The following is a 72,089-nucleotide window of genomic DNA, read 5'->3' on the forward strand; positions in this document are numbered from 1 at the left end:
TTGAGAAGGACCCAATCACACGGCTGAAAATCAAATTTCTACTATTCTAATAATTCATGTATAAGTAAAATGATTTGGGTTAACAACCCAGGAAGTAGATTGAAGAAAAATAGTTTTCGAAACTCAATTTTACAAAACAGTTTGATTTAAATTATAAATAAAGTTGTCAACTTAGATGAAACATTCACTAATTTTGATAAGAAATGACTTCAATAAGGCGTATGCAAAAGTGTATGAATGATCAAGTTTTGTTGTAAAGAAACAGAAAAGAAAAGACCATAAACAAGCAATCATGTATCTGTACACAAATATCCAATTGTGAAGACAAAAACGAGATGGTATTTGTCTATTTCATTAAACACTGCACTATCAATTATTATAAGGAAAAAGAGAAGTGTAGAATAATTGAGTTTCATTGACGGGATTCGTTTAATAATTTTATCCAGTGGCTTAAGAAAAGAATTATTTACAACAATTCTTCAATACAACAAAAGTGGATGAATCCAAATTCAAAATCGGAAAGACGAAATTTAACATCTTTAAGAAACTGCGAGTGACCCACGAGGCTCATATAAATGCGCGACATCACAATAATCCAAACCAGCAACCAACAATAATCCAAACCAACAATAATCATACCAGAAACCAACAATAATCCAAACCAGCAATAATCCAAACCAGCAACCACAGCTCAATATCCAAATAAAAAATTGGTAAAATGTGAACCTGAGGAGGAGGCAGACCTGGACCGAAGGCAGAGCAGGACACGGAAGGAGAGCTGCACGCGCGGAGGAAGCTCGACGCGGAGGAAGCTCGACGCGGAGGGGAAGCTCGACGCGTAGGAAGCTCGACGCGGAGAAAGCTCGACGCAAAGGAAGCTTGACGCGGAGGGAGAACTTGACGCAGAGGAAGCTCGACACAGTGGAAGCTCGCGCGGAGGGAAAGCTCGAAGAGGAAGCTGAACGCGGAGGAAGCTTGCGCACGGAGGTAACTGAAATTGGGAAATTAGGTTTTCAGAGATTTGGGGGTTTTGATAAACCGGGAACAAAAAAAAATTTCTATATACTCCCAGTATGCGTCCGACATCCGACGCATACTTTAAAATATTTAATTTTATTTTAATTTAAAATCGAATTCAAAATTTAATAAATAAATTAAAACATTTTTTATATAAAAAAATTTAAATTTAATATAAAAAAAATAATTTCATTATATAACAAAAACTTTTATTAATTTATAAAAAAAATTAATTTAATTTATACAATACAAAAATTAATTAAATTTACACAAAAATATTTAATTTAATTTATACAATAAATATTTACTTCAATTTATATAAAATAATTTAATTTAATTTCTACAACATAAAATTAATTTAAATTGTAAAAAAATATTATTTAATTTATATTAAATTTATAAAAAATATTTAATTTAATTTATACAATAAAAAATAACTTTAACATCTACTACCACAAATATCAATGAATCCTATTATTGAAATTGCTCATGATACCCTCATCATCCCTTCTAACTTATAATCCAAAATCTAATAATCAACTATATTCCATGATTCTAAGTTAATTCTATAACTATCACGAAATGACTCATATTTCTCAAATTGCTTATGATACTCTCTTTCAGCCTTTACAATGCACTTCTTAATTCAACTCTTACCTTGACAATGGACTACGTTATTAACTTCTTCCTGCTAGGGAGATGAGACCTAGACAACTATTGAAGTCTTCGTCTTCTTCCCTCGGTCAGGCAGATTGTTGGGTGCTTGCCTGGGGTCCTTCTCATCTTCGTGCTTCTTTCCTCGGCTCTCGGTCTATGGCGAACACCGATGGGGGATACCTGTGAAGGCACTCTGACGCTCAAGTCAGTGAAGCGGGTGATCAGTATTCTCGTAGGTGAACAGTAATAAATGACGTACCTTTCTTCTTGGAATGTGTGCTTTGTATATTATTTTAATGGGCTGACCTTATTGGGTCTGATTAGTGGAATGAATCTCGTTTAGGGTTGTATTACCTTATCCTTAATGACGGATTAGCTTCACTGACCTTAGTTTCAGCGTTAACGGTAGTATGGGTTGGCCGACCGTGATGATTCCACTTGTCTCAGCCAACCTTCCATGGTCTCGACCAAGTCTCTCAGGTCTCGGTTGCCTCAGTCAAGTCCCTCAGGTCTCTGCCAGGTTCCCCTTGGTCTCTGCCAAGTTCCCCTTGGTCTCGGTCAGGTACACCAGGTCTTGGACAGCCAGGTGGGTCTCGGTCAAGGAGACCAAGTGTCAGTCTTGCCCATACCGACACATAACTTATAATCCAAAATGTAATCATGAACTCTATTCCATGATTTTAAGTTCATTTTATATCACACACAGTCGAAACTTACTTATTTATGTTACATTTATTAAAAACTAAGTCTACTAAATTTACTATGTCAAAGACCTATTATTTAGTATATTGGGAAACTATATTAACACACTTATAAGGAATATTGCATATGTATCATCTCGTTACTTACTACATTATTATGTGCTTCAGTTGGAAAACATTAATTTCTTTTCGAAATCATACTCAGTAACTATAACAATGACATTTATAGAGGATGTAGTCAACTTTAGAACACTTTGGATATTGTATCAATCTAACAATTAAGAATAAGTTACTTACTCACGCACTTAATCTTAATATGTTTGTATCATATACATTTTCGCTAATTCATTAAGATGATCTTATGATTCATTTATGAGAAATAACATCTTCAAAACTGTACTGGATATCTAAACAAAAATCCTAATTCATTCATCCATTGCACACATATAACATTTAAATTTATTTAAGTTACTAATCAAAAGTTTTATCTAACTTTTTTTTTCTTAAACTAAATAAAACATTTTTAGATCAAATTTATTCTCTATTTTTAAATACATCCATTACCATTTGCATTAATTAATTACTTCATCTTGAATTGATATTCTTAAATTTATGTATATTTTATATAATATTTACAAAATTTAAATACACATTTTATTTTTATTTTTTTTTACTATTTTTTAATTAATTATTATTTTTCTATATGTTTTCAAATCTTTATAAACTTTTTAAGATAACTTCTTTTAAATAATTTTAAAATTAAACACTTCATCAATTTAATAAATGTAATTTAACTAATTTATATCATAATTTCAAAAATAAAATAGTTATAACAATATATAAATAAAGTAAATTTAAAATAAATAATTTTTGAAATAATAAAATATTTTATATAACATTTAAATAATTTAAATATATATTTTCTTTTACTCAATTAATTTTAAATCAAACACTTATTTAATTTAATAAATTTAATTTAACTAATTTATATTCAAAATTGATAAATTAAATAATTTATTATAATATTAAAGAAATAATTTTAAAATAAATATAATAAAGAATTAAATATTAAAATATTTATTATACATTAAATAAATTTGAATTTTAAAATTCTAAAAATGCGTGGGCCATTGCGGACGCATATGCGTGGGCTTTGTGGCCGACGTATATGCGTGGGCCGCGGCCGACGCACACTGATTTTTTCTTAAAAAATAAATTAAACCCATTTGTGCGGTCCAAGGTTATTCTTGCGTGGGCTTTTAGCCATTTTGGCCGACGAGAGTAGCGTCTGCAAGTGGCCCACCCAAAATTTTGGAAGCTAATTGTTACTTTTCTTGTAGTGTAAGTAGTTGAGGTTTTCAATTTTTCAAATTATTCTTTTCTATATTTCAATTTTGTTTATGCATGCTACATTAATTTTTTAATCATTATGTTATACTTTCGAAATACTTTCAATGGTTAATGCAGCCATACATATCAATATTTGAAAATATAAAATGATATTATACTGATTACCACAATAAAGATATAACTCTATTTAAAAATATATTTATTTTATTTTAAATTTATTGAGAATATTTTAAACATTATTTCATATTAATAGTTGAACATACAAAAATAATCATAAAAATAAAAAAAAATTTAATATCAATACATTTTGTAAATTTGGGTTACTATCTCATTGATTAGTTAAAAATCACTATTACAGTGAATTGTCTTTCCATAAAATTATATACAAATTTTAAAATAATATTACATATTTTATAGCACTTATAATTAAGAAGAGAAAAATGTTGATGAATATGCTGATACTACATACAAAGTGGTTCTTTGTGACATAAAGTTGCTTCAAATTATTGAAAGTATTGCTTGAATGCGAGAGAGTGATGATTTGAGATAGAAATTTTTTAGAAGAGAATATCTAAATTACAGATACTACGTTCTTTTTCACTAATTTTTCTAATGAGTTCTATGAAAAGGATTTATGGAGAATTTTTTAGCATTGGGAAAGAGTTCTAGATGTCTTCATCTCTAGAAAGTTAAATGTAAAATAAAAAACATTTTGGATTTGTTAGATTCCATGGGGTGAAGGATTCACTCGCCTTGGAAAGAAAGTTGGATTCCATTTGGATAGGAACCTGGAAGTTGTAGGCAAATAAACCTGAGTATAGTAGGTAAGAGATTCCAAAGAAAGAATGGACTTCCAGGCAGCGAGATGTTCATACTCAGAAAGTCTGGAGTCAAAAGGATCAACAACGTTCTTTTGCTCAAGTTGTTAAGAGCGGAAATGCGAGCAACGCCCATAAGAGTGTAGAAGACAACATGCCCCAATTCATAGTCAAGGTGGAGTCATCCAAGTGACTCGATAAGTGCTTTTTCGAAAGGTTGTTGGAGGCAGCAAATGTGTAGTCCATCAAGGAGAGCTTTTTTCTGGGAGAGTTTAGTGAGATTAAGATACCTAGGGGAAAAGTATGTGCCCTTGTGTTGCGAATACGGGGGCATAATTGAGAAGGCAATTATTGAGAACAAATATTGGTTTGACAATCTTTTTGGATCAATAGTTCCTTGGAACAACTCTTTTGTGGTAACTGGGAAGTTTGTATGGGTTAGTTGTAGTGGTATCCCGTAGGTACTCTGGAGCAGTCAATGTTTTGAATGCATTGGGGCTTTAATCAGTATTGTTGTAGAGGTTAACGAGGCAACCATTGCAAGAGAGGTGTTAGAGTTCGCGAGGTTGCGCATCAGAATCCCAGTGGGAGAGGTGGCAAAACTAGTGAAATCAGTGATAAAAAATGACATCTCTGTCAGGTCTCCCTTGAGGAAGAGAATTGTATTCCATTTCCCTTGTTAGGGTCTCTCTAAAATAAGTGGGGCGCAGTCACTAAGGATGAATCTAAGGCCCACTTGGGCACTAGCGTTGGAGAAGAGTTTTTCGAATCCGAGTGTTTCGACTACGATGGTAGGACTTGAGGCAAGGGAGGTAAGGAGAAAATTGTTTAGTTTCCAGTTGAGGTGGGAGAGTTTCCAAAAGGTGACGTATGCATTAGTGGTGGAGTTATTTTTGTTGTGAAAAGTCAAAACATTGCTTTGGAAATGAGAAAATAGGGTAAAGGCATAATGGGAAACGTGGCGGGGTGTAAGTCTAATGATCTCTTAGCTGGGAATAACTGCGGAACAACTTTTGAAGGGACATGATCTGATTACCTAATTTTAGGTGAGCCTTTTCAGGCCCAATTAAGGGCAAAAAGTTGGGTGGGAAAATTTGTAGGTTTTGGCCCATCTGCTGAGGTGACTGAGCACTTTAGGCATGTTGTTCTTGGAGGAGATGTTGACAGGGGTGTGCTCGCGGTGCTGCAACGGCGCCAAGATGGTAGGAGGTTTGAGAGCCACTCCATTCGTGGGCACCCATGTGCGATCTATAGTGGTTTGCAGAGTAGTGAAGGAGCTCGATGGTGGCTTCGCGCTCGAAGAGGTGACAAAGGGTGGCAAGGTGGAGGGCGATGTGGCTCTATGCAAAGCCATTGTAGGAGCTGGTTCAGGTGTGGGGTGGAACGAAGGCATGACAGCGAGTGAAACAGAGAGACTGTGCGGCAAGGGGCTCATGCGAAGTGGAGATGGTGCCATATGACGACCATATGGTTGACTTCTCGGGCGAAAGGGTGGGTACTAAAAGTTACAGTGAGCTTTATACCACCTTCGGTGAGGAAAAGAATTGCAAGACCATCAAGATCTGATACTTGGTGATTGACGCAAACAGTTCCTATAACATCCTCCTGGGACGACCGTCCATCAATCGGCTGATGGCGATGAAGTTCCCTTCGCTGTCAGGAGACATCCTCACGGTCCATGTTGACCAAAAGGTGGCGAGAGAATGTTATGCCGAGAGTCTAAGGGTGGAGCCTTTGTGGGATGATCGCTCCCCTAAATGCAAATCTTCTCACAAGCAGGGCTCTCCCCGAGAAACCCAACTGACACCGGTGATACCCACAGTCGCTTTGGTGGACCTTAATCCCTAAACGACCGAAGATAGGCTGGAAGGTAGGGAATAGTTACGTCGAGTGCCCCTCCTTGACAAGGAGCACAACACCTGCGTCAGCACGACCATCGTGGCCACTAAGGTCGAGATAATGCACGTCACACTAAAAAAGAACGTAGATTTGTTCACGTGGACCCCATCCAACATGTCGGGGGTAAGTCCGGATATTATCACCCACATGCTCTCGGTATTCAAGGAAGAGCGACCAATCGTGCAGAAGAAGAAAGATTATGGTGACGAGAAGCGTCTTGCGGCTAAGGAGGAAGCCTAAAAGCTCCTATCGGCCAGGTTCATCTGCGAAGCCCGGTACACAACTTGGTAATACACCTTTAAGTAAGATCCACCTTACTAATCCGACCCAACAAGGTAGGTCATTAAAATAATATAAATAAGGCACATTCCAAGAAGTAGTTACGTCATTTATTACTGTGCTCTAACAACTGACTACTGAACCCTTTTTGCTGACTTGAGCATTGGAGTGTCTTCTGTAGGTACCCCCTCCATTCAGTATTCTCTAGAAGACTGAGTGATCGAGCAACCGAGATTGAAAGAAGTAGCGAAAAGTTTGGAAGAGGAAGCTTAGGCATAGACAAACTGCCCGACAGGAAGGAGGAAGACGAAGCTTCTCAATAATTCTCTAGGCCCCATCTTGTTTTCGATTCTCTCTAGGGAGAGAACAAAAAACAAGATTGTTATTAAGGTCAATTTGGAGAGATGTGGGGTTGTGGTCGAAAGTAAGCTTTACTGCTTGTGTGGGGTGAAAGAGGATTCGACAAGTCATTTGTTTTTTGGTTGCAAAGTTTCTTGGCTAGTTTGAAATCTTTGCTATATGTGGTTAGGAGTGAGTTTGGTAGACTTTCTTACCTCGGTTTCACATTTCATGCATTTTAAATTACTTGACGTGTCCACGTCTCTTAATCTAATTTTTGAAAATGTTTGGATTGCGTTGGTAAGTGAGATTAGGAGACATAAAAATATTTGCATTTTTAAAGGTGGAGTGATTGATCATTCTGAAATTTGTCCTTAGCACAACTAAAGGTTTGGTCTTGGATTTTCTTAAAAGTTTCCTCAGTGGGCTTTTTCTTCTCTTATTGGTGCCTAAAACTCGTGGTTTTTATGTACTCGATTAAAAGTCTTTGATTGCTTATAGGGTGGTTGGGTTGGTCTGTGGTGTCTTTGAGGGGTGTTAACTCTTGTGGTGCCTTTGAGTGGTAGGTGTTATTGGCTAGTGTTGTTTGTGTAGGTAATTGGTGGCAAAACTTTTGCTTTTTGTTTTTCTTTGGAGTGAGGCGTGTATGTCCCTATTGTTCTCTATAAGGGTTTGACCACTCTTGAAGTGGGTCGTATTTATTTATTTATTTTTTCTTGCTGATAAAAAAATGCATACATAATAGGAAGGCTTATGTCTCATAAAATTCAACGGAATTGTCCCTGAAGAGGAATACAATCTATGAGAACAATACAAATTAATTTTTTCACATTTTTTATCATTAAAAAATAAATATAATAAAAAAATCTTTTGGAATACTCCAACTCTTATAGAAAAAAGATAAACTATTAATTCACCGTACATGAAAAATACTTTTGTCTTGCATACATAAAATAAAACCTATCTAAAAAACACACTGCACACACCTGATTTCCAAGCTTTGTATTTGATTTATGTAAAGTGGAACATTAACTGCCCGAAGGCATTAGAATAATCATAGGGCAGGTAGTTCAATCATATTGAATTGTCTTTGAAAGAATGTGCTTAGTTTTCAGGAATAGGAATCTTTTGTGACATGTGATTCTATGGTTTTGGTTGAAATATGTAAAGAATTGGTCACATACTGCTTCTTCTTACACCTCCATCATTTCTTCTTCTTACACCTCCATCATTTCTTCAGCCACCTCCATATATTTTAAAAATTCTAAATTACACTTTAGTAAAAGGATAAAAATAGAAGCAATGTTTTACATTTTGTTGTTGAGTGAAGAAGGAGGTCGTAGTGCTCGGTATTGTTGTGGTGGTGATGGTGGTGTTGACGGTGGTTGGCAGCTTTGTTTGTCATTCTCAGTGAGTTTTGCAACCCGGTGCCCTTAAATGCTTATCTTTCGGATTTGGTAATCTATTGGATCAATGGATTACATATCCGTAATTATTAATGTGAAGGAATCATGTCTTGGATTACATAACACAGAATTTAGTTACGGATGTGGAATAACATTCCAGATTACTCAATTCGTAATAGAATATTATGTTTTGCATTAAGTAATCCATAACATTTTTCTAGATTCGAAACTAAATTTCTTGTTACGTAATCTGAAAGACAAACACAAAATTAAAGGTTCTGGATTAGTAAATTCGTACATATACTCATCTAAATTACATAATCCACTATGAAATGAGCTATTGATCATCCAATCCAAAACCTATTTAACAAACTAAGAATACAGATTATGTAATCCATAACCTATTTAAGAAAATAAACCTATTGGATTATGTAATCCAAAACCTAACTAAACACTCACTGGATTACGTAATCCGAAACCTAATTAAACAAAAAAAAAATACCGAATTAGTTGATCCGGTTTAAAACACTTTCACTAAATTTAAATTAAAAAACTTAAAAATTCAAACAATCAAAACTACTAACCATTGATGAATAACCTTGTGGTGAATGAAGAAGGTAAGTGTGGTGAATGTTTGAAAGAGAGGTTTGGAGGGGAAGGTAGGCAGAATTGCTGCTGGGAGTAAATGTTCGTGTTAAAAGTGAAAAGTGAAAAGAGAAAAGTTAGTTAGGTTAAAGTAAAAATTATGTTAGATTTTAATTTTTTAATATTATTTGCTGAAGGGTATAGTGGTAAAATGAGTTTTAGAATGAACTGAATTGTGACTGAGGAGGGTAGAGAGCTAACTGTTGAATCATATTTTGAAGGGCCATAGGAGCATGTTTTGATGGAGGGAGGACTTGTGAGAGTAAGCTCTATCCTCCTGTTTGCATAAAATTATCTCATAAATAAGCCACCAAGGAAGGCATAGCTGCAAAAAGTAATCGTGCCCTTTCTGTTTTTTGGGTAATCAGTCTGATTTATTTTTACAAGTCAAATCTTACATAAGATGCACAACTTGTTTAAACTGCTTTGCTGTAAACTTATTTTGGGAATGGTTTGGAAACATAGTCTCTGTTTTATATATAGATTGAAATATCCTATTGAAAGATCCCTTAAATATTCATTTTAATTTAATTCATTATATATATAAAAAAAACTCATAAAAAGACTCATAAAAAGACTCATAGAATAACATTGTTTATAAGTAACATTTATTTTCATAACTCTCATACATCAATTCACCAAAATTGCAATATAACTCTCATAGGATGATTCTCCCCACCTAACACACAACTAGTATATATCAAAATAAGCCACACCAAAAGTCACAACCATCAAAATTCCATTTAATATGGAATATTCTAACAAAAAGACTTAGATATAACTCTAGGCAAGTTCTTGTACTATTTTTTAAATCAAAGTTAAAATGTTACCTCAATAACCATAACTTGGTTATATGAAATATTGAGATAAAATTTAAACTTTGACTAAATAACAATACTAAAACCACCCCAAGACGCTATAGTTAAGGTATGTTAACTATTAAAATAAAGGAAAATCCACATCATCTAGTGGAAAATAGTCTTCATTCTTCCAATTATCGTACCATGTTTCACACATCGCATCATTAACGCCGCATGATTCATCTCCAAAATGTTGGGGTAATTCAACACAAGCATATCCATTGAAATGGCAATCCTCCTGGGGCATCAACAGGTCACTTAAATCAAAGTGTGTGGGGAAACCTTCTTCGCAGCCATCATGATGATCAGGTGGGGTAGATTCAAATGGGTTTTCAGTCCAATCCTTTGTGTTGACTGAATCATTGAGTGCTACAGTTGGAATCATACCCTCATTACACCTTACTGGTTGAGAAGATTTGGTAGGATCAATATCTGTGCACTGTGGAGATTCAATTCCTAATTCCATATTGTTGTTATCATTGTGTTTCTCCTCTACTTTCTTTCTCAAATAAGTATTCCAGTAGTTCTTGATTTCATTGTCTGTACGCCCAGGCAACCGTCCCGCAATAAGAGACCATCTGTAACAGATATATAATGAATGAAAAAGGGGTGTCAGAACTTACCCATTTCAACAAATTTTTTCTGGTATATTCTTGTGTCTCGAAAATGGAAAATTCTCTGCAAATGTATATCTATCATATAAAGAGATGTACCTATTCCCTAAGAGGCTATGTAGCCTGATAATGAGATCTTCTTCATCCGAAGAAATGTTTCCTCTCTTTATATCTGGCTTTAGATAATTCAACCATCGAAGTCTGCAACTCTTCCCCCCTCGTTTTAAACCTACACACACACACCTATATATATTCACAACTAGCAAACTCATGCAATGAAAACTGGAAAAAAAAAAAACTGAACAAGTTGATGTGAAACACTCTTAGAAACAAGTTGATGATTTTTGTTTTGTGCTTTCAACCAAATAATTCACACACGCACACATATATATACCAGTTCTTCTGGAAATCTGCCCCCATTTTCCTTCTCCATGGAGGTGAACGTAGTTAACAAGGATTTGGTCTTCCTCAGCAGACCAAGCACCTCTGTTAACAGCATCTTGGTTCTCATGACCTCCCTTTCTTTTCATCTTTACTAGCTCTCTCTTCTACCCTTTGGTTCTGCACAAAATTGTTGTGTGCCTATTCTTTTCATTGGTTTCTCACGTCTTTGTGGCTAAAGACTATATATAGTTGTTTCCTTGAATAGATGCTCATTTTTTTAAGTTAAAAAAAAATAATTCTGCAGTTGACGAACTCGACAACAGTATGGCTTTTGAAATGAGACTGGTAGACGGTAGTGCGCGCCTTCTTTTCTTCCCCCAAGAGAACAGTGATTTTTTAAATTATGAAGTTTTCAAATTTTGATGCATGCAAAAGTACTGGTAAAGAATTTCATTATTTTAACTAATGAGAAAGTATAATCATTATAAACTATTAAATTAAATTCAATGTTTATACGTTAATCCTCAACTAGAGAAATTGTGATAATATATCGAAATTAACAGAATAAAAAAGATTAAGTGAAATAAAAATTAATACAGACGTATATATATGGATTGTGTTTCTACAAGTTTTTCACGGATAACAATATCTTATTGTCCTTTTTATACAAATATATTTCACGAGAAAAAAATTCCTAGAGGAAAAATATAATCATTATAAACGATATAAAATTTGTCCTTCATGTATTTAATAGACTTATGTGTTTAAAACTTGAATTCAATTTTTTTGATTAAATTAAAATGATTTTAAACGAAAAAATATACAATATAGTTAATAGTTTTCACTTCTATTCTATGTGATCGAAACTGATGACAACTCTCAAGTTGTTGTATTGTCAAATTAAACTTCATACTTCGTAACTTTTATAAAATATAAGATTAAAAATGTTTAAGAATAGAGTCAATATAGATCTTAGTAATAAGTTATTATTATTACTAATTACAAATAAAGATTATTTAAACTGATTATTACAAAATTGACAAACTTATACTAATGATAGTAAATTATAAAAATCATGTATTATTTTTTACACCATCTATTTTTGTACATGTCATGCAATTTTGTTGGAGGGAAAGAGAGACGAAACATAATTTTAAAAAGTGATGAACTAATTATGTTATTTTTTTTATGTATTTTTCTTCATATTTTTTAACTTGTACTTTAATTTTTATTTATTTATTTTAGTATTTTCTAACTTATTTGTCTCATATATAGCAAGAGTGTAAATATTGGAGAGCCATGGTAATTAAGTCATTCCATATAAATGTAAAACTTCACGAGTTAGTACCAAAAACATCACACGAAATCAACGAAGCATCATAAATTTTATAGCATGCAAATCTAGTCGTGTGAATTCGTGAAATCTTTCTCATGTAAGAAACAGCAGTGCTCTAAAAACAATGGCGAACAGAACTGAGTAAAGAAATTTGGGATCATATCAAACCTCAAATCAGGTCAATTTGATGACTCAAAAACCTGCATATCCCTGCTATCATTATTGGTACAGTTATTATTATTATAGCTAAAGGGTCCCTCCAATCGGATTTTACAGTATCTCATCTCAAGAACTACTTATAATCTTTATCATTACAGTATTATGAGATAACGTTGAGGAAATATAATACGGAAGAAATCTCATAAAGATGAATTTCCCTGTGAAGTTTGATCTGTGAACCATTATGTTTTGGTCAGTCATAGAAAATAGTAACAAAGAAAAATGAACCTGAACTGAAACAGAGAATAGATGATGGTGTTTGTAGTTTGTTTGTAGTACCAGCCTCGTGGCATGGTGTCACCTAAGCAAAAGGGAGTTCTGACCCAAACTTTGAGAAGAAATATCATCATTCAAATTGGGGACCAGTTTTGTAGCATAGTATTTCTAGGATTTATTTTATCATTCAAACTCTTCTAAACTGTCACATCTGTGAAAAAAGAGTAAATAAATAAATTATTAATTAAAAAACGGGATGTTTTTAATTAGTTGAGTTTATTTTCCATTTTCATGTTTCAAATCAAATTGTAAAATAACTATTTTTATTATATCTTGAGATAATTCCCAACTTATTTTTAGAAATTTTGAAATTATATTGGTTTGTTATCTATAATTTAGATTAAGCTAGTATTTTAACTTTGCATTGTACAAGATCATATTTTTCTCGTATAATTAAAAATTATATATATAGAGTTAAAAGGTCTATCATGACCTATAAATGCATTATCTTCTCCTTATATATCAATGTATACTTGTCATAATGGAAAATAACAACATCTATAAGAAAGGTAGGTTCGTGATATATATAAAAGTTCAATCATAACAATTTATAGCAATGGGCCCGGTTCTAATGAAATTAATTTTAATTTTATTAAAATAAATTGGAACACTATTAAGTGGAACAAATACAAGTTCTCAATTTATAAAACATATTAAATGCAAAAAAGAGACATGCATGTGATGTTTCTAAAATCTTTTAGCATGTTTTTCTCTTTCATGAGAGGATGAAAACTTAAAGAGATATGTCTTTTTATTGATAAAATAAATAAATAAACAAACAAATAAATAAAAATATTTAAGAAATATCTAATTTTTATAAAAAAAATGTTATTTCACGTAGTTCAAAGAAACAGAAATCATATAATAAATATTTTAGAATAGTGATTGTTCCAATGATATAAATTAGTAGATAATTTTAGTAGTTAATTAGATATAAATTTAAAAATTATTTTTAATAATAAAAATTACTTTAGATACTAATAATTTTTTTAGTTTATAAGATAATATCTAATTTAATTAATATAATCACTAATTATTTTTAATATAATCTTTATCACTAATTAATATATCAAATTTTTACTAACACTAACCACTTATGTCATAATTGCTACTCAAATTAAAGTAAATATGAGGAGCAATAAAAATATTTGGTATCATAATTGTAATGTGTTGGATAAGAATTTTTTTTAGCTTAATTTTGCAGGGTGTCATTAGTTTGATGAAGATTGATATATTGTGAGGATGACTATTTTTTTTAGGATTGATTGAACCAACATTAATTAGGATTATTTTTACTATGTCAATTGAAAAAAAATTACCACGGACATTGATAAAAATAAGTCAATAAATAAAGTATTGTAAAAACAACGGATGTCACCAACCTAAATTATTGCAGTTAAACTAAAAATAATCTCGTTTAACATCAATTAAAAAATGTTTTGCAAATATAAAATGAAATTTTCTTGAAGAACTTTGATAAGAAAAAATAGCATAATCGACTAAAAAATACTGTCAATATTAATATTATTGAATTTTTAAAAATCATTTGATATTTAAATAATTTTTGAATTTTTATGATAATTGAAATACTTTATTCAAGTAAAGAAATAAAATTCAATAAATTGTCTTATTCAAATAATTTTTTTAAATAAAACAATTTAAATAAGATCAATTTAAATTCAATATATTGAAATTAGACTTTCTTTCATTGTAAAAGGCCTCTAATATGGAAGAAAATCTCAAACATGGCTTGGAACCGATGCAAGTCATAGTGATAGTTAATTAATCCAATATAAATTATTGGTATACCCTCTCAACTATTATCTCTTATATATATATATATATATATATATATATATATATATATTGTGGTTTTTTCTTATTTCATTGTTTATTTTCTTTATTAAATATAAAAATGGTTATCACATTCATCATCCAATGAATCACTTTTAAAACAATTACTCATATATTCATACTTATATCTATCCAAAGTTGTATACATTGATTTATAAATTCTTTTTTGAAAAACTTAATTTACCTCCATGTTGACAGGGGGTCCCTGACCCAAATTTCGAGGACAATATCGTCATTCCAAGTCGGGAACCAGTTTCAAGGACTTCTGCAAACTGCTCCAAACAGTTAAATTCGTATAAAAAGAAGTTGACCAAATTGTTATAGGAAAAAATAAATATATTTTTTATTTTTTATTATAATATATAATTTATTTTTTATTAGACCTGGTACTCTTAGTTGAACATGAGAACTTGTTCCTAATGTTTTTTGATCCGCAGAACTTGTTCCTAATAATGTCGTTGATAACTTTTGGCACATGGTCTGGGATGGGAATGTAGTCTAAGTTGAGAAAGAAACGGTGATATATTATATATATAAAGTGCAATTATTTGTCTCATATATTTTTTTTAAATGTTTAAAAATGAAAAAGGTGGTAATGATGATGAACTGACACAGCAAATTAATTAGTTGGGTTGGTTTTGGAACGAGAAAGAAAATGGTTTTGAATAATAAAGGAAAATGTTGTCTGATAATGCAAGAATAATGTTGTTGAGTTTTTGAAGGAAGAGGAGAAGATGAAGAATGGTAGATGATAGCTATAGGAATGAGAACGGAAATTATAAACAGTTGAAAGCTATGTTAGTGGGATGTACGAAAGCATAGAGTCTCCAATTCAAATTCTAAGTTCTGAATTCTGCATTCTGCATTCTGCATTCAAACTCGTTGTGTCCCCAAGAAATGTAGCAAAGATTGAAAAGCAAGTTACGATCTTTAACGTCTTTTGTGCTTATCATACCTTTTTCATATGCTTTTAGTACACATTTTGGCGTTAAAAAGTTTCTCACTCCATCTTTCTATTTCAATTCCGAAGCAATTAGTCAGGAATAAACATGTACTTCAAACTCATTTAACAAACAAAACAAACATACATATGAAAATGTATTAAACTATTTTTCAAATAAAAAACTAAATCTTTATAATAAATAAATAAAAAAGTGACATAGGATGAAAAAATCAATTTTGAACTATTTATTTGGCAGAAAAAAAAAATGAAGATAATACTTTTAGTCATGAGTGAGATTAGATTTTTTTGTCCGATAGATTGGATAAAATCTACGACAGAAAAAAAAAAGACAACTTTGTCTAGGTCTTTCATAGAAAAACAAAAGAAAACTTCAGACTTTCCATAAACTTGGGGGAGAATATTTGTTGCACTGTACTTGTTCGGCTTTACCTTTTATTGAAAAATAAAAATATGTACATAAAAAAGTACATATTTTCATATAAAAATTATGTAATTAAAATTTTAATTTGTTAATTAAATTTAACTTATTGAAATTAGTATAGTGAGACCATGTATCACTCAGCCAAATAAGTTGAGAAAAATATTTCGACTCATTTTATTTTATTTTATCATCCAATTCTTACTTAATTTCTCTCACACTTCTATTTTTCTCTTTTTGCTTGTTATGAATATTTTATCTTTCTACACTTTTAAACTAAACAGATAAAAAAAAGAGATAAACTAAGAATAGGAGCAAGAAAGTGAATCAATAACCGAAAGGAAACATGGAAAATTAAAAGTCATACTAATAACGCCGTCTGTGTCTAATCTCCATATTTTCTTTCTGCACCCCATAAATATTCAACTTTTCATTTTATCCTTTTTGCATTATGTGAATCGATAGTCAAAAGTATTTTTTTAAACTTCACAAAAAAACTTCTAAATGTACAATTCGAAAATTCTTTCTGACTTTTGGATTATACCATTTGAAGTCATTTTTTACTTAAAAAAACTTTTGAACACAACTTATAAGTCATTTTTTCTTAAAGAAATGATTCTGAATTTTATAATTCAAAAATCTATAAGTCATTTTTGGTTTCTAATGGTATAATTTGATTGGGTAATTCTAAAGTTAAAATAACTTTTGGGTTGTATAATTCACTTTCAAATTATACAATCCAAAAATCAAAATTTTAGATTATGTAATTCAAAATAAAAGATAACTTTTAGATGGTATAATTTAAAAGGGATAAAATGAAAACTTTCATATTTATGAAGGTGCAGGAAGAAATATATGGAGGTGGAGGAAGTAATGGTCCAACAAATAAAACCAACCAATCCAAACATTTCAAAGGAGTGGACAAACCTAAATCATATTGCTTCTCCTCGTACTAAATATGAAAATACCTTTTTATTTTTATTGTGTTACTCCCTTAGAGTTATAAAATCTGGAAGTAATCTTAAAAAATATATATTCCAGATTACATAATTCATAAGCTAATCTTGGATCCAGAAATAGCTTATGTAATCCAAAATATATTTTTTAAAAATGGTATTCCGGATTATATAATCTGGAAGTCTTTTATGGATTTAAGAGTAGCTTATGGATTATGTGATCTTGACATATTTTGAATTACATAATTCGAAAGTTAATCTCACCTCAAAAAAGACTTTTGAATTATGTAATCCAAAAACTAATCACACATGTAAAAAAAGGCTTCCGGATTACATAATTCGGAAGCTAATATCATATCAGAAAAAGATTTATGGATTATGTAATAAAAAACTAATTACACATAAAAAAAACTTTCAGATTATATAATTTAGAAGCTAATTACAAATATTAAAAAAAAAAATTTAGAATACAAAAAATTATTTATGAGAGTGACACAAGAACGAATGGAAGGTCAGAAGAAACAGTCCCTAAATCAATACTTAGTCCCTAAAACAATACTTATTGCAAAACCCAAAATAAAAACAAAATCTAAATTAAAAACAAGGCCACAGTTGATGTTCAAATGGCCCACAATGTCATATTTTGAGTGTTTGAAACCTTTACAACAACTTCAGAATATCACTAACGGTGATATCAGAGCGCAAAGATTTATAGAAAGGTAACACAGAAGAAATTAGAAGAAAAAGAACGAGATTAAAAACAAAATTATAAGATTAAAGACTAAGTAGTTTGTTCTAAATACCAACTTTATTCTAGTACACATTGTTTGGAATAACAGATTTTTGATTTTTTTTTTCATCTTTGTCCACTATTTTGATGTCTTGAAGTTAATCAAGATAAAATATTAATAATTATCAACTTCTGTAACAAACGTTATAATCGGATAATATGGAAGATCAAAATAACAGGAAATTCAAATGATATCCTTTTCAAGAACTAAAATGCAACCTTCATATGTCGTTTTCCTTTACTGTTATTTAATTTACTTCATTAATACAGAAAGCAGGATGAAATCAGCTTCTTAGTTATAACAGAGCTAAATGCATCCAATAAATGGCTTTGTGATCAAAAGACAAAATAACAACGCTATTCAAAACAAAAGGGTGTTCAAAATATTCTTATAAATATTATTTGCGAGATTAAAATACCCTTTTGTCTTATTTTATACTTAGAAATAGAGTACAAATATTGATCACCGTTAACATTTTTTTAAATAGGTATCTTGATTGTACTAATTAAAAAATTGATAATAAAATCAGTAAATTTAAATTCTTCTACTTAAGGGAATAAAACTTAATTAAATTTGTGGGTTGAAAATAATATGATTTTGATTAAAAAAATAAGTATCTATTACAAATTAGAAAATTTATAAAAATAAACTATAGTATTCATTCAATTTACACTCATTGTTCACTCCAACTATTTGTTTCTTTTTTTTTCATTCAATTATCATTTCAATTTGATTACCTTATTATTCAAAATTATTGTAATCTAAATTTTTCATATAATTATATGTGTATATGACTTTTAACACTATCTTTTTTTTCATAAAAGTCACGTTAACTTTCATCATATAAGAAATAATATAAAATTAAAAAAAAAAGAGTACAAAGACTAAATCAAATCTATGAAAAAAAATAAAGAAATTTTTATAATAGCCTAAACAACTACATTTGGATGTGCTCCTAAAGTTCAACTTTTAACACTACTTTATTAGTGACGTAATTTATTACTTTTATCAAGATTCACAACTAAATATCTTTTAACATATCGTTCTCTTAACTTCTAAAATAATAAATTCATTTAACATATTGCGGATAAATTGTTTTATAAAGCTATTTTTCTTTATAAAAGAAATATATATATATATATATATATATATATATATATATAATATCACAATATCTGTGGAATTATGTGAAATTAAATTTTGGACTGGACCAAGCAACCCCATAGTTGAGACCGAGGAACATTGTATTCTGCACTCCCAATTTTTAAACATACACCTCTACAAGGGAATGACATGTCAAAATATTCTTAAAAAAGTATTTGAATTCTCCATTCTAATATATACTTTTAGATTAAAAAATATCTTTCAGAAATATATTAATAATTTTGAATTGTACAATCTAATAATATATTTTAACTTGTATTTTTAATTCATAAATATATTTTGGAATGTACTGTCCAAAATATATTTTAAAATTTAAAAATATATTTTAAAAGTATATTATAAAAGGTACAATATAGAATATATATTTGAGAATATTTTTGAATTTAGAAATTATTACATAATACATTTCAAAATGTAATTTCATTACAAGGAACAATATCTATAGCCTTCATAAAAAACAGACTCAAATGTTGGATTTTGAACGCTAGGTTGTAGTTACTTGTGTAGGCTTAACCCTCTCTAGTTTGAAGCTAGTAGACACAGCCTAACCCTCACTGTTAGAGTAAGGTTAGAGTTATATCCGTCCTAGCTAAGAGCAAGCTTCCTCCTAAAATAGAGAGGGACAAGCCCTCACTTAGTCTAACCTAGAGAGGGCTAGACCCTTGCTAAATCGTAACCCATTATGAACATGCATGGGCTAAGCCCTAGCTAGCTCATTATGACTTAAAGAGGGCTAAAGCATAGTTATGGTGAAAATGGACTTGGTGAGGGATTGACCCTCCCTCCCACGCAAAGCATAAAAAAGAGAGTTGATGATCCTATTTAGAATCTCATTCTCACATTTTTTTAATAACTTGCATAATTCTATTATCACATCCATAATAACCTATCCATATTTCATCCACATTTAAATATCACCTATCTAGCCATTTACAAATTTACCATCCACCATTTATAAATATCCAACATTATGCATTTTCAATCATCCAATCACTTTCAATGTAAGAAGTACTTTTGTAAAGTGAATGTAATACATGCTTCCCAAAGCATAAGACTAAGTGAGCAATGAAAACAATGGAAAGTACTTGTAAAAAAAATGACAATAATTAAAATGAAATAAAAATATATTTACTAATATAGAATATAGAACATAATGAGCAAGTAATTTATCTTACAGTAGAAGTGGTAATCAAGGAACATGGTGATCATCAAAGTTTCTAGCATAGTAAGGGTGGACCTGACTAGTATTTGTTGAAGTGTCTGCAACATGTTTTTCCATCATCATAGGTAATTGTTGTTGCATCAACCTCACTATGTCCTCTAACTTTGAACTCTTCTTATCAGCCCTATCTGCTTTTGGCTTTGCTTCTAAGATTTGTTGTTTAATTTGTGCATTCTCAACTAGTTGATCATCATGATCAATACTAGAAGCTAATACAGAGGGTTGAGTGAGGGATGAGGCACCATGGTGGAAGTTAGCAACCAAATCCCCAGTGCCATAAACTTTACCTCTACTCTTCCCTCCAACAACATTTTTCCAGCACTGAAGCTTTATTTTTGCATCAATGGAGAGATACCAGAAGTTGATCCTTCTGAACTCCCTGATCGCATCATCCTCAACCGCTCATGATAGATTTCCTAAGAGTAAAGGAAATATAAAATGTTAGTCATTTACATTTAAAAATTTAATGAAGTATTAAATTTAAAACAAAACAATTACTTACATAAGTCTCTCGAGAATGATCATCTACCTAATCACCCTTCTTGTTTGTGTGAGTGACTCATCTGGTTCAGCAGGTCATCCATATTTATGTTCCCGAGAAAGGTGTTATCGTTACAAAGATTTTATGTCTTATACATCTGATTTGAATTACATATAATTTCTTACACATAAAGAATGAGTAATATTTACTAGGTCTAATGCAATATCCAAGTCTGATTTTCAGCCACTTGAATGCAATTCTCCACCTTTACATGAAGATCGATTGATTTTGTTATGGGATGATTTGTCTTTGAACTTTTGGGAATCCAAATAGTTCAAAAGTTCACCCCATTCTTCTTCTCCTATCGAAGTAGGTCTAAAGCCCTTTACGCGAGATTTACTAAACATGTTACATAGGCGTTTCCTGACTTTTGACTCATAAATCTTTCTAATCTGGCACTCATCATGAGGGGCCCAAGTCACTCTAGTCTAAAAAATTGAAGAACAATTACATTAATATCATAATATTTAAGTATGAATAAATTGTTATTCATTGTAATTAATAATAAAACTGACCTTAAATTAAGTCCACAATCTAAGTTGGGTGTCCTCACCCATGGCTTCATAATGGTGGTATGCCTATGACAAAATGTTGAATTTCAGAACACTACCAAAAAAATTAGAAAGCTATCTTCTTAAACTCTAAATCCTCTGTTATTCTTGCTTCCTCTAACCTTCTCAAACTTTCTTCCCTTGGATCGATCATAGGGTTTGGAATGGTTGTGTGGCACACTAGAAGCAAGACCAAAGTGTTTCACAGCTTCCCGGACATTCTTAGGGCCTCTAAGAAGGACCGTATTCTGACCCAAAGGAGCCCTAAGTGCAAGCTGATCAAAGGTCAAGCATTCACCGTATGTCTTATCTACTCTTGCACGTGCTCTCTCTGTAAACTTAAGTGTTGTAATCTTCAATTGCGGAACTTCATATACTATGATATCATCAGGTACCGTCCCCACTACAACAACAATTTTATCTTCCTTCCCCTTTGTATGCCTAATCAACCTTGACAAAGAAAGTGGAGGTTTGTTCACCTTGCTCATGAACAAGCGCTTGAGTATCACGACATTGAAATTGCTGCCAGTCCTTCAAACAAGGAAGCGATAAAGCTTGACAAGTAGTTTGAGGTAGATGTCGTTGGACTTGGGTGATGTTATTTTGGTCTTGTCCTCTTACCCCCAACCTTAAGATCAATCCCCATTGCTGTTTTGGGTGTTGGAACAACACACACCTATGAATGGTTATGTCTCTCCCAGTTTTCCTCTTCTCTTGTGAGCATAAAATACATCACAACAGAGATAATCTTCCCTTAGGCTTCAATTAGTTGATTTTTTTATTTTTTCCAAGAGTTTTCTTTATGGTTCAACACCCACACAACCATGAACAAATTAGTTTAAGTATTTAAATTCCAAAACAACCCACCATCAAATCCATCCACATTCAAATCTTTATACAAGACAAAACAAGAAAAAACCTAAAAAACAAGTGTCAATGGAACACAACATAACAATCCTCATCTCCCCTAACCATTCTAATAAACTAAACGGCCTACACCCAGTGCTACACCACCAGAGACCAGCAGATGGCCAACCTTTATAATCTCAAAGTTGATGCATACAGAGCATAGAATGGCCTGCAACACATATGCATCACATGCTGCATAATGTTATCCATTCACCTTCAGGTATGCTTGTTCCTACACCTTTGTACCCTTGTTCCGAGTGTGATCAACTTGAATATGCAGTTATATACATAGTTCCATAGAGGCAACACTATAGTAGCTGTCCTAATACATAATTGACTCTGTTGGATGATGTACTTAGGGATGTAAAGATGGAGTACAAAATTTTGAAGCAGAAAGTGAGAGAATACAACAAGAAGGATGCACAATTCTATGGCAGCATGTTTGCTAAAATGAATAAACTAGAAGAAGCAAGAACAACAACAACAAAGCAGGAACTTGTAACATTGGCCAACTGAGATAATAGCATAAATAAAACTGAAACTCTAAACAATTTAAAACGTTTAGAAAATATTAAATATTTGGATGCCTAACAAATTTAAGACTCTTCCCCTCTGTTTTGGCCAATTTCAACTGCTGTCATTTCCTTATTTATTCTCTCACCTTAACTAACTCTGACCATAGGGAGTGAAACACTCTTCTAACATCAAACCCTAAATACAAAGCTCTTTGCCTTGCAGGTTAGATTGTTTGATGATCGATAACGTAGGGTAAATGCCTAATGTCGACTATTTTTCATACTTAAGAGTTAAAATTGTTGTTCTGCGATTAAAACTACCAGAAACCCACACCATCTCAACTAATATGCATCAAAAATATTTGAACGAAATTAAACACAAACCAAAACCACAGTTAAACCTCAAAGCGGAACTAATAATGAAGGATAAAAAATCACTAAACTAACCTTTCAATCACGACCGCCAACAATGCTAACAATGTAAGGTTCGTGTTCGTCTTTTACTCCACCTCTTTGAAAACAATGGAACCTACAATGCACCAATGAAGTAATCAAGAAAGAAAATCAGAAAATGAAATGAGAGAGAAAGACAGTGAATGAGAGGGAAACCGAAATTTCCTAATTGCAAGAGACCACACGAAGAGGAAAATAGAAAATGAGAGCCAAAGAGAAATAAGACAGTGAGGAAAACAGAAAATGAGAGCCAAAGAGAAATGAGAGAGTGAGTGCAAGGGAGAGTAAAAATTACTCTGTACACGTGGCGCCTGGACAGTTGTGCAGATGCTGCTACTCACTCAACCAACAACGACAAAGAGAAGGTTAAGTCGTTCCTGCCACTAACCATTGAGACGGTGAGGTCCAGTCTGAACCTAGCCCACGCCTTGCTTACAACGATCGCAGGGACGTCTCGTGCTCTAAACCAGTGACGACAGAGACCTCGTGCGTTCCAAACCAATGTAGCGTAGAGACGGTCATGCCCTTCTTCTGCTCTAGAGTTCGCTCATCCCTAGCCAAAGTCTCCGAATGTTGGCTTAGCTCGCCACACTGTGTGTTTTTCCTCTATTTGTGTTCATTTTGCGTCTCTATGACCCACGCGTTGGTAAATGTTATCTTTGCAACATTTTTTTGACGCTATAACACACAATAATAATGTTTACTCTAATAATGTTTACTGTGTCTGACACTTAAATTTGATTTCTAAATTAATATTTTCTCGTAGAGTTTGAATTTAAAAATAAATAAATATATATTTAGTGTTTTTGGTAATTTTGGTTTTGGTTTTTTTTTTTTAGTTTGGGCTTTGTTGTTTTTTTTTACCAAAGTCCATTAAAGTTTTTTTTTCCTTCCCTTTTGTAATATAAAAATATGGCATCAGCAGATGCGGAGGGTTAATGAAATCAGATTTTGGTTTTTCACTATTCTAATTGGTCTCTGTCCACCGCTTCTCTTCTTCTCTATCTTGCCACTTTTGATCAAGAATGATGCAGAACTTCAAGATGGTATCAGAGCGGGTATAACCCGCTCTGCTCCGCTGCCTCTTTTTTTCTTTCTCCTCCTACGAATCTCTCCTCGTTTTCTTTTCCCCTTTCTTGGCTTCGTCTTCCTCATGGCTGCGACACAAGAAGCCAAGAATGATCCAAACAGTGCATTCTACCTTCATCCAGGAGAAAGTCCAGCGATGGTTTTAGTCACGCCGCATCTTGATGGATCCAACTACCATTCTTGGAGTAGAGCAATGAAGCGTGCCCTACTTTCAAAGAACAAGTTCAAATTTGTCAACGGGGAGATACCAGAACCTTCAAGTAGTGACAGTTAATACGAAGCGTGGGAGAGGTGCAACGTTATGGTGATCTCATGGATCACGCGAAGTCTAACAACACAGATAGCTCAAAGCACTGTGTATATCGATAGTGCAAAAGAACTGTGGGAAGACCTTAGAGAAAGATTTGCAAAAAGTAACCATTTTCGTGTTTTGGACCTATTACAAGAGATTAATTCCATCAAGCAAGGTGAAAGGAGTATCACAGATTATTACACTGACTCCAAAACTTTGTGGGAGGAGTTGGATTCTTTACGCCCTTTGCCAGCCTGTGTGTGCAAGACGAAGTGTGGTTGCGGGATGATGAAAACTATAGCAAATTATAAGGATTCTGAGCGGGTGATGTGCTTCTTGAAAGGATTGGGAGAAACATACAACACTGTTAAAACCCAAATCTTGCTAACAGAACCTCTACCAGGTATTAATCGTGTCTTTTCTTTAGTTTTACAACAAGAACGACATTTGAATGAGAGCATGGGAATAGACACGAAGGTCTTGATTAATAGCGCTAATCAACAAAGAACAAACAACAAAACTAACAACAGTAATCATGGGTGGCGCAACTATGGAAGAGGAAGAGGAAAAAACTATGGAAAACAATGTTCCTTCTGCAACAAGATGAACCACACCGCAGATGAGTGTTATTACAAACATGGTTTCCCACCATGGATAAAACAAAGAAGTGCTGCGAACGCTTTTGAGAAGGATGAAGAAAATGAAGCTGAAAAAGGAAAATCTACCCATTAAGAAACTCTTAACGAATAGATTGTCAAAAGCTTTGGAACAGAACAGCTGCAACAACTTGTGGATATGATTCAAAATTCCAGGAATAAAGAGAAAGCGATTAACAACACCATAGGAGAATATTCAAAAACGAGCAACAACTCAGGTAAGGAAGGTATAAGTAATTGGATTCTTGATACAGGAGCCACTGATCATGTGTCATGCTCCAATTCTTTCTTTATAAGCTATTACAAAATAAAACCTGTGAGAGTTAAGTTACCCAATAATCATACTGTTACTGCTATGTATGCTGGTACCGTGACTTTGTCAAAGAACATAACTCTACATAATGTTTTGTACATTCTAGAATTTACATTGAATATAATTTCTGTTCAGCGGCTAACAACATCCTTGAGATGCCAACTTGTTTTTTTTCATAATATGTGTCAGATACAGGAGAAGCATTCTTTGAAGATGATTGGTCAAGCTGAAATACACAATGGACTCTACCATTTGCACATAGAAAAAGGAGACGGGTTGATTTGTAGTATGTACAATAATAATGTTTTCAAATCTGATAATAAACTTGACATTTGGCATTGTAGAATGGGTCATCCCTCAAACAGAGTGCTGGATAAATTGGCTAAGAAATATTCTGATGTGCTTTTGATAATATGAATGTCTAGTGTTCCTTGTCATTTAGCTAAACAACATAAACTGCCTTTTCCCCTTAGTAAAACTTTTAGTAAGCATGCTTTTGATCTTGTTCATATGGATATTTGGGGCCCTTTTGGTGTTACTTCTGTTCACGGACACAAATATTTTTTAACGATAGTAGATGATTATAGTAGATATACATGGGTTCACTTAATGAAAACCAAAAGTGATGCTAGGGAATTCTTGCAGAATTTTATCATGTATGTTAGGAATCAATTCAATAAAGGCATAAAGGTTATTAGAACTGATAATGGGAAGGAGTTTTGCTGGAAGGATTTTTATGATTTACATGGTATTTTACATCAAACATATTGCAATGAAACACCACAGCAAAACTCCACTGTTGAAAGGAAGCATCAACATATTCTAAATATCACACGTTGTCTTATGTTTCAATCTAACTTGCCTAAGGTTTTTTGGTCATATGTTGTTTTACATTCTGTGCATTTGATAAATTGTTTGCCATCTCCTGTTATACAAAACAAATGTCCTTATGAGCTAATGTATGAATGTATGCCTGACATCTCTGATATGAGAATTTTTGGGTGTTTATGTTTTGCTTCTACTCTTGAACAAAACAGACACAAGCTTGATCCTAGAGCACGAAAGTGAATTTTCCTTGGCTTCAAACAAGGTACTAAGGGGTATGTTGTTTTAGATGTTAACTCTAGAGAGATTTTTGTATCAAGAAATGTAGTTTTCTATGAAACTTTCTTTTATAACATAAGTGATAGAGATGAGCAGGAAATTGTCCAAGAAAACAGTGACTTCATAGGAAAAATATATGATGATCTTCCTCTGCAAAATGAAGCTGAAAGATGTACTCAACATGAAGAATTGAGACGTTCAACTAGGATCAGGAAAACACCAGCATTCTTGGAGGATTATCATCACCAAATCATGATGGCACCATGTAGCAAGAAAGTAGAAGAAAACATAAAGGTGCGTTATCCACTTAGCTCTGTTTTATCCTACAAAAATCTTTCAGAAAACCAACTAAACTACTCTTTGTCCACATCCTCACAAACCGAGCCACAAAGTTAAGAAGAAGCAAAACAGTTTCCTGAATGGGTAGAAGCCATGAAGGCAGAAATAGAAGCTCTTGAAGTCAACAAAACTTGGGAAATAATGGATCTTCCTCCTAACAAAGTACCCATCGGCTGTAAGTGGGTTTATAAGATTAAACGCAAAGCTGATGGAGAAATTGAGAGGTACAAGGCAAGACTTGTCGCCAAAGGGTATACACAACGTGAAGGCATAGATTACATGGAAACTTATTCACCTGTGGCCAGGCTCACTACTGTTCGAACTATCATTGTTGTAGCTGCTACCATGGATTGGCACCTTGAACAGTTGGGTGTGAATAATGCATTCTTGCATGGTGATTTGCAAGAGGAGGTCTATATGGAGTTGCCCGCTAGTGTAACCAGCAAAAGAACCCAACCAATCTGTCGCCTAACCAAATCCTTATATGGGTTAAAGCAAGCAAGTAAGCAATGGTATGACAAACTCACTACTTTTCTTCTTAGTATTAATTTTGCTCGTTCAAAGGCAGATAATTCTCTTTTTATTAAAGCTGCTGGAACATCCTTTATCGCTCTTCTCATATATGTTGATGATATATTAGTTGCTGGTAACAACATGAAAGATATAGAGGATGTTAAAAATTCCCTAAATACGGCTTTTAAAATAAAAGATCTCGGTCATTCAAAGTTTTTCTTAGGACTAGAAATTGCTAGAACCAAGAATGGCATCCATATCTGTCAGAGGAAATATGCACTCGAAATTTTAGCTGATGCAGGTATGTTGAATGCAAAGCCAGCAGTCACACCCATGACTAAGAAGAATGAAAAGTTTTTTGATCAAAATTCAACCGTGCATGACATTGGTACATACTGAAGGATCATTAGAAGGCTACTATATTTAGTTCATACAAGACCAGATATCAGTTTTTCTATACAATTCCTAAGTCAGTTTGTTCAAGCACCTTCAAAATTGCATCACCAAGCTGTTCAGAGGATACTCAGATATATAAAGGCATCACCAGCGCAAGGTATTTACTATCCCAAAAATAATAATATTCAAATTAAAGCTTTTTCTGATTCTGACTGGGCCTCATGCATTACAACACGTCGATCCACCACTGGATTCCTTATTTACCTTGGAGAATCATTGTTGTCATGGAGAACCAAGAAGCAAAGTACAGTGTCAAGATCTTCTTCCGAAGCTGAATATAGAGCTCTTGCAACTACCTGTTGTGAAGTACAATGGCTCAGCTATCTTCTTGAAGATCTTCATGTGATAACCAGCAACAATGCTAGCCTTTTCTGTGATAGCCAATCTGCACGTCACATTGCACATAACAATACCTTTCATGAAAGAACTAAACACATAGACATTGATTGTCATGTGGTGAGGGAGAAGCTACAACAAGGTCTCTTCCAGTTACTTCCAATCAGTTATGAAAATCAACCTGCAGACCTTCTCACAAAAGCACTTGACAAAGAAAGGTTTCATAAGCTACTCTCCGAGCTTGGTGTCTGCAACATTCATCCACCAGCTTGAGGGGGGGTTTTAGTGTTTTTGGTCATTTTGGTTTTGGTTTTTGTTTCTTAGTTTGGGCTTTGTTGTTCTTTGTTTACCAAAGCCCATTAGAGTTTTTTTTTCCTTCCCTTTTGTAATATAAAAATATGGCATCAGCAGATGCGGAGGGTTAATGAAATCAGATTTTGGTTTTCCACTATTCTAATTGGTCTCTGTGCACCGCTTCTCTTCTTCTCCATCTTGCCACTTTTGATCAAGAATGATGCAGAACTTCAAGATATATATATATATATATATATATATATATATATATATTCTAATTTTTATAAGAATGCTGCATCAATATATGCGGTGCACATCGCAATGGCCGTGACACCCAAGTCAAACCACGCGCTTGGATGAGGTCATTTTCCAGAAGGGGTTAGTGTCGGGATATGATGAAACAATAAACAATAATGAAAGGAATATATATTGTTTATATATATATATATATTTATTTTGTAATATGATTTTTGATACTGGATAAAATTTTATATTAATTAATTAATAATAAGGAATACCAAATTGTTTAGTAAAACTAGCTTAAAATAATTTCATCTACTAAGATCGAATATAAAACAAGAACTGGAAGATTATCATGCGTGCATTTATTGAAGTCAAGAACGATTTATTTTGTAATTTTAATCAATAGTATATAGTTAAACAAAGTGAGACAGAAGTTGAATCTTAAATCAGTAACGTAATGAGAAAAAATAGTTTAATTTGTCTGAAATCTAAAGTGAAACTTCTCACTGGGGGCAATGAGCGAATTTAGTTTTACTGCTTAACCATTTAACGATTCGTATTAATTCATGTTTAAGATTTTCAAAACCTTTTCCACTATGACATTGAAATGTTTGTCAAATGATTTGTTTTCTTTACTAATCTTCATATTATTACTTCATTCTTTTATCTTTTTCAGGACTTCTTAATAATTCTTAACAATTTAGAAAAAAAAGTCATTTTGTTATAATAATTTTCTCAAAACGTGTATTATCTTTAACAATAAATAATATGATGAGTATGAAAAAATAATTAGACTAACACAATTTTGCTTACAAAAAATGAAGGGATGTAACATTTCAAAGTAAAAAGAACATTGCAATTCGAATTTCAAGAGAAGAAAAATGCAATTTACGCAAAGAATGTCTCTATGTGTTTGTGATGGAAAATTTTGGTAGATATAATGAAAATAATTTATTTTGGTAACAATGTTGTATTAAGATAAACTGGGAATTGCCTAAGACGAAATTATGATCTGAGACAATAATACAAGTATTTGTGGTATTTTTCTTATGATTGTTTTCAACAAAAAAAATATAATTATAAAGATATCTTTTAGAGACATTATTTCCTCCTTAATAATAGATTATTTACTATGACTTTAAGTGTGAAATTATTAAAAAATGAATCTAAATATTTAGAAACATATTTGCTAATAAAATATTATTTAAAATAAGATTTATTTGAAATTTAAGAGAAAATAATAATCAATAAATAAAATGCATAAATTAAATAATACAAAAAGTAAAATAAAGCAATTAAAGTAATTGACAACATTATTATAAAACATAAGTTTAATATTTAATAACACTAATTCTAATTAAAGATAGCCTAATAATAACTTTCATTCATTTATTATGTGATAACTCAAATATGTTATTTGACATCCGATCTTATTTTTAAAAAAAATGGCATATAAAAAATTTTAATATTAAAGAATATTATTTGGATTAGAGAAATAAAATGAGTAATAATATAATATGACAATATTTTTATGTTAATTATAGTTGTAGGGAATATGTAGCAGTGGTGAAATTGTCCTTTTATATAGGAGCACGAGGTGTGTGAGTGTCTTGCTTCTCATTATACGAAATGGGACTGAATTTCTGGCAGTGCACCATTAACGCTGCCATTTGCAATTTATGCTCATCTCTCTTTTGACCAGTTTTGGTATACAACTTTTTCCTTCCATAATCTTTTTTTTTTTTTATTTCTTGTGTTTAATGACGAATGTTCAAATTAAGAGTTATAGAAACCATATGGAAAAAATTCATGATGTTTACTTCTAGAACCGCTTCAGTGATGTTGAAGGATCCTAAACCGATGAACGTGTGAAAGGAGATAATAGAAAGTAGTAATGGAGCTCCACCGTGGCCGTTTTTTTCCATTTATTTTGACGGAGGAGATGATACCCACCATTTTCAGCAACTTGTTTATTTGTTACTCTCTATTTGCTTGCAATCATTGATTATTTGCTCAATCCGACTCGTCAAAAATCAAAATCTAGAATCCAATATAAATTTACAATTCAAATCAAACTTTAACCTCGAAAGTCTTACAAAGGGTAATGAGAGGACGAAATTCTAATTCCCTCTAACTTAGAGAAGACTAGGATGGGATAAATCTAACTTGCTCAAGAGAACCAAATTCATTTTTTTATTAGTAAGAAAAAAAATATAATTCACTTTAAGAGTAATTCAACTCTAATACAGAATAAAAGAGACAAACACATCTCTATCCAAAGCAAAATAAAACCCAATAAAAGTGTCACCAACTACTTACTAAAAAAACATCCTAGCTAATATAAACACAAAAGCAAATAGTAAGAGTGCAGTCCTAACTTAATGAATGGTAGAGAGTAGTAACGAGGGTCAAACCATAGTTAGGTTGAATACGAAAAGACATGGGAGTGAGATTGATCCTTGCTAAGTCCATGCATATTAGGAGAAAAAAAAACTTGTTGCTCCTATTTAGAATTTCAAAATCACCTTATTATACATTTTCAAATATCATCCAATCACTGAATTATACTTTCCAATCTTCCAACAACAATCTAATTGCAATTGAATTTTTTTAATCCAAATAAATGTTCAAATTAAAATTCACAAATTAATCTGAAAACAACATGAAAATTAAAATTATAAAAAAATAATTATTAAAATATAATAACAATCAATGTGCTAATGAAAGAAAATACAAATATTATATGGATATTACTAAGGGAAAAAAGTGTTCAATTTTGTTGGGTTTAATAGTGTCAAAGTTCAAGAGGGGGTGAATTGACCTTTTAAAACTTTATCGCAGAAACAGTGTTTAACACAGTTTACAGAAAATAAATCGATTTATGTGAAAATGAACAGATTTATTTTGGCACTGTTTGTGTTTGAAAATCGTTTATACAACAAGGTTAATCACAAGATTATGCAGATAGATTTTTCAGATGCACACACACTGATATTAGAACGAAAAACAGTGAATCACCAAAACAACAACCTTCAATTTCAAGCAAGTGATTAAGGTTCAATTAATGGCTTGACAGTTTATTGAGTGATCTATCAATCAACCTGTTCTAATGGCTTTTAACAAATTATAAGTGTTCTTATTGAAATCAACCAGTTTTCCAGAAATTAAGAACAATATGAACCGTACCCAGAAAGAACAGATTTATTTTTAATTGAAAAAATTTATTTCTTTACTGTTTTATCAATTATGCAGAAACTTAATTGCAGAGATTGAGAGAGAATGAACACAAGGCAGTTATACTAGTTCACTCAACTGAGCTACATCCAGTCTTCACCTACAATAAGGTGAAATTCACTAAATCACAATACAAACAACCACAATTCCCACTGTTCTTGAAACCTACAAGAACTTAGGTACTCTTGCTGAAAAAACCTATTTAAGCTCACACACACTCTTCAAGAAAACCTATCAAGAAGAGTGTTCAACCAAACTATTACAAGGAATGAAAAGTGAAACGACTACACCTGATTGAGGATACAAAGATCTGCCTTAAACTAGTAGGCAAGATTGCTAGAACAGTAGCAGCACCTCACACCAAGCTTTTGGAACCAAACCAAGAACAAACACTTTGTGATTTTCGAAATCTTTGAAGAACAAATGCTAATCCTTTGTAAACTCTTAATTCTCTGCTGTAAAACTTGTTTTTACAAATATATGAACGATGTTTAAACTCAAAAACAAGTTTTCATTTTATAGAAAACCAACTTATAACAGAATTTTGAAAAACAGTTAAAGCTGTTATAAAATGAACAGATTGAAAATAAAATGAACAGATTTATTTTCAAAAGCAGTTAGAGAATTTGTTAAGTGAGGAGACTTAGTCAACCATTCTGGTGCAGAGATAAAACTGAAAAATGTTTAAGCTAGATATGGCACCAGAGACAAAAAGAATCTATTCATTTACAGATGAACAAATTTATTTTTCAAAACGAAAACAGAGAAAGTTTAACTATTTAAAACTCAGTCGTTTTGAAAGGTAGAAGACTTAGTCAAAATACTTGATGCACAAAATCTAATTTTCACAAGACTTAGCCAAGACATCAGTATTAAAAAAAGAATCTGTTTATTTAGAAAAGAACAGATTTATTTTTATGCAGTAAACGTGTTTTTTGTAAAACATGTGAAAAACAGTTTAAGAAACCTTATGCTTGTTCTTATCACATGGCCAGTGGTTATGAGGTGAGTTACCCAACAAAAAGCCCACTCTTAAACAACCTCTAAGCACTACCTAAGACACACTTAAAGCAATAGCAAAAATACACATAAAAAGTACATAGAAGTCTTCATCAAACACAATCTTGAAGGGGCAGCAACCATCTTCAACAATCTCCCCCTGTTTGATGGAGACAAATCCCCATAGTTCTTGTTGCTTGAAGAACCTGCACTGCACCACAAATTAAACCAGAAAAATAGAACTTTGCCTAACATGTAAAATGGTTTAAAGGTGCAAAATTTAACTCCCTGTTTTAGCTAGCTTCACCTAGCTTGGTGAGCTATTTTTCTCCCCCTTTGGATTCATCAAACAGCATGTAATCATAGGAAAGAAATATAAAACAGAAATCATAATCATAATAGTCCAGAAAGTAAAACCATATTTTCAGCATTACAGACATTTGAAAACTGATAAAGAAAGCATTAAAAACAGAAGGCTATTGATCCTTGTAGTATAATTCTGCCAGTTGTGCCTGAACCCCTTCAATCTGATCATCAAGGTGTTGAAACCTTGCGTGAGTAGTCTCAAAGTATGCCCTTTGTTCTGCAGACATTACATCAAGGCGATACAACACTTGCCTTTCAAACATAGACATTGGTTCTCCTCGGTATTTTGGAGCTTGATAGGCAACTATGGCATTTGCAGCAACTTCCTCATGCACAGATTGGGTAGCAGGTGATTCGTCCTCCATGGGAACAGCTTCATCCTCATCCTCATTGTTGAGGTTTGATGCTTCATGTTCTGCTTGAGGGTCCTTTCCTTTAAGAACCACCCACTTGTCCTCAATTTTGTGAAATCCCATTTTGGTGAGAGTTGAATTATCAATCTCACTTACAGCTTTGATAGGGTCGTTTCTCTCATTTGTAACATCAACACCAAAGTAATCAATCAATTTGGAAACAAGAATAGCATAGGGAAAGTGGTAATCAGCCAACCTTTTTGATTTGAGCATGTGTTCATTGATAATGAAAACCCAATTTACCTTAATCTGGTTAATGATGCAATATAGAAGAATTAGATCCTCTTCATGTAAAACTGCATGGTTTGTACCTCTTGGGATAAGTTGCCATGCTATGATGTAGGCAACAAGTCGTGGAGTGAGGTTCAAATGCCCTGCATGGAACCTGCTTATACTCTCTGTAGGATTCCTCATGCAGCTTTTATAGTATTGCAGCTTGTTGAATTCTTGGATTCCACTGGTGTTTCCCTTTCCTACTTTCAGTCCAGCATACTTTATTCCAGCCACAGAATTCCACACCTCACTTGTGATCTTCATCTTGGTCCCTTTCACATAAGAGACAACATTCTTTCCATCCAATGTGAGGTTAGTGTAAAACACCTTAACCAAGTCAGGATATACGTTACCCGTTAATTCCAGCAGCTTTTTCAGTTTCTGGTGCTTCAACACAGCCCTTGTTTCTGCCAGTTTCTCAGATTTCATCCAGTTGAAATCCAACACCTTGGGTATATTAATCTGCTTCCTGCTTGTCTCGTGGATGTAGGCATTGATTGCTTCTTCATTTCCAGCGAACCAACCTTCTAGCACACCTTGAAAGGTTGTTTGCTTGCCCTTATTTTTCTGTTTCTTGGAAGAAGAAGCCATGGTTGAACCAGAATTTTTCTCTTGTTTCAAATGGTGAGAACAGAAAATGGGTAGCCAATGTGGGTAGCAGATATTCACACAGATTTATATAGAAATGAATAGGTTGATATGACAGTTATGAGTGGATATGCATGAAGATTTTATGCTTTGAATTTGTGCAGAGAATCTTTGAAAATATGCAACAAATATTTAGGGTCACGATGCACACAACTCATACCTTCATTGAGCACCCAAACCATCAAATCGGTTACATAACCATGACCAAAACCGTCAAAGGTACAGAGGTTAATGCCCACTAGGTCAGTCAAGCAGTTATAAATGCATATCAGTACAAAAAATAAACACATTCAATTACGAATAAACAGATTTAATTTTTCACTGCTAGGCACAATTGACATTTATAATACCCAATTCATTGAGCAGAAAATTAAACCTATCTTTGGCTAATGGTTTTGTGAACAAATCAGCAAGTTGTAAATCAGTACCAATGAACTTAATCTCACATGTTCCATTAGATATGTGTTCCCTTAGAAAATGATGCCTAATTTCAATGTGTTTGGTTCTTGAATGCATGACAAGATTTTTGGTTAAGTTGATTGCACTTGTATTATCACACAGCAGAGGTATATGGTTAAGTAAGATACCAAAATCATTTAATTGTTGTCTTAGCCATATAGTTTGAGCACAGCAACTCCCTGCTGCAATGTATTCTGCTTCAGCAGTGGAGAGAGCTACACAAGCCTGCTTTATGCATTGCCATGAAATCAAGCTTGATCCTAGCAAATGACAGGTTCCACTTGTGCTCTTCCTATCAATTTTGCAACCTGAAAAATCTGAATCAGAATATCCAGTTAAATTTAATGAAATATTACCTGGATACCACAAGCCAACTTCTCTAGTTCCTTGCAAATACTTCAAAATCCTTTTGACAGCATTGTAGTGTGATTCTTTAGGAGCAGATTGAAACCTTGTACACATGCACACTGCAAACATTATGTCTGGCCTGCTGGCAGTGAGATACAGTAGTGATCCTATGAGTCCTCTGTATTTGGTTTCATCAACAGAGATTCCAGCTTCATCATGATCCAAATGACAGCTTGTTGAGAAGGGTGTGCTGATTGGTTTACACTTGTCCATTTCAAATTTCTTCAGCAGATCCTTGCAATACTTAGCTTGACTTAAGAAAATGCCATCCTTAAGTTGTTTGACCTGTAAGCCTAGAAAATAGTTCAACTCACCCATCATTGACATTTCAAACTCACTATTCATGACTTTCACGAAAGCTTCACACAATTCTCCATTGTTTGATCCAAAAATGATGTCATCCACATATACTTGTACTAGAATTGAGTCATCTCCTTTCTTCTTAATGAACAAGGTCTTATCTAATGTGCCTCTGTCATAGCCTTGTGAGGTAAGAAAATCACTTAGCCTCTCATACCATTGCCTAGGAGCTTGCTTGAGTCCATAGAGAGCCTTTTTGAGTTTGAACACATATTCTAGATGTTGATGGTCTTCAAAACCTGGTGGTTGTGAAACAAATACCTCTTCATTTATATAACCATTTAGAAAGACACTCTTCACATCCATTTGAAACAGCTTGAACCCTTTGATGCAGGAGAAGGCAAACAACAATCTAACAGCTTCTAACCGAGCCACTGGTGCATAGGTCTCATCATAGTCTATCCCTTCTTCTTGATTGTACCCTTTAGCTACTAGCCTAGCCTTGTTTCTGGTGATCACTCCATGCTCATCCATCTTGTTTCTAAATACCCATTTTGTCCCAATTATATTCATCTCAGGTATTCTAGGTACAAGAGTCCAGACCTCATTAAGAGCAAATTGATTCAGTTCCTCTTGCATAGCTAAAATCCAGTTGCTGTCCTTGAGAGCTTCATTCAGATTCTTGGGTTCAACTTGAGATACAAAGGCCATTGCTTCACAGAAATTGTTCAAGGATTTTCTAGTTGACACTCCTTTCTCAATGTTCCCAATGACATTATCAAGGGTTAAGTCTCTTGGGGTTTTCCCCTCTTTTGGCAAACCTGCAGCTGCAGTAGATTCTTGTATAGCATGTGTATCAACAGTATCAAAATGAATCGATTCATTTTGATTTAAAACAGATTTAAATTCATTACTGTCAAGGTCATCAACAACAGTTTTAGATATGCTATGATCAGTTTCATCAAAAACAACATGCATTGATTCTTCTACTATAAGCAACCTTTTATTGAAGACTCTATATGCATGACCATTCAAAGCATAACCAATGTGCACACCTTCATCAGATTTAGCATCAAACTTACCAAGATTTTCTTTGCCATTATTCAATACAAAGCATTTACACCCAAATACCCTAAGGTGGCTCACACTAGGTTTTCTGCCCTTATACAATTCATATGGGGTTTTCTTAAGAATTGGTCTTATTAAGGTCCTATTTAACACATAAGCTGCAGTATAGACTGCATCAGCCCAAAAATACTTAGGAAGCTTAGATTCATTTAACATAGTTCTAGCTAGTTCCTCTAATGATCTGTTTTGCCTTTCAACTACACCATTTTGTTGGGGTGTCCTAGGGGCTGAAAAGGTATGTGCTATCCCATGCTTCTCACAGAACCTCTCAAATCTAGCATTCTGAAACTCTCCCCCATGATCACTTCGAATTGATTTTATGCAGCAACCATTTTCATTTTGCAGAATTTTTGCTAATTTCTTAAAGGCAGTGTAAGCATCATGTTTATGTGCAAGAAATAGAGTCCATGTAAATCTAGAGTAATCATCCACAACAACTAAAGCATACAAATTTCCAGCCAAGCTAGCTACTCTAGATGGACCAAATAAGTCCATATGTAACACATCCAATGGATTTTTTGTAGAGACAATATCCTTTAACTTGAAAGAGGATTTGATTTGTTTACCTTTCACACAAGCATCACAAAGCCTGTTGTCCTGAAATTTAATGTTAGGTAAACCAGAAACTAAATCTTTAGATTTCAATTTATTCAAGTGATTTGTGTGTATGTGAGCTAACCTCCTGTGCCACAGCCAAGACTCATCACTTCTGGACAGCAAACACTCATTTGAAGAGTTAGTTTCCATGATATTCAGCAGATATATGTTATTCACTCTCTTACCAGTAAACAGTACCTTACTAGATGAATTACTTGAGATTGTGCAGCCTTTTGACTCAAAGTTCACCTTGTATCCTTTGTCACAAAGCTGACTTATGCTGAGAAGACTATGCTTGAGTCCTTCTACATAGAGCACATTCTCAATGGTTGTTGAGTTCCCTGTTCCAACAGTGCCTCTGCCCAAAATCCTCCCTCGGTTATTATCACCATAGGTTACATGTCCTTCTGCTTTGAGCTTCAAGCTAGTAAACTTTGTAAGATCTCCAGTCATATGCTTGGAATAGCCACTGTCCAAGTACCATTGATTTTTCTTGCTGCCAATCTGCAAAACAGAATAAAAATGATACAAATGGTACCCTTTTCAGTATAGGGTCCAGCACAGATTAAAACCTTCTCTTTGGTAGCCATTTTGCTAAGTTCTTAGGCACAAGATGCTTTCTAGCAATGCAAGACCTAGAGGTATGACCAGATTTCATGCAGTAAAAACAGGTTACATGAGATGCCTTTTTGCCACTGTTAAAAGCTGAAAAACTGATTTTGCTGGAACAAAAAAACTTGAAAGCTTTTTGACATTGGTTACATTTCCAGGGGTATAACCAAGACCATTCTTATTGAAAACAACATTCTGTGAGCCAAGAGAGACTCAAGGTTTTCTCTTCCCTTGGTGAAATTGGAAAGGGTTTTCAGCAAATACTCCACTTGTTTTTCCAATTTTTTGCAGTTTTCACAGGTTTTAATAGAGGCATGCAAGCATGTTAGTTCAAGGCTTACCAAATCTATTTTGGCTTTATGCAATTCTTCCTCAAGTGTTTTTACTTTAGGTGCAAGCACATTATTTACCTTCTGCAGCTTATTGCATATTACAACTAGCCTAGTTGCTTCATCATGAGTTTCCTTGAAAGCAGCAAGCAATTGATCATAGTTATCTGAATCCACAGAGAAATCACTTACTGAATCAGAGATTGACTCCTCATCCTTCATCATGAAGCACAAGTTGTTTTCCTCATCTTCTGTTGAAGAGCTACTGGTTGAAGATACTTCATTTTCCTCCCATGAAATGTAAGCCCTTCTTCCCTTGCTCCTTTCAACTCTCTTGCTGGCAGATTTGTCCTTTGCTTGATTATCTGGACAATCTGTTTTTGATGTGCCCTGTTTTGCCACAGCCAAAGCAAGTATATTTAGAGGAATTTGAATCATTGGGTTTAGGATACCTTCTTTTCTGCTGGTTCCTATTTCTGCTTTTCTTCCTCAAGAATTTGCTGAATCCTTTTGTAAGAAGACTGATTGTGTCATCATCTTCAGCATCTTCTTTTTCCTCCTTGATCTCACTCTGTTCAGTTGCTTTCAGTGCAAGACCTTTGGGTTTTCTCTCTGTTGTTTCCCGCTCTTTGAGTCTCTTGAGCTCTAGCTCATGCTCCATTAGCTTTCCAAACAGTGCAGCAGTTTCCAGCTTTGACAAATCACGGCTTTCAGATATGGCAGTCACCTTTGGTTGCCAGCTTCTGTCGAGGCACTTCAATATCTTTATGTTGAGTTCCTCTCTGTCAAATTCTTTTCCCAAACCAGTGAGGTGATTCACAATATGGGTGAACCTTTTCTGCACATCAGCAATGCTCTCCTCGTGTTGCATTCTAAACAGTTCATATTCTTGGATGAGAGAGTGTTTTCTTGACCTCTTCACATCTTCAGTACCTTCATGAGTGACTTCTAAGACTTCCCACATCTCCTTAGCTGACTTACATTGCGATATCCTGAAGAACTCATCCATTGTCAATGCAGAGGTTATGATGTTCTTGGCCACAAGATCATGTTGAGCCTTCCTCCTTTCGGTCTCATTCCATTCAGATCTTGGCTTTACCACTTCTTCATCCTTGACAACCTACATTGGCACATAAGGTCCATGGACCACAGCTTCCCAAATTAATGCATCAATAGATTCCATGAAAATTCTCATTCTAACTTTCCAAAATGCATAATTCATTCCATTGAACATAGGTGGTCTATTAACAGCAGATCCTTCAGCAAAAAGCACATTAAACTCAAACATTATTACAAACAAACTTGATTAAAATACAAGTCCTAGCTTTCATACCAATTGTTGGGTTTAATAGTGTCAAAGTTCAAGAGGGGGGGTGAATTGACCTTTTAAAACTTTCTCGCAGAAACAGTGTTTAACACAGTTTACAGAAAATAAATCGATTTATGTGAAAATGAACAGATTTATTTTGGCACTGTTTGTGTTTGAAAATCGTTTATACAGCAAGGTTAATCACAAGATTATGCAGATAGATTTTCCAGATGCACACACACTGATATTAGAACGAAAAACAGTGAATCACCAAAACAACAACCTTCAATTTCAAGCAAGTGATTAAGGTTCAATTAATGGCTTGACAGTTTATTGAGTGATCTATTACAATCAACTTGTTCTAATGGCTTTTAACAGATTATAAGTGTTCTTATTGAAATCAACCAGTTTTCCAGAAATTAAGAACAATATGAACCGTGCCCAGAAAGAACAGATTTATTTTTAATTGAACAAATTTATTTCTTTACTGTTTTATCAATTATGCATAAACTTAATTGCAGAGATTGAGAGAGAATGAACACAAGGCAGTTATACTAGTTCACTCAACTGAGCTACATCTAGTCTTCACCTACAACAAGGTGAAATTCACTAAATCACAATACAAACAACCACAATTCCCACTGTTCTTGAAACCTACAAGAACTTAGGTACTCTTGCTGAAAAAACCTATTTCAGCTCCCACACACTCTTCAAGAAAACCTATCAAGAAGAGTGTTCAACCAAACTATTACAAGGAATGAAAAGTGAAACGACTACACCTGATTGAGGATACAAAGATCTGCCTTAAACTAGTAGGCAAGATTGCTAGAACAGTAGCAGCACCTCATACCAAGCTTTTGGAACCAAACCAAGAACAAGCACTTTGTGATTTTCGAAATCTTTGAAGAACAAATGCTAATCCTTTGTAAACTCTTAATTCTCTGCTGTAAAACTTGTTTTTACAAATGTATGAACGATGTTTAAACTCAAAAACAAGTTTTCATTTTATAGAAAACCAACTTATAACAAAATTTTGAAAAACAGTTAAAGCTGTTATAAAATGAACAGATTGAAAATAAAATGAACAGATTTATTTTCAAAAGCAGTTAGAGAATTTGTTAAGTGAGGAGACTTAGTCAACCATTCTGGTGCAGAGATAAAACTGAAAAATGTTTAAGCTAGATATGACACCAGAGACAAAAAGAATCTATTCATTTACAGATGAACAAATTTATTTTTCAAAACGAAAACAGAGAAAGTTTAACTATTTAAAACTCAGTCGTTTTGAAAGGTAGAAGGCTTAGTCAAAATACTTGATGCACAAAATCTAATTTTCACAAGACTTAGCCAAGGCATCAGTATTAAAAAAAGAATCTGTTTATTTAGAAAAGAACAGATTTATTTTTATGCAGTAAACATGTTTTTTGTAAAACATGTGAAAAATAGTTTAAGAAACCTTATGCTTGTTCTTATCACATGGCCAGTGGTTATGAGGTGAGTTACCCAACAAAAAGCCCACTCTTAAACAACCTCTAAGCACTACCTAAGGCACAATTAAAGCAATAGCAAAAATACACATAAAAAGTACATAAAAGTCTTCATCAAACACAATCTTGAAGGGGCAGCAACCATCTTCAAAAAATTTAACCGATATAGTGTTTCCAAAAGCATAACAAGAGTTGAGAAATGGGAAATATATGTAAGAAAAAAATAACAACACCTCAATAGAAAATTGAAGAGTAACGACAAGAAGTGATTGGGTTAGTTCCTCATATAAAATTATTGACTCTCGAGATATAGTAATATGGAGAAGACAAAATTGTTTCAAGCACCAAGATTAAAATGAACTAAAAACTGTATTTAGATATAAATTGAAGGAAGTAAAAGTATAGAACACAGTGAGCAAGTAACGTAACTTACACTGTAAGTGGTCATCAAGGAAGGGAGTGACCACCAAAGTCTTTGACATAGTGGAGGTGGAACTAACTGATACCTATTGAACTCTCTGCAACATGTCGTTCCATCATCATAATTAATTGTTGTTGCATCAACCTCACTATGTCCTTCAGCTCTGCAGTCCTTTGGTTAGTCTGATTTTCTCTTTTAGTTGTTTCTAGGATTTGTTGTTTAAAGTTGTGTGTTCTTAGCAAGTTGCTCATCATGATCAATGGTAGAAGCTAATACACTGGGTTAAGTGAGGGATGAGGCACCATGGTGGAAGTTAGCAGCTAAATCCACAGTGTCATAAACTTCACCTCTACTCTTCCATCTAGAAATATCTTTGCAGCACATTTATTGTTGCGTCTATAGGAGAGACATCAAAAGTTGATCCTTTTGAACTCTCTGATTGCATCTTCATCGGCGACTCATGATAGGTTTCCTACATAGGTAGTGGAAGTTGAAAATGTTAGTAATTTATTTTAAAAATATAAAGGAAGTAACAAATTTAAAGCAAATACTTACATAAGTCTGTCGAGAACGACCACGTGTGAGTGACGAAAAATAATTCATTAGGTTCAACAGGTCGTTCATATTTCCTGAGAAAGGTTGTATCGTTACAAATAATTTTTGTCTTATAAATATTAATTGAATTACATGTAATTTCATACACAAAAGTAATGAGTAATCCTTACCAGGTCTAATGCAATATCCAAGTGTGATATTTGGCTAGTTGAGTGCAATGCTCCACCACAAACTAAAGACTGATTGATTTTGTTTTGAGATAATTTGTCTTTGAACTTTTGGATATCCCAATAGTTCAAAACCTTGCTACCATTCAAAATGGTGTACATGCATTTCCCTTTGTGAAGTGGTTTAACGCCTTCATTTTAAAACACTATATAGGGAACCTAAAGAGCACCAAAGACAGGACACAAGTGACTTCACTATATCTCTGACTTTGCTTATCTCCATTTAACTACTATTGACCTAGTTATTATCGGACTTTTGTTGTCGAGGGCCCCTCCTACCCTAAATGTTCACACTAACTTAAAGACCACCTAACATAGGAAGCATGCAAAATCAATTCCAAATACATTGCATCACTCACTCTACTCATCTCTAACTAATTATTATCAGATACCATAGAGTTGTATACAAAGATAACCAAAACTCCCTCCAAATACACACCACTTATATGTGTATAGGAAATTAGTGTTTTTATTTGATGACTGGAATGATTTTGTTTGCTTGATGAGTAAAAATTAATGAGTAATATTTTTTTTAACAAGGTTTGATTTATGCTATTGTAGTTGTAATTAATTTTACAGTTATTCACAACATATTTAAGAAAATTATCCATTGTGACCTTTACTTTTTCATTTTTTATTTTTAAATTGTGACCTTTACTTTAATACTATTAATAATAATAAATAATAATAATAATAAAATATGTTTTCTTGTAATATTATTATATATTTTAATTATAAGCATTTATGATTTAAATTGTAATCTTAATACATATCAATATTTTTTAAATAACATATCACAATAATTGTAATAATAAATTAATATTATTATTTTACACATTATGGAGTTTGATCATCTCTATACTAAAGGGAAAGTTTCCACATTGTAGTTAGTGTTTGACCTTGTTTTTAACTTTCATTAAGTGATGATTTAACCCGAATATTAACGAGGGCTTAGGTTATAAACTTTCATAAACATTAATAACTACATGTCGATGTAAAAAAAATTATCCTCCAACGTTCACCATGTAAGGGAAGCTGAACCCACACTATTTTACCGATTACCGATAACGTTCCCTTCTTCCTTGTTGCATCTAGAATGTCCGTAATTGATATATTTTTCAAAGATAAGTTTTCTATACATTTTTTATTTTGAATTTTTTAATGTCAAAGTTATATATATTTAATAAAAATTATTTTTACACGCTTAATTTTCTTTAAAACAATCATAAAATATAATATCGGTACTGTCTAGGTCGAAAAGTCTCGACCGAAAGGTTGTACCGAAAGTCTCGACCGAAAGGTTGTACCGAAAGTCTCAACCGAAAGGTTAAATATAAAAAGTAAATAAGTAAAATTAAATTAGTGATTATAGCAAAGCCCATAAGATGGGTCCAAATATACAGGTGTGTGTTTTCAAAATGTTAGGTGCAAAAAGAAAAGACCCAAGTAACTCTTAAGCCCAATAAGAGAGCCTTATAAATAGAGGTTCAACTCAAGAGGTAAGGGGATTCAATTTATCTGATGAACATAAAACTATATCTGACTTTGGCATCGGAGCGCCTTGCAGGTACACACACCCACCTGTGAGGAGAAGAAGCCGAGAGCCCAACTCGAGTAGAAGCCATGAGAGCCCAACCCGAGAAGAAGCCGAGAGCACCTAGCTGAAGGAGAAACCGAGAGCACCTAGCTGAAGGAGAAGCCGAGAGCATCTACCTTGAGGAGAAGCCTAGAGCACCCAATGTGAGGAGAAGCCCAGAGTATCTAGCCCAAGAAGAGACCGAGAGAGTCCAACCCAAAGTTCGGAAGATTTGTATAAGACTTAATCTTGTCAACCTGATTCTAGTGTTCTTGGTCCTTGTTGTAAGAACATTTTGGCGCCCACCGTGGGGCCGAGAAGTAGCTGAAAAAGGTTGAAGACAAGATGAATCAAATGAGAAGAACAAGGTGGAGAACAATCTAGGGAGCAGAGAGATAATCAAAATTCCATGTCAATGACTATGCTCATGCAGTTACAAAGAGAGTTCGAAACACTAAAGAAAAGCAATGAAGAAAAGTTAAGTATGTTAAGGGCGGAGAATGCGTACATGAAAAGGAAGTTGAATGAAGAGACGATTTTAAACACATCATTTGAAACTGTTCAACCAAGAACACATATCCACCAAATGGTACATAATGAGAAAAGATTTGAAACTACAAGGAAGAGAATACCAGAGACTTCTGGTATTTTTGTAGGAATATTTGTTAGGAGGCATCCATTTTCCGAAGCCATTATAGAAACCCCACTGCCCGAAAATTGGAAGAATTTTACCATGGAGAAATATGATGGAGGTACAGATCCTGATGAACACATTGCAGTATACACAACGCAGATAAGTTTGTATACGTGGAATGATGCCATTTTGTGTCGAGTATTCCCAACAACTTTGAAGGGAGGGGCTCTGAGTTGGTTTACTCGGTTGCCACCGTTATCCATTGATTGTTTCAACACTTTAGTAAAAAAGTTTGGAGCTTATTTTGCTACAAGCCGACCACATCATCTGACATCAATTGCCTTAGTGAATATAAGGCAAGAAAAGGGAGAATCCCTAAGAACATTTATGGAGCGCTTTGGAAAGGTAGCACTAAATATCCGGAATCTCAGTCCGAAAGTCACAATGCATCATATGATTACAGCACTAAAACCGGGACCATTTGCCGACAGTCTTTGCAAAAAATCGGCAACCAATCTTGATGAGTTAAGGCAACGTGCATCAAAGTTTATGCAGATGGAAGAGTTGAGAGAATTTCGAGGGCGGATGGAAATGATAAGAAGATAAGTGAAAAGGAAGGAGGACATTCGTTTAGAAAAGAAAGAGAATAATTTCGTAGCCGAAAGTTTCAACAATATACACCGTTTAGTAATGGAGCAAGAATCTTACAATAAGCAATGGCAATAAAGATAATCTCACCACCAAAGAAGGAAAGAACTTCAGAAAGAGCATATCAGAGTAAACATTGTCAATACCACAAGAATCATGGTCGTCATACAGAAGAATGTGTAGCTTTGAAAGATAGAATTGAAGAATTGATTCAAGTTGGGCAGTTGAAACGCTTTGTTAGAGATGGAGGGCTAAGGAGCAGACAAAGTCCAAGGCAGTTAAACACTCATCATTGTATGTAAAACCTTTCGGTCAAGGATGATTTTTCATGTATAAAGAAAGTCTTATTCAAGATTGAAACACTTAATGAAGAAGTTATTCATATGAAGAGTCAAATTGTTAAATCCATCAATGCTTCGCATACTTCAAACCTCTCGGTCCAGAGAGTGTATCTCGTTCTTCAAACCTCTCGGTCCTGGATGCTTTCACTTCAAGTGAAATTCCTCCCGAGAGTGTATCTCGTACTTCAAGCCTCTCGGATCAAGATGTTTTCACTCCAGGTGAAATCCCTCCCGAGAGTGTATCTCATTCTTCAAACCTCTCGGTCCTGGATGCTTTCACTTCAAGTGAAATCCCTCCCGAGAGTCTATCTCGTACTTCAAACCTCTCGGTCCAAGATGTTTTCACTCCAGGTGAAATCCCTCCCGAGAGTGTATCTCGTTCTTCAAACCTCTCGGTCCTGGATGCTTTCACTTCAAGTGAAATCCCTCCCGAGAGTGTATCTCGTACTTCAAGCCTCTCGGATCAAGATGTTTTCACTCCAGGTGAAATCCCTCCCGAGAGTGTATCTCGTTCTTCAAACCTCTCGGTCCTGGATGCTTTCACTTCAAGTGAAATCCCTCCCGAGAGTGTATCTCGTTCTTCAAGCCTCTCGGATCAAGATGTTTTCACTCCAGGTGAAATCCCTTTCGAGAATGTATCTTGTACTTCAAGCCTCTCGGATCAAGATGCTTTCACTCCAGGTGAAATCCCTCTCTCAAGTGTGTTTCATTCAAATCAAATCTCAATCAACGGAGTTCTTATTTAAGAAGTCGAAAAGTTATAGTACGAAAGGTTGACAAAAAACAAAAACTGAGAGCTCTTATAAAAAAACCGAAAGGTTCCAATACAAAAATCGAGAGGTCTCATTTTTTGCATGGCAGAAAACAAAAACCGAGAGGTCTTATAAAAAAACCGAAAGGTTCTAATACAAAAACCGAGAGGTCTCATTTTTTGCATGGCAGAAAACAAGAACCGAGAGGTCTTATCAAAAAACCGAAAGGTTCCAATACAAAACCAAGAGGTCTCCTTTTTTGCATGACAGAAAACAAAAACTGAGAGCTCTTATCAAAAAACCGAAAGGTTCCAATACAAAACCGAGAGATCTTATAAAAAACCGAAAGGTTCTAATACAAAAACCGAGAGGTCTCATTTTTTGCATGGCAGAAAACAAAAACCGAGAGGTCTTATACCGAAAGGTTCCAATACAAAAACCGAGAGCTCTTATCAAAAAACCGAAAGGTTCCAATACAAAACCGAGAGGTCTTATAAAAAACCGAAAGGTTCTAATACAAAAACCGAGAGGTCTCATTTTTTGCATGGAAGAAAACAAAAACCGAGAGGTCTTATCAAAAAACCGAAAGGTTCCAATACAAAACCGAGAGGTCTCATTTTTTGCATGGTAGAAAACAAAAACCGATAGGTTTTATCAAAAACCGAAAGGTCTCATTTTTTGCATGGCACAAAACAAAAACCGAGAGGTTTTATCAAAAAAATCGAAAGGTTCTAATGCAAAACCGAGAGGTCTCAAGACAAAACCGAGAAGTCTAAATAAACATTGGCGTATCAGTATCAAGTCCAAAAGTTCAAACCTATAAAAATAGTCAAAATTGGTCTCTAACTAGAAAAACCGAGAACTTTAATTAGGAAGTTCATAGACAATTATTTTCGATTCAAACTCAAAAATCGAAAGGTCCAGGTTGCAAAGTATTTAAATAATTTTATACTTGAAAACCGAAAGGATAAGATGAATTTATCTTAGGTTGGAAAAATAAATCAGTTAAAACCGAATACTAAAATCCAAAAGGTGGAACCGGATAAATTGGTTATATTAGATCATCTAATTTTATCTTTTCTGCATACTTATGTTAAATAAGATTATTCACTAGCAAGCGATTAAGTTTCGTGCTAAGTAAGTAAAATATTACATATGGTTTGATGCTATACATCCAAAATAACTTCTTCCGGATTTCATGTCAATAATAAGTAAATAATAGCTTATGATCGAAAGATAACATTTAAATCATTTAAGTCAGATGACTGAAAGGTTAGGTTGGCACCGAGAAGTTAAGACCGAGAAGTCTATGATAGCATTTGCTCGTAACCGAAAAACAAAATTAATCAATCAGATCACATAACCGGAAGAACAAGATTGAGAATTCTATGATAGCATTTGCTCGTAACCGAAAAACAAAATTAATCAATCGGATCACATAACCGAAAGAACAAGATTGAGAAGTCTGTGATAATATTTATGGGTAACCGAAAAATAACATTAAATATTTCAAACAAATAACAAGTTGGTTAGGCCGAGAGGTCTAAAATGATATTTAATTGGTAACAAAAAATGGCTCGAATTAAAAGAAAACAATAAACAATTATATTAAGTTCAAAAGGTGGTTTCACAACGAACCTAAAACTTTCCAAAAGGAACTATTTCATGTAAATCTTTCGGCATAAACTACTTTCACTTAAACCTTTTTTCCAAAGAATATTATATGTAGTTCTCGTGGTCAAAGATGCTTTTTTAGTTGGGCAAAGTGCATAGAAAATTATCGAAAACTAATGCCGAATACTAATGATGCCAAAAGATGAGGTCGAACATGTTTGTTATATTAGATGAGTTAAACTAAGATATATCTTTTAAGCATAGTTAGCCAGATACTAAGCCGGATACTGAAACCGAAAAGGCGAGATGTATTTATTTTAGGTTGGAAAAATACTAAAACCGAAAGCTAGGATCCGACACGTTGGTTATATTAGGTGATATATGGTGCGGTGAACGTGGACAATCACATCTTCACTTTATCCAAAATAACCATCAAGTGGCTGGGACAAAACATGTTAAGAACCCTGGAACTTTACTTGGGAGTTCTTACAAAACAACAAACTAAAACAAGCTATTCGGCGCCGACATGCCTATCATCATCAGCGCCACCATCTTCATCTTCATCATAAGGAATTTCACTGATGGGCATCACTTCGTCATTATAAAAATCTTTGCCCACGTCGAAATTTCCAGCATCCAATGGAATCTTTTAAAAATACTCGGCTTGCTGGAGAGGTTTTTCAAAACCCAACTTGTGTTGCTGAACAACATAACCCTTAGCTCGAGTAACCCTAGAATTCAACTGGTTTATCACAGATTCTAAACGAAGATTATTATCAGCTTCAGCTTTCTTCGCAGCAGAAAGATCAGCGAAGTTTCCTTTCAATCGTTGAATCTCATCGTCAAGGGATAACTTATGAGCCGTTAACTCAGTAACCTCATCCTTCAAAGACTCTTTCTCAGCTTCATAACAATCCTTAGCCTTAGACAACTCTTCAACTTGGGAAGTTAAGGATCTGATCTTCTCATTTGATTCAGTTGCTTCCTTTTTCAATTTTTCAAGTTCAAAAGAAGAAACAACATCCTTAGTCTCTTCTCTTATTGCTTTGCCAATTAGTAAAGTCCGACTAGCAAGCTCAATCACCGAATTTGTAAGAGAAGGAATAGTAGCCTACGAGAACATGTCACGAGAAGAAGCATTGGGACTAGTATGCACAAAATCCGAAAGGTAAACACGACTTCAAATATTGTTATCAATTTTCAACAAGTTATAGGCCGAAAGGAAATCCGAAAGGTAAACGACTTCAAACAATTGTTATCAATTTTCAATAAGTTATAGGCCGAAAGGTTGACCGAAAGGAAATCCGAAAGGTAAACATCTTCAAAAAAAAAAGAAAAAATTATGTTATTCAAGACTCTTGCTGGATTCAACCAACTCTTTATTCAGCTTCAAGATCTATAGCTTCTTCACTTGAACTCATATCACTACTAGCTTTATTCTTCACAACAGGAATGATGGCAGATGAAACAATTGAATGAATATCCTCATTCATCTCAATTACTTTCCTGATAGCCTCGTTACTCATGTCCAAAAATTCTGTAAATTCATCAGAAATGGAAACAGAGCTTGAAGAAGACATTATACCTTTTGAGAGTATTCAGTTCAATCTTTCTGAATCAATAAAAACAAAAAACCCTTCCAAACGAAGCGTTACGATATCACAATTATAACTCGTCATGTCAATCGGCATAATCAAGATAAGTACACGAAACAAGGCAATACTTTGATACGAAAGGTATTAAATACAAAATTTGTCCTTTTCATTAGGCATAACGTCTTTTTCAAATCCTCATGCCTGGGGGGCTAGTGTATTGTCTAGGCCGAAAAGTCTCGACCGAAAGGTTGTACCGAAAGTCTCAACAGAAAGGTTAAATATAAAAAGTAAATAAGTAAAATTAAATTAGTGATTATAGCAAAGCCCATAAGATGGGCCCAAATATACAGGTGTGTGTTTTCAAAATGTTAGGTGCAAAAAGAAAAGACCCAAGTAACTCTTAAGCCCAATAAGAGAGCCTTATAAATAGAGGTTCAACTCAAGAGGTAAGGGGATTCAATTTATCCGATGAACATAAAACTATATCTGACTTTGGCATCGGAGCGCCTTGCAGGTACACACACCCACCTGTGAGGAGAAGAAGCCGAGAGCCCAACTCGAGTAGAAGCCATGAGAGCCCAACCCGAGAAGAAGCCGAGAGCACCTAGCTGAAGGAGAAGCCGAGAGCACCTAGCTGAAGGAGAAGCCGAGAGCACCTAGCTGAAGGAGAAGCCGAGAGCATCTACCTTGAGGAGAAGCCTAGAGCACCCAATGTGAGGAGAAGCCCAGAGTATCCAGCCCAAGAAGAGACCGAGGTCCAACCCAAAGTTCGGAAGATTTGTATAAGACTTAATCTTGTCAACCTGATTCTAGTGTTCTTGGTCCTTGTTGTAAGAACAATATCCATGACACTTATAATTATATTATAATTTCTTTGAAAATAAAAGTCACATTATTCATTTTTTTGTTAAATTCTGAATAATTCTATATTATTATGTAGAAGGGATATACAATTAAATAACTTTTGTTTTTGTTCAAAATGTAAATGAAGGTATGTTTCATAAAATAAAATAAAAAAGTGTAATTAAGCGTATTAATTTTATATTTTGTTTAAAGAAAAACTTAAATGAGGATAGAAGATAAAATTTAAATAATAAAAAAGTGTAAATAGAATGTTGGGTGCCAATAATTTCGTCCATATAAGAAATGATATATTTGTTTTCATCCGATATAGACAGAGTTTCATTACCCTTACAAATAAAGAGTGTATAAATCAAATTTAAATAATTCCACTACATTATTGATTTTAGAAAAGGGTATATAGTGTTGGAATTTTGTTTTGCGAGTGTGTTTTAATTTTATTTTGCAAGTTTTCTTTTCTTCTTTGTCTAGAAATTCTCTTATATTGGTTCCATATGTAATGCTTATTAATTTTTTTTGTGAAGTGTGTGATGCTTATTTAATTTGTATTTTATTCTGATTCGTATTCTTTTTTTTCCATCAGGCATATTATTATATACCCCACCTATATTTTCTACAAGATCCAATTAATTCATTAGCATTACAAAAGTTAATTAATTATTTATTTAGTTAATAGTATTACATTTATACTAAATTAATATGACTTTTGAATCTTTCCCAATTGTAAAATTAAGATTCTAAAAAAATACTTAGTTCCATATAAAGTTAGATTCCTAAAATACATAGTACATTTTTTCACTTATTATATATTAAATTTTTTAAAAGAATGACTCATGATTAATAGTAATTTAATGGAAAAAAATGTATACAATATTTTAAGTTAATTATTTCTTATAAAATAAATATATATATTTTTTTAATTTAGGTCTTATAAAAAAGACGGGAGGGAGTAAATACTTTATTGTTAAGAAATAGCTTTTCTGTGTAGATTTTATATTGAACCTATGTAAATTACAGCAACGACTATGCATAAACAACCTACATTAAATTTTATTTTCGTAAATTTTTAAGATTAGTTTTGATTAGTGAGCCTAAAAGCTTTAACTAGTGCTATTATCCATTTTAATTATCATAATATGGTTTTAAAAATTTAAAGTAACTAAAACTAATTTATTTATTTTTTAAAAAATAAACGCATTTGCTGATAAAAATAAAATAAAAATAAGTATAACTAATTTAGCTTAACTAGCAGTAAACGAGAAATAATAACGAGATATTTTTTAACATGCATCATTTTTTAGTTAATCATATGTTGTCCCAAATAAAACTTACATGAAGTTTATTGACATTTTATGACGGTTAAAACATACTTTTTATGACGGTTTTAGACCCGTTATAGATGCAAGCAACATAAAAAGTTTTTATTTTCTATGTCATATTTAAAAGAGCCATCATAAAAAATTTACTTTCTATTACTAATTTATTTTTAACCATCATAGAAAATAACACATTTTATGACGGTTAAAATTACACCTATCATAAAAAATATTACTTTTTATGACACATATGGTTTTAACCATTATAAAATATGTTATTTTCTATGATTGATAATATTTTAATCGTCATAGAATGTGTTTTTTATAATTATTTTGTGATATATTCATTTTCTTATATGCATAATGTACCCTGTATAATAACCACAATTCTCAAGCAAATATTTTTAAAATAGAATCTTAACGATCTAGCATATAAATAATGATATATTTAACTAAAAGTTAATATGTTGAAATTCATACAAAATTGTTAACTAGTTCTAAAATTATCATTTAGAGTAAATACTTAAAAATGAATATGTTGAAGTTCATACAAAATTGTTAACTAGTTCTAAAATTATCATTTAGAGTAAATACTTAAAAGTGAATATGTTGAAGTTCATACAAAATATTTAACTAGTTCTAACATGAGAATTTACAGTACTTAAAAGAAATGATGCCCACTGATCTCGAACCTCTTGTAGAACTTCCAACTTCAATGGAGATGGATAATTGAATATCTACATAATCAAACATTGAAGATGAAATTAACATTTAACACATTTAACATATTTAACATGTTTGAGTTAATTGTATATTACCTCCTTCCACGAGTCCTTAATGTTAGCAGATATAATTTTATGCATATGTCTCATCAAATAATACCCGCACTCAAAGTTTCCCGGTTGATATGAGCACTACAAGTTAAATACAAAATAAAATAATATAATAATTTATACATTGCAAATTAAATACCCTTTGTTTTTCTTAATGTCAAATAACAATGATAACATTATGATCACAAACCAGGACAAATTCTAATTGCCTTTAAATTTTGTTTGTTCAAAAATTAAAACCAATACAGAATATACCCAAATTAAATATAATATTTAGATATTAGACTTTCAAGTTATTCATATATATATATATAGTATAATATTTAAATATTATATTGTAATTGACTAAATAAAAGATAGTAATATTATTATTAAAAACATCCTGTGTGTGGGCAATGAAATAATTAAATAAAAAATATGTATTTCTTATTTATATAAACTCATTTTAAATTCTAGAAAATTTTCAAATGCTCAAAATCTCATCATTTAGGTTGTTTAAGTTATTACTACTGATACATTAAAAAAAATTGTGAAAAATTTATTTTATCTCAAAGTTGTTTGGAATAGACTAAAGCAAAAAGTGAAAAAAGTGAAAAAGTGTAAAAAGTGAAAAAGTAGAAAAGGAAATCTGTGAATTCGTACATCTTTGAAAAAAAAAAATCATATCTGCGCACCATGCCTATTGCACCTTCGCGCTCCCCTATTCTCATCTTTGCGCACTCATGCTACTGCACACTCCTCCCAGCACTGCTCTCATTCACTCCTTCTCCTAAATCTTCCATTCCATTCTCCTTTTCCCCAACTTCAAATTTATTACATACTACAAGTTTCTACTAGAATAATATTTTTCAACTAAAAATACCCGTTGAGCACAATGGAAGACACAAAAAGAAGAAATGGGACGAGATTTGCAGTAAAGAAATGAAAAGATACCTGTTGAACGCAATGGAAGCACAAGCAGAAAAATTTTGACGACACAAACTTGCAAATTTCATAGAGATGTGTAGACCTTCAATGTCTCTAACACTTTGGAAATCTATTTGAGACATCCACAAACAAAGCACACATGAGAAATTAGGGTGAAATTGAAATTAGGAAAAGAGAGAGATTCTAGAACCTAAACTTACATAGAGAGGCAAAGAGAGTAGGAAGATGCGAGTAAAAAAGCATAAGCATGAATATTTGCTGAATACGGAGACAATGTTAGTGGAGGAATGGAGAGATGAGCTAGTAAAATGGTAAAACTCTAAAAAATTTACTATGACAGGTGTCATAGTAAAAAATATAAAATATATTTATTATGATGGTTCCTTATTAAAAAATATAAAATATATTTATTATGATGGTTTTTTTATAAATGATATAATAAGTTCTTTTATAATTACTATTGTGCCACCACAACACTTATTATGACAGGTAAAATATAACCGTCATAATAAGTTGTCATTAAATGTATCTTTTGTATTAGTGTACAGTAAAGTTTATCCAATAATGTAGACTTTCGGTAGAGTTAGTGTGAAAATGTTTTATTTTTCAACAATAAAAACCCTTGCAAAAAGAAGCTAGGGACGTATAAAAAATATGATAAACAAGATCACATTTTCATAACACATTATTAAAAGTATTTTAAATAAAAATTAATTATAAAAACAAAAAATAATTAGTTGTTATATTAACTAAATTAGATATTATTTTAAATAAAAAAATTATTGGTATCTAAATTAATTTATATTATTAATAAATAATTTTTAAATTGATATATAATTAGTTACTAATTATTTAAATTTTAAAGTTGGTAGCTAATTAAATATTATTTTTCAATAATAAAAACTATTATACATTCCAATAATTCTTTTAGTTTCTAAAATAATATTTAATTTAGTAAATATAATAACTAATTATTTTTTGTCTTTAAAATGAGTTTTTATATAATGATTTTTCTTTTCTTGTAGTGACATGAGAAAATTATCACATACCCTTGCACTACTTAGTATATGGTACATTTTTTTTATCAACAACAAATTAATTGAATATAAAAGGGACAAAAAACTAGCACTAGCTGTTTCACATTCACAACTTGTCATCCACTTGGTCCATCAGACCTTGCCTAAAACTCCATCTAATTATAGTGGCTTCATACCAATGCAGAAAAAGTTACATGGATACTCTGGTCCTTGGCTCAACAAGATTATAAAAACCTGCACCCACCCGTGCCTAGTCCCCAATTCCAGCAACCCTCCAATTGGACTTCCAATACCTGATACAACCCCCACTTATCCATCCAAGCCTTACTCATATGCCTGTTTTACTCACATTGCAGGTTCAAACCAGTTTGCTACCTACATAACCACCAGTATAACATATATACTTGTTTGTTTATATCTACATCTCCGCCAAGTGGCTATCCAACATAACTTACACAAGCATGTGACATTAATGTCAAAAGTTTGATGTGCATGACATCTCCCTTCCATATCAGAACCAGCAATAGCAGGCTTAGAAGACCTTTGCAGTACACCAGTAGAGTCTTCCAGGTAGTGCCTTGTGCTTTGTGTAAAAAAACCTCAAAAGTATTTGTTTCAATGCCAGCTTCTTGCACCATGACAGCACCAAGGCACCACATCAGCTGGCCGACAAAATTCCCTTAGCTTAACCTCTTCCACCACCTGCTTTCCATTTTACTTCCTCCACCCTCCTTTACTTGCCTAGCACATTCCACAACTCTCCTACAATACTAGTGTTGTGCATCATTTGTATTACCAAAAAAATACATCACCAGAGGAACCCCTAAAACCTTCATCTGCCTGCAGCTTTACAAATAGCACCCCAGCAGCTCCACCCTAACACACCCTGCATCACCTTACTCTGTTCTGCTTGGTGTCCTCTAACCTGTTTTCATACCATCACAACACTTTCCTGCTTAACTTCATATTAGTTCTTCCTAATCTCATTTGTATATTAGGTACCATGCTGCTGATTTTTATTCTTAGTACATCTTTGTCTTTTCTTAGGTTCTTGTTGCATCTACTTATTACATTTATTCATTTTCATTGTATTATTTGTGGTGTAACTACTTAATGCTACTTTTCTTCATTATGTCCTCATCAGTCTTGTTGGAACCTCCATTTTGAATGATCATCCCTGGTGTAATTTTCTAACCTTGAAGAATAACATGATTATGGTTGTCTCTTTCTTGTGCTAAAGGTATAGAGTTGTCCAGTTTGGTATCCATCTCGAGATTAATTCTCCTTTATATGTCACCATTCTTCACTTGAAAAGTAGGCTTTCCATTGTTGATTTACTTTATTCAATGATTCAGGTAGGTCTTTGTGGTTTCGGCTTAGGCAATCAAATTGTTAAATCTATATTAAAGAACAAAACGTCCACATAGCAATTCCCAACTTCCCCACCGCTACAAAAAAAAATGATTTAAGACAACAATGAAAAATCGTGGCCTATAAAAGTTATTGTCTAAGCTTTAGGCAACAAATTGTCAATGAATTCATAGTCGTGGTCTAGGTGGTCATGGTATAAAGTAATAGACAAAGATTTTTTTATTAGGAAACAAAATTATAAAAATCGTTGTTGCTTATTCTTTTAAGCCACATTTATAAAATTGTGGACATATTTTAAGCAACACTTTTTTAAGTATTGCTTAAAGTATAAAACAACAATAATATTTTTAGGTAAGGATTTAAAAATTGGTGTATATTGTCCCAACCAGTCCTTGGTCATCGACTCCCGTGACTGACCTCAAACATCGCACAACGACGCTTGGTAATGGAAGGGGGCCATGTAAGGTGGGCCTCATACGCACTTACCAGGGGATTGGTTAGTCCTCGGACATTGGTATCATATACCCCGATGTTGGAGATCAACATCAGACCTCGCCAACAGAGGGGGAGATCGGACATCGGAGGTCTGAACATTGTAGTGGGCCACTTGAGGTGGGCCCTAGAGTTATCCTAAGTTAACAGTTAAGACATGAGAAGAGGGAAGCTTAAGTCACGAGGGATCCATGCATGTGGTATGTATAGTGCATACAGGCGCGACACGTGAGAATAATCCTTAGAGGCGTTAAAAACCATTAGGAGGGTTTCCAAGGGAGGCTGCATGCATGACACGTAGTAGGGCACCCATAGAAACAGATGGCACCAGAGATTAGGTGTACAAGTTGGTACCCAGGCGGCCACTTTGTTATTCGTTGCGCTCCAGTTAAGGGAAGTTCTATGTGCCAAATACGCTAAGATTACATAAATAGCGGCGCAAGGACGTTCCCCAAGGAACCCTAGACAAGGGTAACAACACAAAGGTAAACCTAGTTTCAACCTATATAAAGGATGCCAAGAACCCTAGCAAGGGACGAAGTTTCTAAGACTAAAACTACTTTATACATTTGGTGTTTCTTTGCCCTTATACTGACCTGGCGTCGGAGTGCAAACGACCGTCAAGGCACCCCTTTGTCTTTGCAGGTGAGAGATTCTTTGATCAAGAAAGTACGATTCTCAGACAAAGATAGGTTGGTCAAAGGCTGCCGTCAGAGTCAACCGGCGAAGCAAGTCAATCGGCATAAACATATATAGTAATCCATGAATCATTTAAATAATTTTTTTATAATATTATTTTATAAAGCCATATTTAAAAAACCGTTGCTTTTTCCATTTTAGACCACAATTTTATAAATGTTGTAAATTTTGTGTTGTCTAAAGTAAAAAAAATGTTGTAGTGCACCTTGCATGTCTAACATAGATATAACCTACCCTGTAACAAAAACTTAATACACACCATCAATCATAGATAAAACTATAGGAACTTAATGATTAAACATGGTTATAATTTTAGTCTATGATTATGTAAACATAAGATCTTATCATTGTTGTCTAGGGATTAAAACCCGCTACATGTTTCATACCTTTGTTATATATATTTTTTTATGGTCAATATCTCGTGTGAGTGATTGTGAGCATTAAATAAGTAAAACTTGCCTAACAGTGCATTGATTTTAGGCACGTGATTTGGTTCATGCACTAGTCAGAATACAAGAAATTAGCTCTAGGATATTCATGTGTGATCCAGGTCGAGGCTTTGAGTTATGCAACAGTGAAAAGTTCTTGAGCATCTACTTTTGCATTTATAAAAAGATGACATTGTTTATATGAAACTTAACACTCCAAACTATCGCCACTGACATATAATTCCACACTATATTAGTCTGGATTATTATGATATGCAGAGGAGACTCTTTTCCAAAAATCACACATTTTCCATATGTGTGCAACTATCCTACAAGTGAAGAACATGTGTGTAAAAATTTCATCATTGACTTGACATATGACACATATTCTACTACCCAACTCCACCCATATAATATGTAACTTATCTCGTGTGGCCACCTTACTAATAATCACATGCCATGTGAAGTGTTTCACAATTAGTAAGGCTTTTATTTTCCAAAAGAGGTCATATAAAAATCCCTTTTCATCTCCATTTGTGCTATTTAGCCTCTTATATTATGATTTCACTGTATAGACTTGTGTTTCCTCATCGTTCCAAATCTATTCACCCTCTCTATCCCTAACTAGACTTTTCCCACCTACCTCGTGCATAAAGTTAGCCACCATATTCCTCTCCCACTCAAACCACTCCCTTCTCCATGGTAAGTTCCATGTCCATCAGTCTCCATTCCAAAGTCTAGCCTCACCTAGATTTTGCTTCCTTTATGATTAAGTTATATACAACCTTGGATACCTTTCTTTTAAAGAGGACTTACCTGACCATCTATCTTTCCAAAATTTAATTTTATTGCGTATCCCTATATTCTACCTTATGTTACAATTGAACCAAATACCCTTTGGCAAGCTATTTTGAACAATTCCAAATCCTTTACTAGTAAAGCTATTTTGAACAATTCCAAATCCTTTACTAGTAAAACTATTTTGAACAATTCCAAATCCTTTACTCCTAGGGAACCATCTTCCTTAGTTTTATGTATGTTTTCCCACTTCACCTGTGAAATCTTTCTACCATTATGCGTTCATCCCCATAAAAAGTCCCTTTGTATTCTCCTAATTGTTTTCCCACAGTAACTGACATTTTAAAAATAGGTAGATGAAGTAACGGGATGGTAGATATTACTAACTTTAGTAGAATAACCCTTCGTGCAAAAGATATGTGACTTCCCTTCCATTTAGCTAAGATCTTCCTTAGTTTAGTTACCATATCTTGCCAAAAATCTTTCCTTCTTTGGTTAGCCCAAAGTTTTATGCCTATATGTGAAGCGTATGTCCGTGATGTTGCAGTTTAGAATTGTAACAAATCTTTTAATCATCCTATATTTAATTCCAATGCTACCTAGCTTACTCTTATGGAAATTAAATTTTAGTCCTGAAGCTAGTTCAAAACGTATAAGAGTGCTCTTTATTACTAGTATGGTTTTAAGCTTTGCCTTACATAAAAAAAAGTTGTATTGTAGCAAACTGCAACATACTAATTGGTAATTATAATTTCCCACTTTAATTCCTTCTAATATCACTTTACACTCGACTTGTCTAACAACTTCTACTAACCCTTCTACCAGTATGAGAAACAAGAAAGGGACTAAAGGATACCCTTACATTATCCCTTTAGTAGGAGCAAATTGGTCTATTGGACTTCCATTAACTAGAACTGAATTTGATGATGAATCTAGGCATCCTCTTATCCATTTTATCCATTTGGCACAAAATTCCAACATATCCATCATGTATATAAAAAAATTACAATTCGTTGTATCATATGATTTCTCAAAGTCTGCCTTTAATAAGATGCATTTACCCTTTTTCTCCTTACTTCATCTACGACTTTGTTAACAACCACCATCCAATAGGCCTCCTCCATTAACAAATGAAGATTTTTATCTATTATTTTATACAATACTTTCTCATTCTTTTCGACATAAATTCTTATATTATCTTATATACACTCCCTACTAGTGATATTGGCATATATTCTTCTATTCTTTGTGGATTCTCAACCTTAAGTATCAAGCTAATAAAACAAGCAATATTCCATTTTATCAACTTCCCACCATTATGAAAACTATTCACAAGCCTCATGTCATCCACTTTAATTGTGCCCCAAAATTATTGTATAAAATTAAAATTAAAACCATCTAGTCTTGGATTTTTATCCCTATTACAGTCCCATAATACTTCTTTAACTTCCTCTTCTAAAATTCTACTTATTAGGAAGAAATTTAGATGTCAGTTGATTTTAGATTGACACATTTTAGAGGTTTCACTTTTGTTTAAGCCTTTTGAGATTAACAATTATGGTGAGAAACCCAAAGAAGATTCTCACTGGACTCAAACTTAACCAAGTGGTTAAATAAGTGTGAGGTTCACTTCTAGAGGACAAAGAGAAAAACACAAATATGGTAAATGTGATGAAGATAGCTTGTGGAATTAACTGAAGACAATGATGAAGATAACAAGGTAAAGACCGAAATTAAAGGGCATAAGAATATAAAAGAGGAATGAAAGGTGGCGTAAAAGAAGAGCACAAAAGAGAAAAGATGAAAGGATGAAGAAAGCTTATGGAGAAAAGGGCAATGAGTCACGCCACTTGGTGGATGAGCTACTCCAAGATGAGTGGTGAAGACCTACCACTTCAAGTGCACACACACTCAAGATAAGACCGACAAAGGAGAGCACTCAAGTCTCACCAAACACTCCTACAGAGTTTCTTTACTATTTCAAAATTCAATATTAGAATACATGGGGAAAGACACTCTTTATATAGGGAGGAGTGACTTGGAGAGCAAGATGAGAGAGGGGTAGAAAAGGTGATGGAAGAGGCCCTAACACCAATCCATTGAAAGGACACCAAAATGTCAAATTGAGGCAACCACTAGAGTTATGGTCAAAGAGGGGTCAAGAGGACGCATTCTACATGTCATAAACTCTAGTGTAGAATAGTTTTTACATTTTTTTTGTCAAAAGTAGCATAGTTTAATTATTTTGTATTTTTGTTGAAACAGGAAAAGCGGTACCTAAAATGCTAACCTAATTTTAATTAGAGTTTCCTACTCCTAATTAAACTTAGGTCCAACCCACATTTAGCCTAAGTGGAGCGTAAGGTTCTAGAACTTCTAGCACATAGAAGAATTCTAGAACCTACTGTTGAACCAAGTATGTTCAAGCTTTGAAGAATCCAAACCCTTTGAAGGTTGATGAAAGGCTGGATGTACTTGTTGTTGCTGAGCTGTCTTTAGATAGGATCTGGGGTAGATTAATTGTATATATCCACTCTTGATTGAATCCAAAGCATAAGAATTCTCAAACCTGTTAATTGAAAAGTTTTTTTCAAACTAAGTGAAAAATAACCTGTTGTTTTGTCGAAACAACCGATTGTTTTATACTTAGGTGTTTTTAGAAAGGTTGAAAATTGTTTTTGATAGTTGACTTGCTGTCAAACCAAAACAACCGATTGATTCGTGGAAACAACCAATTGTTTGTTTTGGGACCATAACAGAAAACTGTTTTGTGTTTTGACTGAGCATTAAATGTTTTTCTAACTATTTACGTTCCAGTTTTTAATGCTTTGACCAATCTTTAAATGCAATTAATAGTTTGTTAAGATTATGCAACAAACAACTTTGATTATATACAGAAAAACATATTTGAATTTTTCACTGATTTGAGATTTTGAAAAGTTGAGAATTGCTTAGAGATTGCATTGATCAAAGAGTGTGAGATAGGATTTTCATCTTGTATTGATTTCAGATTTGTTCTGTAACAAGTGTATTCCTTTGTACCTTTGAAATAAACTTTGTGTGTATAGTTGAGAAGTGATGTGTGTTCTTGAGGGGATCAAGATCAGCATTCTTAGTGGTGTTGTGCTGAAGCCAAAGGAAGTGTGTGTCTTGAGGGGATCAAGGTCACTTCTTTGGTTGTGTTGTAAGTGATCTAGGGTTGATTGCTTAGTGGATTCCCCAGTGGTTTCTAGGAAGACTGGATGTAGCTCTGGGTTAAGAGTGAACCAGTATAAACCTCTGTGTGCATTCTCTCTATCCTTAATCTCTTTAAATTTAGTTTTTATATTTGTGAACTGGTATAAACAACCGATTGTTTCTGCGAAACAACCGATTGTTTTTCTGGTGCTGTGCTTATTTGCTTTGTGTTTTAGCAAACTGAATTCTGATTCAAGCTTTTCTCAAAGTGTTTTCATTCTAGACTTAAAAGTTTGCGAAAACCCTCTTTAAACCATTCACACCCCTCTAGTTTAAAGCCCTACAGTCTTACACCTACCTCACATGTGCTGAATTTAGGAGCCACCTTCCCATGTGCCAACATTTGAATTTCCCTCCAATTCTCTTTTCATATTCAACCCTCTCTTGCTATATATAGAGGAGCTTGAGTTATGTAAATTAAAGATTAATACATGAGTGAATTGCTGCCAAAAGTGTGCCAATATCACTCTTTGCCCAAAACCTCCTACGTTAGGCTCTTAATCTTCCTAAACCGTCACCTTCCAAGAAGAGTTGGCCTCACCACTCTCAAATCCTACTTCTCATGCACCTTCAAGATCACCATCACTCTTAGGAGGATCTTGTTCCACTTTCAATCCATGGAGCTTCCGCAATTCATCACCAAAACCGAAACTAGGAAGGCACAAATCCATCATTTGGTATTAGAGCTATGGTTCTACAAAAGCTAAGTGTCTTCTTTCATTTTAATTTTTGCGTTCTTCTTGTTTCCGTGTTGTTCTTCAATTCTCCATATTGTCTTGCTGTTTTTTGCATTTTAATTTGATTTAGGTGTTGTTTGGAGAAATCCAATCGGTGCATTGTGTTCAAATTGTTCTTGAGCTTCTAATTTTCATATTTGTGTAGGAATCCATATAGAATTGTGTTGTTGTTCTGTTTTTAGTTTGTTTGAGTCTTATTTGCTATTCTATTCGGTTCATTTTATGTGTCTTGAGTCATTTTAGTTTATGAATCCAATTGTGTTTTGTCTAAGTCATGTTTCTCCTAATTTGTCATCAAATCCATGTAGTGTTGATTTTGTTGATAATTTTGGTTTCTTGATTTGATTTGAGTCCAGATTTATAATTCTGTGTTTGTTGATCCTTTGGTGCATTTTTCTTTTTAGTTTGAGTTCATATTTGTATGTTAGATCCATACAAATTCATATACATTCACTCCATTGTGTTTTTGAAGTTCTTCATTTTGTTTTTAAATTCCAGAATTAGGATTACTCTATTTTTCAAATTCTGTGCTGGCTGTTTTTTGTTATGAAATTCAAATACGTTGAAGAAAAATTATGAAAATCTGGATCTATACAGATTGATGTATTAGAAAATCAAGAAAAAAATAATCGGATCAAAAGACAAAACAGAGAAAAAAATGATAAATCAAACAAAAAAAGTGTGCATCCTAGCGCCAAAAGAAACGGTAATTGGTCAAGAATTTTGAAAAATTTATCACAATATTTGATGCATAATTTTGGTGTGATTCAAGCGTCAAAAGTTTGCTAAGATCTCGAATTGTTTGTGGTTCAAATGTCAGAATCAAATTTCAAATAGCCAGCTCAGCATAAATTTTATAAGTCACGCTTTTTGGACATAAAATTTCCAGTAGTACTGTTTTGGTTTTTCTAATCAATTCTAGTGCCATTCTCTAGGTTCAATTTGTGTGCTACCTTTTGTTGAGTGCCTTTTTTATTGCTTGTCCAATTTATTCAATATTCCTTCTAGTTGTGTCCTATAAATCAAATCCATTTGCTGTTGTCCTATTTTTAAATTTGAATTGTTCTTTGCTTTCATTTCTTGACCTCTAAATTGTTGGTGAACAAAATTCAAATTGTTGCTTGTTAAGTTGGAATTAACCTTGTGGTGAGTCCATCCCTACTTAGTAGGTACTGTTTTGAAGATTTTAATTGGCTAATCATAAGAGGTTAAGGCAAGGAGCTGCAGCAAATATAAATTCAAACACATACACATTGTAGCACACAACAAGGAAGATCAATCATAAGCCAAGGAGTGCATAGTTTAGGAAATCTGAATTTTATTTTGTGTAATTCAATTTCTTTGTATTTCCTTTGAGTTGTAATTACATTCAACCTTGTTTAATTAGTGGAATAATTACGTGTAGACGGTGAGTGTGTCTTCAATGGCTCCAAGTGTCTAGAAGCCTCACCTTAGGAATCGTCTAGTTTAAAGCTTTCTAGTTAGCAATCTTCAATTTGTGCTTAGTAATTGTTTTGCTTTAAATACTTGCCTTGTGTTTTTAATTGCTCTGCATAGTTTTCTTTGCATAAACTTGTGTCTTCATTCTACTTGTGACTCACGTAGTTTACTTAGATAAAGGTGCGAGACAAGTTTTAAGGGATAGTTTTTGGCAAGGAAAGACTTGGTACTTAAGAAGTCCTAGTGACTAAACCTCTCTTTCCTGGAAAGCTACCTTCACTACTATCCTTATCTTTTTTGAGGTAAAATATTAAGGCCACAAGTCTATAACCATGTCTTCTCCATCTCGCAATTCTAGTGAAAGTGAATTGACACTTCTTAAAACCCATTTGGAAAAAGTTGCCCAAGATGTCCAAGCACTTTCATTTAGACAATTGCATCATGAGGCCCAACTTAAAGAGAGGGATGTTCAATTTGCTCTAATACGAGATGATTTGAAAGTGGTTAAAGAAGAATACACAAAATCTAAAAAGAGTTCACATACATCTAGCTCTAGGGGTAATGAATCCTATGGAGAACAAAGCCTTAGGATCAATGAATATTATTAACCACCCCCAAGAAGAGGTAGAAGAGAAAAGAAAGAGAGCCTTAGGGAGGCTAGGATAGATCTACCTCATTTCCATGGTCAAGAGAATGTAGAAGCCTACCTAGATATGGAAATGAAGGTAGAAAAATTATTTGCATGTCACCATGTGAGTGAAGAAAACAAAGTATCCTTAGCCACCCTAAGTTTCCAAGGCAACGCTATGTATTGGTGGACGACCCTTGAAAGAGAAAGACGTCTTCATAAGGACCCTCCCATAGAATATTGGAATGATCTTAAGGGAGCCTTAAGACGTCGCCACATTCCCTCCTATTATAATAGGGAGTTAATGGACAAGCTCCAAAGACTCCAACAAAGAAACATGAGTGTAGAGGAGTATAGGCAAAAAATGGAATTATACATGATGAGAGCCTCTATTAGGGAAAACGAATCCACCACCATAGCTAGATTTTTGAGTGGGCTAAATCTTGAGATTAGAGATAGAGTTGAACTTTTACCTTACCAAGACTTGAATGATTTGGTTCAACTATGTATCAAGGTTGAACAACAAAATTTAAGGAAAACTTCAAGTTGTAAAGAAGGTTCATACTCCAACTCCTATTCAAGAAGAGAGTTTAAAAGGGAGGAGAGTACACCTAAGGAAAAACCAAAAGAGACTCCCAAATATATAAGTAAAGATATGCTCACTCCACCCATTCGCACTAGGGATGTTAAGTGTTTCGAATATTTTGGAAGAGGCCATGTGCAAGCTAAATGCCCAAACAAAGAACCTTGTTTTTAAGGGGCATAGATGAGTATACTAGTTGTGATGAAGCACCTAGTGGGAAAGAAGAGGGGGAGGATAATGAGAGAGTATATCCTTGTGAGGGGGAATTAATGATGATTAGGAGGAACCTCAACAACCAAACTAGTGTGACCATAGAAACACAAAGAGAGAACACCTTTCACACAAGATGCAAAGTTTTAGAAAACATATGTTCTCTCATTGTGGATAGTGGTTCTTACTGCAATTGTTGTAGCGCTAGGATGGTTGAAAAGCCAAGTTTACAAGTAGTCCCTCATCCAAAACCTTACAAACTTCAATGGATTAATGAAGAGGGGGAACTAATTGTAGACAAGCAAGTGAAAGTCAAGTTTTCTATAGGTAACTACAAAGATAATGTTTTATGTGATGTAGTTCCTATGGAGGCTTGCCACATCTTATTGGGTAGACCTTGGCAATTTGAAAAGAAAACCATGCACAATGGTCTAACCAATGAGATTACCTTCACCCATAATCAAAATAAGTTTATACTTAATCCTTTACCACATTCACAAGTGGTGAGAGATCAAGTACAAATGAAACAAAAGAAGGATGAAGAGAGAAAAAAATCAAAATAGAAAAAAAGAGAACCCTTAGGGAGTAAAAGGCGTGGGAGAGGAGTGTTCCTTCCCACAAGGTCATTCAACAAGACAATCCATCTAAAAATACCTTTGAAAATATGTTTCTTGTTGAACAACCTCAAATCCTTACCTTTTGTAAAGGAACACTTGCAAGCATAGTGAAAAAAGAATCCTTAAAGGAGGATTGCTTAGATAAAAATGTAGTAGATTATTTTGAATGTGTTAAGATATCACCAACAAGTGAAGGTCAAGTTATCTATAGGCATCTACAAAGATAAATTTTTATGTGAGGTAGTGCCTAAAGAAACTTGTCATGTCTTATTGCAAAGTGTTAAAATTTCCATGATCAATGGTCGTACCAACGAGACTACCTTCACACATAAAAGAGAAATTCTTCATGAAGGAGAACTCATGGGCCAATTTAGAGTTGATAAAACTCTAGAGCTTTTAAAAGGAAAATTCTTTGGGTCACCCCTGAGAAAAGATGTTCAAAGACATTACCATAGATGCATTTCTTATTTTAAAACTAACTCTAAGGCAATGTCTCATGAACTCTATGCTCCTTCACCCTTTGCAAGTGCTCCATGGGAAGACATTAGCATAGATTTTATATTAGAACTTCCTAGGACAACAAAAGGTTTTGATTCTATTTTTATGGTTATGGATAAGCTCTTCTTTAGAGAAGTGGTAAGACTTCATGGTTTATCTCTAAGCATAGTGTTAGATAGAGAACCAAAATTTGAAAACCATTGTTTGAGGATTCTTTTGGAAAAACTTGGAACTAAGTTGAACTTTTCAATTTCTTATCATCCTCAAACGAATGACCAAAATGAAGTTGAAAATATAACTCTTTCTACTATGCCTAGAGTAATCATGAGAGACAATCACAACTCTAGGGATAATTATGCAAACAATAAAGTAGTTCACAAGATTACTAATATTTCTTCATTTAAAGTTGTATATGAGTTTGATCCTCTTACTCCTATAGATTTATTACCCCTTCCTAATCCACATACCTTTGTGCTTAAGGAAGGAGTTACAAAAGATGACTTTGTTAAAAAAAATGCATGAGAGGATTCAAGAACAAACACAACAATAAATAGAGAAATATTATGAGAAGTTGCCAAAAACAATAGAAAAACAAGAGGAATGGCAACTTCATAAAGTTGATTTTTATACAACTGCTCCAACTAACTCATTTGCTTTGTTTGATGATTCCCATAGATGGACGTTTGATCCCGGAGGACGAGCATAGTTGTCAAAGCAAGAGGCTGCTATCCGAGATCGAATCTATGGATCTGAGGATAGATTTTCTCAAGAAGGAGGAGATGATGGACACCATCCAGCCACATACATCCCCTTACTAATGACGAGGACGAAGCCTTGGATTTGAGGACAAATCCTTTTCAAGAGGGAGGGGATGATGGAAGAGGCACCGGCACCAATCCATTGAAAGGCCACCAAAATGTCAAATTGAGGCAACCACTAGAGTTATGGTCAAAGAGGGGTCAAGAGGACGCATTCTACATGTCATAAACTCTAGTGTAGAATAGTTTTTACATTTTTTTGTCAAAAGTAGCATAGTTTAATTCTTTTATATTTTTGTTGAAACATGCAAAGTGGTACCTAAAATGCTAACCTAAGTTTAATTAGAGTTTCCTACTCCTAATTAAACTTAGGTCCAACCCACATTTAGCCTAAGTGGAGCGTAAGGTTCTAGAACTCCTAGCACATGGAAGAATTCTAGAACCTACCTCACATGTGCTGAATTTAGGAGCCACCTTCCCATGTGCCAACATTTGAATTTCCCTCCAATTCTCTTTTCATATTCAGCCATCTCTTTCTATATATAGAGGAGCTTGGGTCAAGTAAATTAAAGATTAATACATGAGTGAATTGTTGCCAATATTGTGCCAATATCACTTTTTTCCCAAAACCTCTTAGGTTAGGCTCTTAATCTTCCTAAACCCTCACCTTCCAAGAAGAGTTGGCCTCACCACTCTCAAATCCTACTTCTCATGCACCTTCAAGATCACCATCACTCTTAGGAGGATCTTGTTCCACTTTCAATCCATGGAGCTTCCACAATTCATCTCCAAAACCGAAACTAGGAAGGCACAAATCCATCAAAAGGAATGGAGGAGGGGCGGCCTTGGCATTGAGTATAGTCAATGTCATCCCTTAGGCATAACTTCTAGAAGTTAGGGCTACCAAAGACCTAAACCTAGGTGCTCATGAAGAGAAAATGGGTTTGGCACAAGCCCAAATGCTAAGCACACCTTGTTCTAGCTATGTGAACCTAATCTACTGAAATTAAAAATAAAGAATCTAGCTGGTGCTCAGCTCCCATCACATGGGCTCTACTTCTGGTGATCCTCTGAGGAATGATAGGCGTTGAAGCATTGGCTAGTGGATGGTCCTGACCTATCCCTGGATCCTGTGTCATGCTCCGGGTCATCCTTTTGGAAGGTTGGGCTACTTTAGGGGATGCTCTATCTCTCAGATTTTCATCACATTTTCCTCTCAATTTATGCATGATAAGTTTACATTATCTAGCCTAACCAGATTTCTCCTTAAATCTATTCTAAAAAAAGTTCTTAATCACTTCTTTAACCTTTCTTGGTTGCCTACGAAAATACTTGGTTTTTAAGTCCCCTTCGTCCAACCATTTAGATCTTGATTTTTATTTTAGCATCACCTTCTATATGAAATTCACATTTTTTAAGTTCATAAACAAATTATTTCTCTAATATGCTTTCTTCATCTAGACCATTCTCTTAATCCCTTTTAACTAATTCATTGATTTTTAACACTATCCTTTCTTCACTTATATTTATATGACCAAACACCTTATTATTCCAAACCTTCAAGTCTTGTTCTAACCTTTTTAGCTTCTCTTTTAACACCCAAATTTCATTTCCATTCACCTTATACTTGTTCAAAAAATCCCTCACTATTTCTAAAAAACCTAGTAGTTCCATGTGTCACACATCTATGTATCTAAAGGATTTAAACCCCTTGTCTATACAACAATGTTTAAGTACTAAGGTACATGATCCGTCTAAAACATACTATTTCATTTTGGGTTACAAATATAATCATTCTTTTGACACTAAGACTCTATCCAACCTACTTTTTGTAGTCTCATTAGTTCTATACCATATAAATTTCCTTCCTATCATAGGTATGTCTAACATTTCTTTGTTCTCTGTAAAGGAATTAAATTTCCTCTATTTCCTTTCTATTTGATCCTATTAGAGATAATCATTTCCTTTCATATGGTTTTCTCATTGCCTTAAAGTCATCTAGCATGCACCATACCTTATTTACATCTTCCCTCCTACCTCTAATTAATTTATTATGATTGAGACTCGGTCTCCCTGACCGAGATGACCGAGACCCCCATGGACGGCTTGGCCGACTGACACATATAACCATTAACGCTCAAACCAAGGTCAATGAAACTAAACTACCACTAAAATTAGGTAATACAACAGTCTGATCCATTCCACTAATCAAGCTCAATAAGGTAAACCCATTAAAATAATATAAATAACACACATTCCAAGGAACAATGTACGTCATTATCACTGTACACACCCAAGTGTCGAATACCCTCTTTACTGACTTGAGCGTCGGAGTGCCTTCTGCAGGTACCTCCCCCCGACATTCACCCGAGACTAAGAGCCGAAGGAGTAGTGAGACGACCAAAAGGATCACAGCAAAACCCTAGCAACCTACCCGAAGGAAAAAGAAAGACGAAGCCTTCAATAGTTCTCTAGGTCTCATCTCCCTAGCAGGAACAGATCCTATTAGAAATAATCATTTCCTTTCATATGGTTTTCTTGCCTTAAAGTCATCTAGCATGCACCATACCTTATTTACATCTTCCCACCTACCTCTAGTTAATTCTTCCCACGTTCTTTTCTTTTTACTTAAAGCACACATGGAATAAACATTTAGTATTGTAACAAACTTTTTTTATCCCCCACTTTTATTCTATTATTTTAAAACCTTTATTACTTATTGACTTAAGCAAAGAAAAGTTATTTTTGTTCTAGACACACAAAATACCTCCAACACCATTATCACAATCATCATGTACTCACTCTATATTTTCATGTGCTTAGATATTGTATAACATTTCTCATTTGTTATGTTTGTCATTTTTGTTTCTCGAATACACATCATATAAATTTCCTCATTGGGAACTATGTCTCTTAAGTATCTTTCTTTTTCTAGGCTATCCAACCATCTTATATTATAACTAATAATCCTCATTAATCCTTATCTCTATTTCCTATCCTCCACAATGCATTTTCAGAATTTGGCTTTTGCACACAATTTAAACTAGAAGAAAATCATTAAATAACAATTAATTTTAAAGACAAAAACTAATTTGTTACTATATTGGTAGTTATTGTTAGATATTAATTTAAAAACTACTTTATAAATTTTTATTAATAATAATAATTTTTAAGTTTATAAAATAATATCCAATAATCTTCGTCCTCTTCTTGTTAAATGAGTGTTCCCTTCACCAGGCTGGGTTAAAATTAACACTGATGAGGCTGCTAGGGGATATCATGGTTTTTCTACTTGTGGAGTTGTTTTCCGGAGTATGGGGGAGTTTATTGGTGCTTTCTCTATGATTTTTGAAGTTCAGACTGCTATAGTTGCTGAGTTTTATGGAGTTATACATGCTATGGAGGAAGCTCAAAAGATGGGGCTTACTAATATATGGCTTGAATGTGATCTTGCATTGGTTTGTGCTGCGTTTAGTGTTAGGACTAATGTTCCGTGGTTGTTTCGTAATCGATAAAATACTTATCTTAATTACTGTGAGAAAATCAGGTTTAGGGTTACTCATATTTTTTTCGTGAGAGAATACGTGTACTAATAAGTTGGCTAATTTAAGACTTATTCATAGAGAATCATTTCATTAGTATAATAAGCTTCCATCTAGTTTGTTCTTAAAATTCTTTATGAATAGGTATTATCTACCTATGTATCATTTTTGTTAATATACGGGTTTTAGTCTAGTCCTCCAATATTTTTTTTGTATTTTCTTTATTGTTTCTTTTTTAATAATACTTTTTTCATGTGATGACAGATGACTTTTGTTACTTGAGGTGTTAGCCTAACTGAGATGCCAAGTTGCATAGTGATGCCTAACATGAAAGCTTTTATATAAAAAAAAACATCTAACTTATCTTTAAAATTAGTATTATTTAATAATTTTCTTGTAGTGTGACTCAACTTTCTTGTTGCACATTGTTGGCCACCATGAATGGTCATGATCATCCTTCCTTCCTACTAAACCAACTATCTCAGTTCCTTTATTCCTTATAATAATTCAAACTAGTTTATGCTTCCACATTCTCATTCACATGATTCTTGAAAGTAAAAGATTTGTTTGACACCCATAAATTAAAACATATATACTTTACAATCCATTATAATATAATACTTTTTTAAATTAAAAAATAAATTAAATATAATTAAAATATAAATTTATTGGGTTATCAAGTGAATGTTTCAGTATAACAAAAATGTCTTTTTGTGAACAACAAAATTAGTTGCTAAAAAGAAAAAAATCAGTTGCTAAACTATTTTGCGATCAAAATATCAACCAACCACAGGTTGTAGCAAAAATCCTAGTTGCAAACCACTTAGCGATAACTTTTTTCATCGGTTAAAATGCGATAAAAAAATCAGTCGCTAAATTGCGATAAAAAATCGGTCATTATTTTGGTCGTAGAGGGTTTGGTCACGTGAATTTTAGGATACCAATTCAGTAACCAAAAGTTGATGAGAAATTTGATAGATCGTTAATGGAATATAACTTAAAAATTAAATTAAATATTTTTTAGTGACTAATTCGAAATTATTACCATTATTTTTAATATTGTTGTTATTATTATTTTTTAATTTTATTAATATATATTAATGTTATTATTAATATATATTAATTTTATTATTAATGTTTATTAATTCTATTATTAATATTAAAAATGTGTCGTGAACCTAAGTCTTTTGACTGACCAAAACTTTGTGATCATAGGATTATGATCATGGTTATAATTGTTATTATATGTATATTATTATTATTATTATAACAATAATAATTATATTAATATTAATATTATTACTATTTGTACTATTATTACAATTAATATTATTACTATATTTATAGTAATCTTAATAATAAAAATAATTATTATAATT

The 72,089-nt window shown here is 33.4% G+C and overlaps 2 protein-coding genes and 2 pseudogenes across 5 annotated transcripts; 2 read left to right on the forward strand and 2 right to left on the reverse strand.

Annotated features, from left to right (window-relative positions):
* Positions 1-9,733: 9,733 nt before the first annotated feature.
* Positions 9,734-11,169, reverse strand: LOC137828250 (transcription factor MYB23). Its single transcript, XM_068634732.2, has 3 exons — positions 10,980-11,169; positions 10,685-10,814; positions 9,734-10,549 (listed from the first exon to the last, which is right to left on the reverse strand). Exons 1-3 carry the CDS (start codon positions 11,113-11,115, stop codon positions 10,051-10,053), a joined length of 765 nt encoding a protein of 254 aa, XP_068490833.1. The 5' UTR covers positions 11,116-11,169; the 3' UTR covers positions 9,734-10,050.
* An 8,884-nt stretch (positions 11,170-20,053) lies between these two features.
* LOC137828605 (large ribosomal subunit protein eL18y pseudogene) lies at positions 20,054-23,801 on the reverse strand (annotated as a pseudogene). 3 transcript variants are annotated; one of them, XR_016523535.1, is made up of 4 exons: positions 23,434-23,801; positions 23,133-23,214; positions 20,672-20,732; positions 20,054-20,585 (listed from the first exon to the last, which is right to left on the reverse strand). The product of XR_016523535.1 is annotated as a large ribosomal subunit protein eL18y pseudogene, transcript variant X2 (transcript). The 3 variants fall into 3 exon arrangements; XR_016523536.1 differs by lacking the exon at positions 20,672-20,732; XR_016523534.1 differs by lacking the exons at positions 23,133-23,214; positions 23,434-23,801 and adding an exon at positions 21,226-22,054 and having other exon boundaries at positions 20,672-21,138.
* Positions 23,802-24,528: 727 nt separating this feature from the next.
* On the forward strand, positions 24,529-25,251 carry LOC150025777 (uncharacterized). The gene has a single exon (XM_090304729.1). It carries the CDS (start codon positions 24,529-24,531, stop codon positions 25,249-25,251), a length of 723 nt encoding a protein of 240 aa, XP_090160855.1.
* A 39,429-nt stretch (positions 25,252-64,680) lies between these two features.
* Positions 64,681-65,858, forward strand: LOC150025778 (uncharacterized; annotated as a pseudogene).
* Positions 65,859-72,089: the final 6,231 nt, after the last annotated feature.

The sequence above is a fragment of the Phaseolus vulgaris genome, chromosome 7, assembly GCF_051622355.1.
Source record: "Phaseolus vulgaris cultivar YP4 chromosome 7, ASM5162235v1, whole genome shotgun sequence".
Taxonomy (NCBI): Eukaryota; Viridiplantae; Streptophyta; class Magnoliopsida; order Fabales; family Fabaceae; genus Phaseolus; species Phaseolus vulgaris.

Bases quoted from the DNA above. Each gene is read 5' to 3' on its own strand.
- LOC137828250 (XM_068634732.2), bottom strand. From the start codon at position 11,115: ATGAAAAGAAAGGGAGGTCATGAGAACCAAGATGCTGTTAACAGAGGT. The intron at 10,815-10,979 runs GTATATATATGT...GTGTGTGTGTAG, and splicing joins GCAGATTTCCAGAAGAACTG to GTTTAAAACGAGGGGGGAAG. The intron at 10,550-10,684 runs GTACATCTCTTT...TATCTGTTACAG, and splicing joins CATAGCCTCTTAGGGAATAG to ATGGTCTCTTATTGCGGGAC.
- LOC150025777 (XM_090304729.1), top strand. From the start codon at position 24,529: ATGGTGATCTCATGGATCACGCGAAGTCTAACAACACAGATAGCTCAA.